General features: G+C 33.1%; 3 protein-coding genes across 3 annotated transcripts; all 3 read right to left on the bottom strand.

Annotated features, from left to right (window-relative positions):
- Positions 1–1303: 1303 nt before the first annotated feature.
- LOC124909607 (putative disease resistance protein At5g05400) lies at positions 1304–4443 on the bottom strand. Its single transcript, XM_047450272.1, has 3 exons — positions 3253–4443; positions 1647–3122; positions 1304–1531 (listed from the first exon to the last, which is right to left on the bottom strand). Exons 1-3 carry the CDS (start codon positions 4441–4443, stop codon positions 1304–1306), a joined length of 2895 nt encoding a protein of 964 aa, XP_047306228.1.
- A 26742-nt stretch (positions 4444–31185) lies between these two features.
- LOC124909605 (uncharacterized mitochondrial protein AtMg00810-like) lies at positions 31186–33485 on the bottom strand. Its single transcript, XM_047450271.1, has 3 exons — positions 32473–33485; positions 31900–32058; positions 31186–31279 (listed from the first exon to the last, which is right to left on the bottom strand). Exons 1-3 carry the CDS (start codon positions 33483–33485, stop codon positions 31186–31188), a joined length of 1266 nt encoding a protein of 421 aa, XP_047306227.1.
- An 8494-nt stretch (positions 33486–41979) lies between these two features.
- Positions 41980–44367, bottom strand: LOC124909604 (disease resistance protein At4g27190-like). The gene is made up of 2 exons (XM_047450270.1): positions 42837–44367; positions 41980–42719 (listed from the first exon to the last, which is right to left on the bottom strand). Exons 1-2 carry the CDS (start codon positions 44365–44367, stop codon positions 41980–41982), a joined length of 2271 nt encoding a protein of 756 aa, XP_047306226.1.
- Between the last annotated feature and the right edge of the window lie 27722 nt (positions 44368–72089).

Genomic DNA, 72089 nt, shown 5'->3' with positions numbered 1-72089 from the left:
ATTTAACATAAAAAATTAGTCAATAAATCTCATATATTCTTAGAATAAAAATATCTCAAAATTTTCACAAGAATTAGTTTTATTTCTTCTTCAATATCGTGATTATATGTCTTAGTCTCCATCTGTCTTTCCATTCTACTTTATAATTTATCTTTGATAATTTGTTAATTTGTAAGTTTTGAAATAAAAGCACTCCTAGTCTTAACTCTAACTGGTTGATTTCATACATATGTATTAATTAAATTGCTTAAATTAAGCAACCACAACTCTCTTAATGCAGGAAATGTCTTAGATGATGATCTTCTCCCTCTTTCCATCCTACTATATAATTTATATTTGGCAATTCCACTATATATGTTCAATTCTTTTACAGAAGAAAATGTGACCTGCATACAATATAAAACAAATGTATTTACATTTATTAATTTCAAATATAATTACAAAGAATTTCCACATATATTATAATCATTTTTTATTTTAATTTACCTTATAATACTCAATACTTAATTTTCCTTGTAATATATAATTCTTAGTTATATATATATATATAATTTAACTATTCCCAATTAATTGTAAAACACTAATAATATTTTAATTTGGAATCAAAATTAAGAAAAAAAAAATTACTTATATACATCGACAAAGTTACCTCATCATCGTCAGGATGAAATAGTGCATTTTGATTTTTGCAATTGTTGTCAATATTGTTCATCACTCCAACAAAACTCAGGAGTTCCTTTAAATGTTTAAGCCGCAATGTCTCTATTTTAGGAAATACTAATAATTCCCTGCCATGCCATTCCTCGATATCATCATGAACTCTTACTTGTTCACTGTTCCTTCCTATTATATAATTTATCTTCGGCAATGCACTTATTTCCAATTCGTGTAAAGAAGGAAACATGATCTGTATACAAAATCAAACACATCCATTTACATTTACTAATTATACATATGCATAATTAGTCAATAAATCTCATATATTCTTTGAAAATAAAGCATTACTTTTTACATTTACTAATTAATACTTAGTTTTCCTTATATATATATATTACATTACTTTTTATTATTAGAAAAGTTAATTATACTACACTACTAAACTTAATAACAAAATGCCACTTTCTATTTTCTATTACCTGATAATCATCATGATAAAATAGTGCATTTCGCGACTTTTCTTCCTTGTCACCCAAATTGTTAACATTAATGACAAAACTCGTGAATTTGTCCAAGGATTCAAGGTACAATGTCAACAAATTAGGGAATTCAATTGATTTTCTATATTGCTCTCCTACACCCATTGTTACTCTACTACTCCGTTCAACATTTTACATTTTCGAATGGTTAAATTTCTAAGATTAGAAATAACCTTCATCACCATGCTATTAGACACCATGCTATTAGAGAAGTCAATATATTGAAAGTTGTCACACCTATCAATATTCAACTTTTGCAGTGATGGTGGCAAGCACAAAGTTTCAATATTTAGAATAGATGTCATACTCAGCTCCTCCAAGTAAGGTATTTCCAACTACAAAATAATAAATAAAAATAAAAATTACTCACAATAATAAAACATGTAATTTTCTTGCTTGATATAACCTTTTAATATATTTTTATAACAAAAAATTGTATAGTAATCATACCTTGGTTGGAAAGATAAATTTCTTCAAATCTTTTAGCTCCAATGTTTTTAGTTTATGAAAATGAATCACATTGATTACTTTGCAAAAGCATTCCAGCCTAGACAAATCACAAAGCTTAAGTGTTTCCAAAACATTGAACTCAATTTTATTGAGTTGTTCTTTGTCATCCTGAAAACTAACAACTTCTTCCATCATTTCACATTCTTCGAGAACGAGAACTTTGAGATTTGTGAGATTCTTTGATATTGACGTAGAACATAAGTGTCTCATTTGATTGCATTTATATAGTTCGATACGCCGCAAACAACGACCAAGTTCTGAAGTCTGCACCGATGACGGTGACTGTGGAAAAAGGGATCCACATTGTTTAAGCACAATATCCTTCAAGGATAGGAATTTGTTTATATGCGTCTTCTCCCACATGAAAGAATCAACACATAAATATAAATGAGTAATGTCCTTTTCTATTAAGACCCCAAGTTCATGTATGAAACTAGTATTGTTTCTAACATTCTCCAACCATAGTCGTCTTTCCTCACTTTCATATTCACTATATTCTCTTGCTCCTCCTATTCTTATCTTGAATTGTTCTAACAATGTTGAAGAAGAAAATAGCCTAACACCTCTCGGCACTTGTTCAATGTTGGGTACCTTCAATTCCAATCTCCATAATTTATGTAAACAATTTAACTCATCAAGTCCTGCTGCATGATTGTCTCCATCATTAACGTCTTCATTTTGTAGTTTCCAATCTTTAAAACTCTTCCACATGTACAATTCTTGTAGATTAGTAAGCTTAGAAAGAACACCATTGATTATGAAACATTTGCACCTAGTCAAATCCAACAATTTTAAGTTTGTTAACTCACTTATTTCATTTGGCAAAACTTTTATACTTGAACTTCGAAGGCTAAGGACTTCCAAACACTTAATATATCTAATGGAAGATACATTGGTTGCCATATCCAAACTCAATCCATCTAAGGATAACATCTTCAACTTGGCTAAAGAAGAAGAATATGGAAACTCACTAATCACGCTGTGAAATCCGTTTATATCAAGAACTTTGAGATTATTTGCTCCTTGAAATAAATAATTTCTTGATACTTTAATATTTGGATAGTAATAATATGAATTATCCAACCGTAGTATTTCCAATTTTGAGCCTCGAAATCCCATAGAATCAAGTACTTCTAGATTATTATTCTGAAACAATATAGATATCATCTTAGTGTGTGGAGTAACTTCATTCTCTAGTTGGTTCACACCATCGCACTTTAGAAAATGAATACCCTTCTTTTCTTGTTCTGCAATTGAAATTCCAACATCTCTTATCAAATCGTGCATTTTCACCGCATGAAGTTCTCCTGGGTATCGTTCTTCAAACTTTATTAGCAAATTTCTCCTTATTAGGTTGTCCACTAATGTGTAGACATGAACTCTTATCCGTTGAAGGTTATTTATACCTTTGAAATGCTGCAAACCCACCGCATAACGATACAACGTCTCAATGGAAATGATCTCGTCTTCTCCAAAATAAACAGCAGAGCAAGAACAAGAACTGGGCATTGAGATCTTTTAAGAAGTGATAACTGGTTTCCAAAACCTTATTTATCTTGTCTGTATGTTGATCTAGACCATGATTCCTCAATTGAAGTAGCATATTCTTCCACTCGTGCTTGTCTTTTCCTATAAGAGCTCCACCTACAACCCCAAGCGCGAGGGGCAATCGTCCACATTCTTTTACAATTTCTTTAGCTATTTTAATCTTCCAATGAAAATCAATATCAACAACCTGTAAATCAACTTTTATGGTAAAAAAATTCCAAGCTTCTTCACTTGACAATACGTCAAGAGAGAATTCTTGTTTGGTGATGATCCGTTCAGCTGACCATAAACTTTGAATTCTAGATGTGTAAATAATTTTACAGCAACACCCAACAGCATCTGATTTTGTTATTGGAAAACCAAAAGCGTTTAAATCAAACTCTTCCCAAACATCATCCAACAAGACAACAACTTTCTTGTTATTAAAAGTGTTTCGTAAACGTTCTGCTCTTACGATCACACTATCTACGTCCTTAAGCGAAGTTCCTAACATCTCTGCGACTTCTTGTTGGATAGCATTGAAATTGGGACTACTAGAGACAATCGAAATAACTTGAATGTCATATAAATGTTTATGGAAGTCTTTTACCTTTTGGAGGATTTGCTTAGCGAATGTGGTTTTTCCAGTGCCTCCCATCCCGCATATCCCTATTAACATTGTCTCTTCATCCCGTAACATCTCAATGATTTTTTCCATAATATGACTTCGACTCTCGAACTCATATGCATCCCCATTGTAGTCACGCATATTTATGGACGGCATAGGTAAGGCATGACCTTTATGCGGCAACTGACCACCGGATTGAAGAAGCTCGATGAGAACCAAAGATGATTTCTTCCCCTTCCTTCCCAAAGAAAAACGCAAAATTAGATTAGGGCACCATTTGATGGAGAAACACCCTTTTTGAAGCTGGGCCTTTTCATTGAGAACACTCTCTGCTTCTACAATTTTTCCATCTGCCTTCTCAATCCACAACTGGGCTCGATCACCCAGAGTTTTTCCCATCTTCTTTTCTGCATCTTCCATTCTTTGTATATCGTTTCTGGTTGCTTTTAGTTCGTCTAGTCGAGTTTCGAGTTCTTGAATGTTACTGTTGAAGCTGAAGAAATAACCAAGTTCTCGTTGAATTGGCTTAATCAGCAACTCTCCGATCTTTCCTCCTACACACAAAGCAACAGTTTCTCCCATTTGTGTGCCTTGTTCTCTCCCTCACTCTCTTTGTGTTCTTCTTTCTTAATTGGTTTGAATTATTATAATTTCCTATGTGAGCATTGAATATCAATTATTGGAAAAGTATGTGTGGTTGCATGAAATGAATCTATTTTTATTAATCCACACTGCATGAATAGAGTTATAACTTAAAACAACTAAAAAATAATTTCTAGGACCAACATGGATTTTGTTTTTATATATTTAGATATGAGTAATGCCAATTACAAAAATAAAATAAAATAAAATAAAATAATTAGTGATGCTAACATAAAAATAAATAATTTGAAAAATAGTTGACAGCTAACATATAGCTAATATATATATATATATATATATATATATATATATATATATATATATATATATATATATATATATATTTATATATTATTTTAATGTTAATTATGCAGTCGGTGATATGTCTCTATTCTTTGGGTTCGGAGTTGTTTTTGTGTCACTAATGATTCAAGCTATTTATTTAAAATTTTATCCCACCTAAAGTATTTAATAGCATTAATATAAAATTTATTTTATTTTGAATAAAAATTCATAATTAAATGATATAGCATATAACTCAGATCTTTAGTGTTATGAATTTGAGTCTTCACTTTTTTATCATTTTTAAAAAGAATATTTCAATTTATTTTATTTCTTAAAATGGTTTGTATGCTAGAAGTCCTTAAGGGCTAGCTTGTTTGGTATTTGATTATTTAGAGTTTTTTTTATTATCAGGTTTTATAAAAAAAAACTAAATTTTTAAAGTTTTTAATTGGTTGAATTATTATAATTTTTGTGTATTTAAAAGTTTAAATTTTATTAAAATAAAATAATTTAAATATTATAAATTTATAATTGATGAATGAAGTTAAAACTATAATAAGATAATCTTTTTTTCATAAAAACAAACAAACAAAACTTTATAAGAACCCTCCAATATTAGGTTAGATTGTTTAATAAAATTAATATAATATTCAATATTATATTATGCATATGTGCTATTTTAAGGTCAATTATTGGAGGGTAAATTATTTAATAAACTTAATATAATATTTAATATTATGTATATGTGCTATTTTAATGTCAATTATTGGAGGGGAAGAAAATGTCAATATTGATTCACACTATTTTATTTAAGACTTTGGTCCGACCTGGTTGCTATTATATAAAATTCAATTTATTTTACATTTTTTTTTTCATTGGTGCGTATCTTAAAAACTTAAGATTAAACTAAGATTGTACAGATAAGAATCAAAAAAATCAATCCGATGAATTCAAGTTTTAGTTTGATTTCTCTTTATTCTTACATGATTTATTTACTAATTTTATTTGAGATAATTGAAGAATATTTTAGCAATTCAATATTCATTAGTAAAAACAGTTTTGAACATGTAAGAATGGTGCATTTGAAATTGATCAACGTCTATTTTATTTTCTTAGAAAATAATTCATGCAATTAAAATAAAAAAAATGTTTAAACACAATGAAAAAACCTAACATGAAAAAAGAGAGTTCAAAATAAAAATGACATACTAAAAAACAAAAATACAACTAATTTGTTCTAAGATTCTCGATAATAATCTTGTGTCTCCAAACCGAATCTACAAAATATTAGTAAGTGTATGATTTCACAAGTTAATAATGAAACTACGTTCTTATCAGGCTGCAAAGGATGTGGTGTTGATTTCTTAAGCTTTTTCTCTTGGGAGATATCCTAGCTATCTTTTACTGCACCAACATATGATTTCTTTCTATGCTTAATACTAAGCGTCGACAACAAAAGTTAAAAGAAACCCGTTTTTAGGAAATGTAAGTACTAAAATTTTACATACTTAATTTAAAAATTTAAAATAATTATTTTGAATAAATAAAATCAAAATAATTAAGAACAAAGCTAAAATGTGATTAAATAATTAATTGAATTAATTATTAGGATAAATAAATCTTAATTAATTAAAGATAATGACCAAATAAAATAAAAATAATTTGAGATAAATGTTTTACTATTTTGTCTCAAATTAATTTTAAGAAAATTAAGAGAAATTAAAATAAACAATTTAGGATAAGTGTTGTATTCGTTTTATCCCAAATAAATTATTTGATAAACAACAAAATATATTAAAAAAATGGAAAAATAAATATCATATTTATAAAAATTATTTTGTATATTTTATAAGTTAAAAATTGAGCAAAATGGATTGAAATTTTTTAATTTTAAACTAGCTCCAAGGCTGGAAAGGGGTCAGAGGAATTAGTGCAGCAGATCTCACAACCGCTAGATAAGCGCTGGAATCCATCCAACACATGGGAGTCATTCGCGCCGCCCGCTACAACGGAGGAGATGTGCATTCGTGAAGCAATGAATCGACTAACGCGCCTCAACGACGTTAGCCTACACGTGACAGAACGCTCGAACGTGAACGAAATACAGACGGAACACGAAAAGAGCGGCCCATGTTCGATTTCTCGCCCGAAGCGATGTCGTTTCTTGTTTGATTTGTCTTCTTTCTCGCAACGACGAACTGGATCAAAATAGTTCCATCTTTAATTTTTCAAAGATGGAACTTTGTTGTTTCTCCACCTTTTGACTTCGTTTAAAATGTGAAATGATCACCTTACTCTAGTGATCATTTCTTCTACACTTAGAGGCATCATTGCAGCCTACTTAGAGGCATCATTGCAGCCTATACCGATAACTGGCCGAAGAACAACCAAAACACCGCCAATGGTTGTTTGAAAAAATCTGATCCACTTGGTCAATGAACCAACCTTGGGAGGCTATAAAATAGCCTCATTTAGGCAAACCGAAGGCAAGAGATCCATTCACAAACTCTCAATCATCCCCGAAAATAAATTTGCCATTAAAGTTTTTCAAGCTTTTTTGAAAATTTAGAATTTTTGTGTAAGTCTATAAAATTCTAATTCAAACATTCAGGAAGCTTCCCTAAGAGTTAAGGATTGTTCTTCAACTCCAAGGAAACTTCCAATCACACTGTAATTCAAATGGTCAGTTTCAATTGTAATTTTTTATATTTCAGTTTTGTTAGTTTCATATACTGCCTTATTATCTGATTTTTTATTGTGAAACAATTCTAGAATCATTTATAAGCTTTATGTTGAAGAAAAATCCAATTAATCGACTTAAATTAGAAATCCCTAAATTTAAATTTGAAAATTTTCAAAATTGGGTTTCTGTTCATGATTATTGTTCAAGAACATCAACCTAGAAAGTTGCCCAACATGTTTTAATGATGTTGAGAACCTTTTTGAATCAATTCCAAGCCATCCCAATCATGTTTGATTAAAAACTAAATTTTTATAAAAATACAAATTCTAATTTTTAAATTGGTTAAAATGAACAATTAGTGTTCATGGTTTGGTTAATTCTACCATATGAAGCACAAGAAAAGTATTGGCAGTCTTCTCATGCTTCATTAAAGCCTAAAAACCAAAAACCTGTTTTTTATACACAAACTGTTCAAGATAAATAGAACATCATCCCGATCGAATGACGCATCGAGATGACGTTATAAATGATATTGGGAACTATATGAAGCTTCCCATGACCTTTAATCAGCGGATCAAGGCTCCTGTCAAAAACATCAAATCTGTAGTTTGATGTTCTTGATGACCGTGGAAGGTTAGCCCCAAGTTAACTTCCGACCGAGAAAACCTAACTTATGTTTAACCAAAAGCTAATTTTCCATTTCCGACTAAGAAAACCTAGCTTAGGTTTAGATAAAAGCTGACCAAGGTTCAATTTTTTATCAAGAAAACCTAGCCTATGTTTAGCCAAAAGCTGACCCATATTCGATTTCCGACCCCGACCGAAATTTTTTCATTTCGCATCTGATTGAGGATTCCGACATCCGACTGAGGTCTCCCGCACTTAGGACTGATGACTCCCGTACCCGACCGAGAGTCTTCAACCACTCGACCAAGAGTTCTCGCACCCGACCGAGGACCGAGGGTCTTAGCCTAGGACCGATGGAAATCACCAAGAATACCGGTCCTAGGGCCTGTTTGGTTCTATTATTTAATTTTCAATTTTTTTTATAATTTTTGAAACTCAAACCATTTTCTAAAAATCTAAAAAAATTAGAAAACGATTTCAAAATATTTTTGAAATATTTTCATAATTTTTTTTTTACAATGACCTGTTTGAAATTTATCTATAAATCCTAATATTTTCTAAACTGATATTCTTTAGGTACATTCTTCACTAATCATCGACATCAGCTTCAGATACCAACATTTAAATATTATTGTTATAATTTTAAATACACAAAAACATGTGCATGTTTAGGACCGAAATAATAACTGATTAAATAAATTGTAATAAAATCAATTTTTAAAAGCCAATACTTTGTAAAGTAGAAACTGTTTTAAACAGGTACGTAAGAGACTTTAGTCAAAAATACGTTTGTAAACGTATAATTTTATTGATTTTCAAAAATCAATTGACGACTTTTATCAACACATGTCTCTTTAATCAAATTATAATTTTGATTATTATAAATATAAAAAGATTATTTAAAATTTTGATCAAAATTAATTATTATTATAATTAGTTCCAAAATGTGACATGTTTTATAAATCTTTTAAAATAATGTATTAACAAAAAATAAATTTCTGACACGCAAACCGATACTGAAATTTATAATCTGAGGGTAGCCTGATCGATTAAGGGACACGGGAACCTCTTCCGGGACAATATTTTTTGGGGTTACAGGAAGATAATCTAAAATTTCTTATTGTTAATTTCTTTTTCTAAGTAATGGATGATTTATTTGAAATGAGAAACAAATAGTCATATAACATGTTAATGATTACTTCCAACACAACTTCACTTTCGACATTCAAATAGGTTGACATTTGCATGTCCTGAACTAGATATTAGTTCTTAAAGTACTAACTATGAAAAGTATTTCCAAAATTTTCTATTTTGATATAAGTCCTTACAAAATCGAGTCATAGATAGCCTTATATTGTCTATTGAGGAAGAGTGATGCACTTAAACCATTTTAACATATATTTTATTCAAGGTTGTTGGCTAATTTATATATAGTCATGCCTAGCATCAATTCTCATACTTATGTTTTCTATTCTCCTATAACAAGAAAGAAATATATTCTAATAGTCTACCCTAACAACTTGGACAACTCTTTCTAACCAATTGGACATATTAATTAGCTACTCTACTTTTAATGGTCACAAGTTATACACACCTAAGCTGGGTAATATACAATCTTCATAAGTGGCTGATATGATTTTTGACGACACTAAATACTGGATTTACCGGCGCATATTAGCGTCACTAAGTATATTAACGACGCTAAAATTATGTCAAATTTCTGTGCCGGAAAGTCTTTAGCAACGCATAAATTGCGTAGGTATATAAAATCACCTTTAAATGTAATTTTTTTTATTAAATTTTATACGAGATTATTTTATAATTTGGGTTGTTTTGCTGATATTATATTATTGATTTATCCTACGTAAAGAAAAGAAAGCCAAAATACTCATTTAAAATAGGATCAAATTGTTGAGTGCATATTTTTTTTAAACATTTGTTATCCATTAAAAAAAACATCAAGAACAACATGATAGCACAAAGTCTGTTACTTTATCAATTGAATAATGACTAAGATAATTAGAGAATAGTGTTAGTTTCATTTCTATATATGATTTATCTTTCATGGCTTCATTAATCTTTTTCTTCCTCTCCTGTTTTCTTTTAGTGGCTAATATATATATATATATATATATATATATATATATATATATATATATATATATATATATATATATATATAACTTTTGTTTTCTATAATGCTATACCAAGAAACAATTAAATTACAATAGTCTTCCCTAACAACTTGGACTTAAGGATGGATCTATGTTAGGGCTACGCTCAAGCCCACCCAAAAAATACTAAATTTTGTTTTTTTAAAATGTAGAAAGTTAATATCATCCCTTAAATCCTATTTTTTTTCTATATATAATTCAGGACTTGCTTCTTTATTTTCAAAAGAGGTAGAGACCCACAATAATTCATTCATTTTTTCCATAATTTTCTTTCTTACTTGTCTTCCCTAATTTCCATGTTCTTTATTAGTATAGCTCATCAATTTCATATCCAACAATAACTCTCGTCAATTTATGGTATAGTCGTCAATTTAATATTGTATAAGTTGTTTAGAACTGATTTTATATATGTTTAATTAAATGTACAACCTTGAGAAATTATCATTTAGCGTCACTTAGTTTTTTTTTTTTTTTTTTTTTTTTTTCTGTTTTTCATCTTTACACTCTATTGCTTGATAAAATGTTCACTTAACTTAGTACTTGAGTTGATCTTAGAAGTCATTATAAACATAGATGGAGAACATTCAATTACTTTTCTAAATAATATGTTATAATAAATAGTGTATAAGTATTTAAACAATGAAACATCAATATGCTGCAAAGAAATGAAAGAAATTAATATCTTCATTTTTTTTTTTAAGAAGTGAGATTGTCAAACTAGTGAAAATCCTCCTTCACCTACTCTCTCTAATCTAAAATTAATTTAGTGAAAGTATTCCAATTTCATTTATTAACAACAAACATCATTCTTCATCTACTTGTATTGAACGAGATTCGAAAAACAAATGTGAATATGAAGGTAAGATTCGAAATGATATAAGATATTCATATATAAAAAATGAGGCATTCTCAACCATATATGTTGAAGTAAGTAAGAATCGACAGTTTAATAAAAGATAATTCGATCAATTTATGTTAAATTGATTATATTGATTTATTTTATTTTGACATTACATGTTTTTACCGCTGCTATTAATGAACATTTTCAGTAATGAAAATTTGTGAAGATGTAACTTTGCAATAGAATAGAGGATGATTTTCTTACCGATTATTTGACACTATATATTGAATAAGATTTAACCAAGGATTTATATATAGATTCTATGAAAGACAATTTTATATTTTAAAATCGAGTAAAGCTCAATTTATTTCACTACAACTAAAAATGACTTTACCAGCATATAAGTAAGTGTTTCGCGGCGTATATATGTGCTACTAAAAAGTTTACCGTCACTTAAATTAATGCAGTAAAAGTGGAGTTGGCAAAAATATTTACTGACACATAAATATAAGCCGGTAAGATCAATATACGCTGGTAAAGAACATTAACGACACAAAATTTCAGCCTTCTATAAACTAACAAATTTTCACATGCCATTCCCATGTATACTTTATCGAGGTCTTCATATGTCATTCCTATGTGCACTTCTTTTGATCATGGATTTTGAGATAATTATGTTATGCATTATTAACTGATTAAAGTAGAAATGATGCAATATTTCAGACTTTTCAAGATTAACACATTTTCAAACACCTTGTCAAGATTGTCAAATATGTTGGCTTCCCAGATCAAACCTCGTATAACGTTAAGATAATAACATTGTGAAGAATCTGCATCAGTTATTTAAATTGTTGAAATTCTACGATTTATCTCCAACCAAATTATCTACCAAAAAATAATAGGGATATAGCCCCATTTTTTAGACCCGCAAATCTAGTTTTCTCAATCTATATTTCCCAACACACACCAATGGTTCCCGATATACAACAGAAAAATATATCAGAGAGAGAAAAGTTCTGGAGATTTTAGGCTATATTACGACAAAAATTCTGGCAGCCAATTCTCTCATCACGAACGGCATGATCGACACGATCGGCATGAACGGCACGATCGACACGAATGACACAATTGACACAAACGGAATGATCGACAAGATATCAAGGTCGCGGTTCACTTGTGGTGTTCGCGGTTGTTAGTCGCTTTGGGTCACTTTCGGCACGATCGGCACAATCGGCACGAACGACACACACGACACGGTAACTCTAATAACTTGGTCGTTCATTCAGCTGAAAAACTTGATTGGAAAGTTAGGGTTTCTATTTTACCCTGTTATTCAATAGCTAGGGTTTCTGGTGTATCCTGTTCTATAATTGATCTGTTTTGTTGCTGTTTCATATTCTTCATTAAAATGGGAAGTAAGAAAAGCAATATGAATAAGAAAGTCAAAGAATTTTTGATGGAAGGTTTAATGGAGGCAATGAAATTGAAATTGATAGAATTCCTGAAAAAATTATTCCTGAAAAATAGGATTGCAACAAAGGTCAGGAACCAATTGCTGATAAAAATTCTGAAAAAAATGTAGCAAGAAAATAAGGGAAGAAAGAAAGAATTTGGAAGGTTGGTTACAATGAAAGAGCAAATCTCTTTGGATTGAAAAATCAAATCACAAAACTCCTGATGCACCCAAAGAAATGAGAGATTGTGCTCAACAAAGAAAAAATGCAGCAAACAACCGTCCATTTAAATGTACACTATCTTAAGGACTTAAATTTACTACAGAAGGAAGAGTATGAAAAGATAGTATACTGGTTAATTGAAACAATGAGAGAGCTGATGAAGTCCCCTAAATCTAAGACTTATACTATCAGGAGCAATTCCAGTTGGAGAGTAAACGAGGTCTGGAAAAATAACACAGGAAAAAAAACAGAGGATCATGCTTATACAAGAAAAATATACTTAGGCAATGTTAAAACAAAAGTGGAGGTACTCAATTCTCCTTTTGAATTTAAACTGCCAACTGAAGTGGAAAAATGTGTTAAAGAATAGGAAAATGTAGTGGTTGGAAACTACATAGGAAAGAATAGAGTATTATTCTCAGTCACCAAAGAAGCTTTAAATAAACAATGGAAGTAGAAGGGACTAGTTACGATTTCTACAAATATACATGATCTTTATTTTCTGCAGTTCAAGAAGAAATCAAACTTAGATGATATTCTAAAATATGGGCATACTTATATTGGATCAAATTGTATGAAACTAGAGAGATGGTCTGAAAATTGAACGTGCTAAACAAACCAAAAGAAACAACCCAAATATGGTTTAAGCTTTGGAACATCCCAGCACATATGTACAATGCAGAAGTTTTAACTCACTTTACAAGTTTATTGGGAAAACTATTATACATGGACCCAATTACAGAAGGAGGAGAACAACTTACCTTTGTTAGAATAAGTATTGAAGTGCATCCTCGAAGTACGCTGCCAAAGAACATGATAGTAGTTGACGGGAAAAGAAAGTCTATAATCATGGAAATTTTATATGAATGGAGGCCAGACAAGTGTGTTTTCTGTAATACTTTTCAACATGCTAGCACTAAATGTGAAAAACAGTTGAGGAAGAGCATAAAATCCTAAAAGCCCAAGAAGAAGAAAAGCAGAAAAATGAAACGGAAGAATCAAGAATCAAAGAGAATATTGGGGAAGTTAAAGAAAATCAGCAAGAAAAAATAATGAGGAAGAAATCAATGAAGAATCAGAGAAGGAAGAAAGTAATGATGTAAAGGAAGAAAGCAAGGTAGAATCAAATAATGAAGAAATCAACGAAACTGATGAAATAGAGGATACTGAAGAAGATAAACCAAAAGACAATGAAGATGAAGGTGCATAAGATGAAATCAAAGATACAACATAGAAGAAAAATACAGAGGAAACTAAAGTTGTTGATCCTCAAACACGTAAACCTGAAATTGAGAAAAGTAGTGATAAAAGCCCTAAAATCCTGAAGAATAATACATTTTATTATGTTAGTACGAGTTCATATAGAGAAAGATTAAACATTAAGAACAGACAAACATCATCATGAGCTTCAATTCAATCTCCCTTAATGAAGAACGCAAGAAGAATGGAACGTGGAAGAAGACAATATGGTCAAAAGGCGGATATGGAGACAACATAGGTTGGGATAGGTAGATTGTAGTCTTTGTTCATTATAATATGTGTTTTGTAATGTGATTTAACTGCCACCATTCAGAAACTTTTGGGTCTTTTGTTTGTCATCTTACAATCAAAACTAGGGTTTGTCTAGTTTTGATTATTGACCCCTCTCACTTTTGGCATTTTAATGAAATAGTGTTAAACTATTTTCCCCAAAAAAAATAATTCCCGACATAACCCAATTAATATTAATAATGCTCCAAAGAAGACACCAAATATCATCGACACCTTTACAATGTAAAAGAAGACGAGGGACGTCTCAATATCCTTGAGACACTAATGACATGAACTGATTAAGTTAAGACTCTTACACATATATCTATCATCAGTTAAAATACCACCGTTGATCGCACTCCACCTGAAAAAAGAGATTAATGGGGACCCTAAACTCCCATAATTTCTCCTAAAACAACTTAGTTAAAACAACTTTATCAAAAAGACAATAGCAGTGTCCCACATGAAACTTATCCAAATCCCTCTATTGCATTGTATCGTGTTTCATCGGAGATACCCCTTTGTTGATAACTAAGGATAATAATCTATTATGAGAAAAACTTTCTTCAAAAGATAACCTCCTTCTATATATCTGATACGATGCACACAAATTTGAGAGTGATGATCGTACATGTTCTTGACTGTGGCATCTCTACAAATAACAATATAGGCCAACACATGGAAGACAATCGCAAACACATACACCCACACCAAACATCCTCCCCAAAATAGATTGATGAACCATCGCCCATGGTAAACAAAGAATGTTCACAATAATTTTTTCATATGATTGATATCCAACTCCATATGCTACATCCCACGAGGCGATTTGATATTTTTGTGAACCAACTAGACTAATCCAACCCATATTTTCTTCCAATCATGTTAACCTAGAGACATCTCTATTCTAAAACAAAACGGCCACACCATTTTGACAATAAGGCCTTATTAAAATCACATAGGTCATAAAGATTCAAACCTCCTTCATCTTTAGGCATTTTCACTTTGTCCCTACTAACAAGATGTGAAAACGAAGACTCAAAGGACTCCCATTAAAATTTACATATCAACCTCTCCATTTTCACACCTACGCTTTTAGGAATAACAAATAATGACATCATTTAAGTATGCATTGATTCCAACACGCTTTTGATGAGAACAATATGATCTCCCTGAGAGATCAACTTGTTTTTCAAGATAGAGAGTTTTTTTCCATTTTAGTGATAATCGGATCCCAAGAGGCTTTAGAACGAGTTTTTGCACCCATTAGAAAACCGAGACATGGCTGGAAAACATCTAATGACAAACCTAAAATATTCACCAAACGAGATTTTCTGCTAACCGCATAGATTCAGAGAAGAATATTTTAGACTTGTTAAAATTAACACATTTTCAAACCTTTAATAAATTAATAATGCATTTTTTACTAATTATGGTATAAATAATGCAGTTCAATAATAGTTAATAATGCAATATAATATTATATTTTGTCGGAATGATGATCAACATAAACATAAAAATCACCTAGTTACTAGTTACTCCAACGCTTGAAATATATTTCAACCAAACATGGAATCTTCTGTTTACAACCTATTATATGATCAATTTCATGTTTCAATAACAAAGAAAGATATTTAACTATAAATTATTAAATACTCATTTAAAAGATACAAACAAAATATATAATAATGTAATCCAAGAAGACAATGCTCTGAATGACTTTCTTTCTTTGTTTTGTAAATTCTAAGGGTGAGCATAATTTGGGTTTACCCAAATCCAACCCAAACTCAAACCCAAACCCAAAATATTAATTTGGGTTGGGTTGAGTATGAGTTGGATTTAATTTGGGTTGGGTTAGGGTTACCTAAATTACCCAAATTATATAAATTTAATTTAATTCTCTATTATTAATCCAAAATAAATTAATCATCTTTCAACTTTAAGTCGAACACATTTTTGACATGTTTAACACGTTTTTCACACGTTTAACATACACTAGTAAAAAATGTGTTTTTAACGGCGAAATTTTACGGCGGTATTTAAAACCGTAGTTAATACCTTGTTTTTAACTGTGGTATATAAAACCGCCTTTAAAAGTCTCACATTTAACTACGGTATATAAAACCGCCTTTAAAAGTCTTACATTTAACTGTGGTATATAAAAACCGTAGTTAAAAGTCTTATTTTTAACTGCGGTTTTTTATACCGTAGTTAAAGTCTTATCTCTAACTGTGGTTTTTTGTTTTTTATACCTCAGTTAAAATTCATGCATTTAACTGCGTTATATAGATCCAAATTTAAAAGTCTTATATTATTATAAATCATAAAAAAAATTATTAATAAATTTTAAATTTTATTATTTTAAAATTTAATTGAGATAAGTTTCAAAATATTAGATAAGTTAATTAAAATATATATACTTGTAAAATATTATTTTATCATTTTATCAGTTCAATAAACATAACTTACATGAATTTGAAAAAAAACGAAATAATAAATTATTATATTGAGACTTTCATATTTATATATAGTTTTATATCTTACCCACTTATTTCGTTTATAAATAATTCTAAAACTAATATTAAATCTTATTAATATTTTTCTCTCTCATAATTAATGACTAATTAAATAATAAACTAATTTATTACTAATTACTTTTATAAAATAATATATATATATATATATTAAGATAAAATATTTATTATTTTTTAACCTTTATAATTTAGTATGCACTATTATATTTTTTAAGTCAAATAAATTTTAAAAATATATAAAACTAGTTTTTTTTTATTTACATTATTAAAATATGTTTAATGAAGATTTGATATTGTCAAGATTATTTTTTTATTAATTAATGGAGATAAATTGTTATCAAATATTTATTTAGAATTTTTGTTGTATTATTTTTTAAACTTATATTCTAATTAAATTCATAAAATAATAATAATAATATATATATATATATATATATATATATTAACAAATATTAAGACTTTTAAACCATAATGTAATTACAAGTATATGCTAGTATATTTATTAATTAAAATGAAATATATATATATATATATTATACTATATATATATATAATATTATATACTGAGAAAAATAAAATATAGAAGAGAGAAAGTTATTTAGTTTTTTCAACTAATTAACATGACATTCTCTCCCCTAAGTTACCTCTCAATCCTCTCTCATATGTATATATAATTTTATTTATTTATTTATTTATTTTTTTTTGTATAAAAGTAAGTTAAAAATAAATATTAATTTAATTTTAAAAAACTAAATACTATTATTTCCATGCATTATCTTAAAATTTTAATTTAAATATAAGTTTAAAGAAGTTACTTTGTCAATAATTATATATAATTATAAATTAAAATATTAACCTATTATATCGATTAAATTTAAACTAAATTTAGTTTCATAATTTTATATACATTTAGTTTATAAATAATACTAAAAATAATATTAAATCTTATTAATATTTTTTTCTTTCACTAATTTAATAGACTAATTCATCACTAATTATTTTATAAAATAAAATTCAAAATAATAAAAAATTCTAGTTTATAAGTTTATATTTATATATAACAAATGTCTTATACAAAGTAATTTGTTAAGTGAATCACAATTATATAAAGATTTTAAATATTTTTTTTATTTAAGATTAGTTAATGTAATTATCACAATTAATGGTAAATAATTTAATCACATTTACAAAATTATATCTAAATTTCAAATAATATATTATATTTATTTTAATTGAAGATAAACATTTTATCATTTTAATCAAAATTTATATTTAAATTATATCTTTTATAAAATAATATATAAATATATATTAAGATAAACTATTTATCATTTTTGTATAAACCTTTATATAATTTAGTATTCACTATTATCTTTTTAAGTGAAATAAATTATAAAAATATAAATAATTAGTCATTTTTATTTCATTTAGATTCTTAAAATATGTTTAATAGAGATTTGATATTGTCAAGATTATTTTTTTATTTATTAATGGAGATAAATTGTTATCAATTATTTACTTAACATTTTTGTTGTATTATTTTTTTAACTTATATTTTAATTAAATTCTTGAAATAATATAATAAATATATATATACTAATTAACATTATTAAGACTTTAAAAGTAATGAGATTAGTTATAACCACTAATATATTTATTATTATAGTGATTGATTCAATAATAATATATTATTATAAATTTAAATATTAAACTATTATATCGATAAAAAAATTTAGTTTCATAATTTTATATATATTTAGTTTATAAATAATGCTAAAAATAATATTAAATCTTATTAATATTTAATCACTAATTAAATAATAAATTAAATAATAGACTAATTCATCTCAAGTTAATTCATAAAATTATATTTTAATTAATAACAAAAGTCTAATTTATAAGTTTATATTTATATAGATAACAAACGTGATAAAAACTAGGTAATTTGTACAGTTCATCACAATTACATAAATATTTTTAATTTTTTTATTTAAGATTAATTTTATATTAAATAATTTAATTATATTTACCAATAATATATCTAAATTTCAAATAATATAATATATATATATATATATATATATATATATATATAATATTCATATATTTTAATTGAAGATAAACTCTCTATCATTTTAGTCAAAATTTATATCTAAATTACTTTTATAAAATTATATATATTAGTGTAAACTTTTATAATTTGATATATATATTATGATAAACTCTTTATCAAATAAATTCTTAAAATATGGAAGACTAGTCATTTTTATCTCATTTACATTCCTAAAATATTTTAACGAAAATTTGATCATTTACTATTTATTTTTTTATTGATTAACGGAGATAAATTTCATTAATTATTTATTTAGCATTTTTGTTATATTTATTTTTGAATTTAGTATAAACTAAAAGGTATTTGAAATTGTAATTTGTTTAATTATTAATAATATTTTTTTTTTAATTTATAAATTATAAAATACAATAAAAATATTTTTGGTTTTTAATTAATAAAAATAAAAAAAATAAAAACTAATTAAGAAAGTGTGTGAAAGTATTTTTTTATTTTATTTCTAATTTATGTTTAGATAAATATTTAGGATTGTTAATAATATGGTAATCATAAATAATAATAAAAGCCAAGGAAAAATATAAACTTTTTATTACGAGAATATAAATATTTTTTATAAAAAATTATTGTTTATAAATTTTATAATTATATATCAGTTTTAATTAATATTAGTGTTTATTTTTTATAATATTTGTACTTTATAAAATAAAATAAAATTTTTAATTTTTAAATATGAATAAAAAAACATAAGAATTTAATTAAAAAATGAAATGCATATAATATCTTTGAATTATATAATATGTAAATTTATAAATATAATTGAGAATTATTGTATTTAATATTATGTTATTTTTAATTATATAAAATAATAAAAATATTAAGGAATTAAGGGTTATTTATTCCACTTCACCCAGTCCTCCATTTTCTTCTCCACGGTTTCAACTTCCTCTTTTTGTGGAGCTTCAACCTACTCTAGTTGATCGAGCACTATCTAAATTCATATTCTCTTTTGCACATTATCTATATTCCCTATTATCTTTTTCACCTTACTCGGTACAGAAGATTTTTGCATTGCTTCATGGCTCCCTGGTACATTTGAAGAAGATTTCTGCATTGTAAGTATAGTACTCCCTTTTAAAGAAGATTTCTGCATTGTAAGTATAGTACTTTTGTTTCATCGGCCAGTCCTCCATGCAGATAATGATTATTTGTAAGTTTGTAAAGATGCATTTATTAAGTTGTGTTATGGTGTATTAATAGAAGCATGAAAGAAATTTGGTCATTGAATATAATTAACTTTATTTATGAATTTTAGGTTATCAAAATGTGGTTGTCATTGATATAAATTTGAAAAAACTAATGAATGTTCTAAATTCATTTTCTCATTTTTCTCCATGATTTTATTTAAGTGATAGTGATCTTTTTGGAACAAGGACTTCTAAGACGTCCAATTTAAGACAAGGACAACTAGATGGAACAATAAAATTTCTTTGAGGGAAATTTGCAGCGCCACATTAGCATGTTAGTATGAATTCTCTCTTTCAATTAATTTATCAAATGTAATTTATATCAATTTATTTAATATAAGAAATATTTTATTTAGTTCTTACTTGTTAAAAGAGAGTAAAAAAAGTGTAATTTGTTAATAATTGATAAATTTGTATTTGAATCTTTTATAGGTCTGGAGAAGGAAGAAAATGGAGAAGGAAGAGGGAGAAGGAAGAAAAGGAAGAAGTTGTTTCAAATTTTGGAATTTGATCATTTTTATTGATATAATAATGTTTATTTTGTATAACTTTAAATACTATATAATTATATTTTGATGTAATTATATTTGGATATAATTATATTTTTAGGTAATATTATAATATAAAAATGGAGTGTTAATTATATAATATTATTTTGAATGATTTTTATTGTTGTCAATTGACTATTAACTACACTTATAACTATCAGCTATTATTAAACTCTAATTAGTAATTAGAGACAATTATTTGTGGTAAAAATAACCAACTAACAACTATTAATTGTGGTTATTAAACAGAAGTTAAAGACTATTACTTACGTTAAAAATATCGCATTTATATATAGTCAACTAACTATTAACTACGGTTTTTGTACCGCCTTTATAGCCACTATTAACTGCGGTTTTTAAACCGCAGTTAGAAACTATTACTTGTGGTGAAAATCCCGCCTTTATAAGTAAACAATTTACTACGGTTTTAAGAACCGCAGTTAAAGACTATTAACTACGGTCTTATAAACCGCAGTTAGAGACTATTAACTGTGGTTTTATAAACCGCAGTTAAAAACTAGTATTTGCGGTAAATTACCGCCCTTAATTGTCAAAATCTCTTTAACGGCGGAACTATTAACGGCAGTTGACTACGGTAATTTTACCGCCGTAATTGTCTTTTAGCAGCGGTAAATTATACAATAACGGCGGTAAAAACCGCCCTTAAATGTTACTTTTTTACTAGTGATATTTTCACACGTTTAACACGTTTTTAATATTTTTAACACATTTTTAACACGTTTTTACACTTATAACACGTTTTTCACACGTTTAACACATTTTCACGTTTTTGGTACGTTTAACATGTTTTCACATTTTTGGCACGTTTAACACGTTTTCACGTTTTTGGCACGTTTAACACGTTTTTACGTTTTTGGCACGTTTAAAACGTTTTCACATTTTTGGCACGTTTATCACATTTTCAAGTTTTTTTGCACGTTTAACACGTTTTTACGTTTTTGGCACGTTTAACACGTTTTTGACATTTTTAACACGTTTTCACACTAATAACATGTTTTTTATGTTTTTGTCACGTTTAACATGTTTAATACGTTTAACACGTTTTTAACAAATTTAACACGTTTTTCACGTTTTTGGCACGTTTAACACGTTTTTGACATACTTAACACTTTAACACATTTTTGATAAGTTTAACACGGTTTTCACGTTTTTAGCATGTTTAACACGTTTTTGACATTTTAACACGTTTAACACGTTTTTGATATGTTTAACACGTTTTTTACATGTTTAACATATTTTTCATATTTTTGAAATGTTTAACACGTTTTTGATATATTTGACACGTTAACACGTTTTTCACATTTTTGGCACGTTTAACACATTTTTGACAAGTTAAACACGTTCAACACGTTTTTGGCTCATTTAACACATTTTTAGCACATTTAATAGGTTTTGGTACGTTTAACACGTTTCTCACGTTTTTGGCATGTTTAACACGTTTTGACATTTTAATACGTTTAACACGTTTTTTCACATTTAGCATATTTTTGACATGTTTAACATATTTTTTGCACGTTAATACATTTTGACATGTTTTAACACATTTTGGCACGTTTAATACATTTTTGGCATTTTAACACGTTTTTGACACATTTTTCATGTTTGGCACGTTAAACATGTGAAAAATGTATTAAACGTGTCAAAAATATGAGAAACATGTTGAATGTGTCAAAACGTGTTAAACATGCCAAAAACGTGAAAACGTGCGAAAAACATGTTAGCATGTTTAAAACGTGTTCAATGTGTCAAGAATGTGAAAAACGTGAAAAACATGTTAAATGTGTCAAAACGTGTTAAACACGCTAAAAACGTGTCATAATCATGAAAAACGTGTTAAATGTGTTAAACGTGTTAAAAATGTGTTAAACATGCCAAAACATGAAATTTGTGTTCAACGTGTCAAAAATGTGTTAAACGTGTCAAAACGTGTTAAACGTGTGAAAAACATATTAAACGTGTCAAAAACGTGAAAAAATGTTAAATGTGTCAAAAACGTATTAAACGTGTCAAACTTGTCAAAACGTGCTAAAACGTGAAAAATGTGGAAACGTGTTAAACATGTCAAAAACGTGTTAAACGGATAAAAATGTGTTAAATGAGTCAAATATATGTTAAATGAAAAAATAAAAATAATTTGGGTTATCCAACTCATATTAGTAAATAATATAGGTTGGGTTATGGGTTGGATAAATTTAATTTGGGTTGAATATTGGTTAGATAATACGGGCTGGATTTACCCGTTTTCTCACCCTTAGTAAATTCCCTCTTGAATGAATAATAGTAGAATTCCGCGAAATGAATTACAAATCATGAAAACATCTTCTTGTCAAGACTTTTGTTCTGAAATTGACTTAGGCTTGACTAAATAGAGGATTTTAAGCATTTCTTTTGAGATGTATCATTGGAGGAGCTAAAAAGAAATAACTCCATATGCCATGTTCCTAAGGTATAGTAAGGAAACAACCGCTCATTCTAACAGTTAAAAATATTTTTTGATAATTTTTAACTGCACAAGAATGGAAAGGTACATAAATGTTCACTGTTGAGTTAATTTTAGGTCATAATTTAAACTTGATTTCTTACCAGTATCAATTTTAAATTCAAAAATTAAGAAAAATAACATAAGAATTTTAAATGCCACAAAGATCGAAAAATGCTTATCACGTGCAAGCCCCTTTGTCTGATTAAAGCAAAAATATTCCAGTTTATGTTAGAAAATGGACAAATATAGAATAAATGATCAAGAGTCTCTCTATCATGTTCATAAAGGGGTATGTTTCATCTTCAATGTCTTTGATCCAAAGCTTCCCAAGGATTCAATCCAAAGTATAAATTTGTGCCTAAGGGCCGCTGATTTGGACCAATCAAGTTTGTCCCAGTTGGCTTTGGGGCTATCATTCTAATTTTGTATGTGTCCCAAATATATAGAGTATTGCACTTTTCATTGGTTTTTATCCTCTTGATTCCTCAAATTCAAGTCTAAGGCTTTTTGAAGAATGATTTATCCTTATGTAGTCTTTTTGAGATCATCATTCCACTACCCTGACCAAATATCCTCCATTATAGCATTTTTAAATTAAAGTTTATAAGTTTAATTCGTTAAACAGATTAGTGCTATTGATAATAGGTCTAGTTTCAAGCCAATGGTCTAACCAGAAGCGCGCGTCCTTCCCATTGCCACTTTGGTATCTGATGAGCTTCCAACAATCCTTTCTTAACTCAATAATCTTCCTTATAGAACATGTAACATTGGGTTGGAAACATTTGAATTGCCAAAAGTTCCGACCTTTAATGAAGAGGATACCTCTTGTCTGCAATAAATAATCTTTGATAATGCAATATTTTCATGTACTTGGAACAAAAGGAAGAGATCTTATCAACACATCCAACTAAAAGTAGCTGAATTACATCTTGTAGGTGTAGATATTGTTTCAAATCTCAAATAAAATACTCACAAATCATATGATCATGTCACATATATTCAATCAGTTATTTGGAATCTTCGGGGTGGGCTGTTAGAAAGACCAAGGTACACAAATAGATTATGAAACCTCTTCATGGCTAGAATAGAATAAGACATCCATTATGTTATCCAAATCACAAATTCCATTACCTATGTGTCCTAATAACTTATACCTTTTAATTGAATCACGTTTCAATTATTTTATATACCATGTTTCTTTTTGCATCAACATGTAAGTCCATATATGTACACTTGATGTGATATTCTTCCAGTGTAAACAAATATTATATCATGTAAGGTCTGCATATATTGCCAAAATGGATCGTATCAATTTCAAATAAGGGAATAAGCGTTTAACCACATCAATGTTGGATGGATGTCCCATTCTCATTTGCATACTATATATTAAAAAAAATACATAGATATATTAATACATACATTAATTTATTGGGACTTCAAGTACATACAAATTGTCTATCATCATTCCTTTAGCTATCTAGCCATGTCAAAACAAAAGTGAGATAACTTAGTGGTGAAGCGTAAAACCTCATGTCTTCAAGGTAACTTGAGTTATGGAGCTTACTCTTATAATAAACTCTACATTGTTAATTAGAGTTTATTGGGTTTTTTTTTTTTTGTTTTGGGCTTGGACCTGACCAAATTTATTTAGGTTTATTACCTGAATGTTTACCCTATAAATATGTGATTATTAAGGGTTTACATTGGGAGACGGAATTTTAGAGAGATAAAATGTGAGGCAAAAACTCTATATTCCTTCTTCTTCTTCATAGTGAAATCTGGTGGTGGCTGAAGTGGATGTAGCTCAATTTGAGTGAACCACTATAAATCTGTGTGTTGTTGTGTTCTTCTTTTCTTGTGTTTTTTTACAGATTGTTTCAAGCTGGTCGGATTTGGGAGATACAAATCCTAACAACTGGTATCAGAGCAGCTAGGCTAGATCTAAGCATTGGAAACAATGGCAAGTGAGAACAGTATAAGACATGGGATTGGAAGATTTGATGGGACAGATTATGCCTTCTGGATAATGCAGATTGAAGATTATCTCTATGGAAAGAAGCTTCATGTTCCTTTGAGTGAGAAACCAGAGAAGATGGATGAAGCTGAATGGAAACTCCTAGATAGACAGGTTTTGGGAGTTGTCCGATTGACGCTAGCCAAGACGGTTGCTCACAATGTAGCAAAGGAGAAGACCACCATGGGTCTGATGAAAGCTCTTTCTGATATGTATGAGAAATCATCTGCTAACAATAAGGTACACTTAATGAAAAGACTCTCTTACTTAAGAATGGTTTATGGTACTTCTGTCACTACTCATTTGAATGAATTCAATACAATTGTGAATCAATTTCTATCTGTTGAGATTGATTTTGAGGATGAAGTTAGTGCCCTGATTTTGTTAGCATCTCTACCAAATAGTTGGGAACCTATGAGGGCAGCAATTAGTAATTCAGTTGGAAATGCTAAACTGAAATTTATTGAAGTTAGAGATCGTATTCTTGCTGAAGAGGTTCGTAAAATTGATTCTGGTGAAACATTCAAAGGTTCTTCTCTGAATGTGGAAAACAGAGGAAGAGTTAATGATAGAAATTTCAACTGAGGTAAGAGCATATCTATGTCAATGAGCAGGATGAGTCATTCCAAGTCTGGGAGGACATTTGAGTGCTGGAATTGTGGTAAACAGGGTCATCTAAAGAGGATCTGTAAAGCACCGAAGAAAAACGATGATGATAAAAATGATGCAGCCAACGTTGTTACAGAATCTATCACTGATGCGTTACTTCTGTCTGTTGATAGCCCGATAGATTCATGGGTTTTGGACTCAGGAGCGTCTTTTCCACACCACTGCTCACAAAGAATTAATGGAGAATTATGTGGCTGGAAACTGTGGGAAAGTTTATCTCGCAGATGGTGAGCCACTAGATATTGTTGGCATTGGTGACATCAAATTGGAGATGGCAAATAGTTATGTTTGGAAGATTAATAAGGTGAGACACATTCCAGGTTTAATGCGCAATCTGATTTATGTTACACAACTTGATGAAGAAGGTCACAATTTCAGTTGTGGAAATGGTGCGTGGAAGGTGACTAAAGGAGCAATTGTTGTTGCTCGAGGTCATAAAACTGGAACGTTATACACGACTTCAACTTGCAGAGAAACACTTGCTGCTGTAGTTGATGACTCGAAGAACAGTGAGTTGTGGCATTGCAGGTTGGGCCATATGAGTGAAAAAGGGATGAAAATTCTTTTGAAGAATGGACAGATTCCAGAACTGAAGTCTGTTGAACATCAGTTATGTGAAAACTGCATTCTTGGAAAACAGAAACGGGTGAGTTTCTTAAATATTGGGAAGGAGCTCAAGAAAGAAAGACTAGAGTTGGTACACACTGATGTGTGGGGACCTGCACCTGTTTCTTCTATTGGCGGATCATACTACTATGTGACTTTTATAGATGATTCAACAAGAAAAGTATAAGTTTACTTTATGAAGCACAAGTCTGAAGTATTTGATATTTTCAAGAAGTGGAAGACTTTGGTTGAAAATGAAACAAATCAGAAAGTTAAGTGCTTGAGATCCGACAATGGAGGTGAATATATCAATCTAGATTTCAAAGAATATTGTGCTATGAATGGGATCAGTATGGTGAAGACTGTTCTCCGAATGCCTCAAGAGAATGGAGTAGCTGAACGAATGAATCGAACATTGAACGAGCCTGCTAGAAGCATGAGATTGCATGCAGGGCTACCTAAAACCTTCTGGGCATAAGGTATTAATACTGCTGCCTATTTAATAAACAGGGGACCCTCTGTTCCTCTTGAATTTAGAATTCCTGAAGAAGCTTGGAGCAATAAAAAGGTAAATCTTTCTTATTTGAAAGTGTTTGGTTGTTTATCATATGTTCATATTAATGAATGTGATAGGAGCAAGCTTGATCCAAAGTCTAATAAATGTTTTTTCATTGGTTATGGTGATATCGAGTTTGGTTATCGTTTCTGGAATAATCAAAATCGGAAGATCATTCGTAACAGAAATGTTATCTTCAATGAACAGGTTCTCTACAAAGATTGTGTTGGGAAGACATCAGATGGTGATTCCAAGTTGGAAGAGACTGGTATAGTCGTTTTGAGACAATTTTCAGCTGAATATATACCGGTTGTCGAAGAAGAACAATGTGTTGTTGAAGATGAAATCGTTGAGAACGTGGCCCTAGAGGTAAATCAGCAAACACCAGTTATACAGTTGAGAAGATCATCAAGGAATCGAAAACCAGTTGAGAGGTGGTCTCCATCTCTGAACTATATCTTGTTGATAGATAGAGGTGAACCTGAATGTTATGAGGAATCAATACAATCTGATGAATCGATTAAGTGGGAGTCTATTATGAAAGATGAGATGGACTCTTTGATGTTGAATCAGACTTGGGAGCTCACTGAGCTACCAAAGGGAAAGAAAGCACTTCACAACAAATGGATCTTCAGGATTAAAGAAGAACATGATAAAACCATGAGGTACAAGGCAAGGTTGGTTGTGAAAGGATTTCAACAGAAAGAAGGTATTGACTACAATGAGATCTTCTCTCCAGTAGTTAAATTGATGACAATCAACACTATTTTGAGTTTGGTTGTGAAAGAAGACCTTCATCTTCAACAAATGGATGTCAAAACTGTTTTTCTTCATGGTGATTTAGATGAAGAGATTTATATGCGACAACCAGAAGGATTTGAAATCAAAGGAAAAGATGAGCTTGTGTGTAAGCTTCAGAAGAGTCTGTATGGTTTGAAACAGGCTCCAAGACAATGGTACAAGAAGTTCGATAGCTTCATGAAAAGTAACAATTTTTTGAGGTGTGAAGCTGATCATTGCTGCTATATCAAGAGGTTTGATAAATTGTACATTATTCTTCTTCTCTACGTTGATGACATGTTGATTGCTGGAGCAAGCTTTTATGAGATTAACAAGCTCAAGAAAGAGTTGTCTGAAAAGTTTGCAATGAAGGATTTGGGTGCTGCTAAACAAATCCTTGGGATGAGAATTTCTAGGGATGAAGAAGTTCTCAAGCTTTCACAAGAAGAATATGTGAAGAAAGTTCTTAGCAGGTTCAACTTGTATGATGCAAAACCAGTTACTACCCCCTTAGCTAGTCACTTCAGACTATCCAAAGATTAGTCGCCTTCAACAGAGGAGGAGAAAAATTACATGGCCACTGTTTCGTATGCCTCTGCCATTGGTTGTATTATGTATGCGATGGTTTGCACAAGACCAGACATAGCACATACAGTGGGAGTTGTTAGCAGATTCATGAGCAACCCGGGTAGACAACATTGGGAAGCAGTAAAGTGGATATTACAATACTTAAGAGGAAGTACGGGTCTCGCTTTGTGTTTTCGAAAGTCTAATATGGGTTTGGAAGGATATGTTGATGCTGACAATGGTGGTGATATTGATAGTAGGAAGAGTAAAACAAGGTATATTTATACTCTAGGAGGTACTGCAATCAGTTGGGTTTCAAAATTGCAGAAGATTGTTGCTCTTTCTAGTTGTGAGGCAGAGTATGTTGCTATGACAGAAGCTGCCAAGGAAATGATGTGGTGTGTTGCGATGCGAAAGTCAAAGTGCCATTCATTTGGCAAAGAATCCTGTTTATCATGGCAGGACGAAGCATATACAGGTTCGTTATCATTTTATCCGATCAACTTTAGAAGATGGAGTATTAGCTCTTGAGAAGATTCCCGGGAGTGAGAATCCAGCTGATATGCTGACGAAAGCTGTGACAAATGAGAAGCTGAAGTTGTGTGCAACTTCAGTTGGTCTTCTTCGTTAAGACACCGAATGGAAAGCCACTACCGATCGAGAGATGATGAAGTTAGTCTCCAAGTGGGAGATTGTTGAGTTATGGAGCCTACTCTTATAATAAACTCTACATTGTTAATTAGAGTTTATTGGGTTTTCTTTTTTTGGTTTTGGGCCTGACCAAAGTTATTTAGGTTTATTACCTGAATGTTTACCCTATAAATATGTGATTATTAAGGGTTTACATTGGGAGACAGAATTCTAGAGAGATAAAGTGTGAGGCAAAAACTCTGTATTCCTTCTTCTTCTTCATAGTGAAATCTAGTGGTAGCTGAAGTGGATGTAGCTCAATTTGAGTGAACCACTATAAATTTGTGTGTTCTTGTGTTCTTCTTTCTTGCGTTTTTTATAGATTGTTTTAAGCTGGTCGGATTTGGGAGATACAAATCCTAACTGTAACGAGTTCAAGTTTTCACACAAGGGCTTTTAACAATAAAAATTATTTTATGTAATGAATGGTTTATCTTAAATGTGAAACAAATAGTCATTAACATGATTGTGATTTTTTTAATGGATTGTTATTTGCATCTTAAATTTAAAATGTTATTAATTAAAATATAAATACTTTTTATTTTGTGTAAATAATCGGAAAAAAAAATCTAGAAACCGCCGAAAATTTTGAATAACAGTTCGCATAAGAATAAATCTCAAATAAAATACCTTGGGTGGGGCTTTATTTAATTTTACCGACACCATGCTTATGGCGACGCTTTTATGCGTCGCAAATGTCATTTTTAATGATAGAGTATATATAAGAATATGAAAGGTTTAAGCTAACATTTTAGGATTTTTAGCCATAGTTAATGATGGATGTCATTTCTTGAATAGAAATAACAAAATTGAAATGCATACAGTGAGTAGGTTGGAGAACATTGATGGGTTTGCTCACTTCGATGGCGGGCTAATGAGTGAATGACTGACAAAGGAAGTGAGGCACGACGATTGCAGCGAGAAGGATCGAGCTGGAGAAGAAGAGAACGATTTAAATTGAAATTCGATGGTATTGTGAGCGGCTTCAATAAAATAAGGTTGAAGAAATATATTCAAACCAAGTTGGTCATAAGTTGGTCATTTAAAGGATACTAAAATTTGATTTTCCTATCAGATTATTTGGGTTTCGAGATATGATGCTAACTTTCTTATTAATGAAATATTGAGTACTTAAGATATTATTATGGTCAAAATCCACTACATTATTAATGAATAAGTTTGGACGGACTAATCAAAAATTGTGGTCAAGTAAATGCTATTCAAACTTGTTCCGATTAATGTATAAATTTATATGGGATCTTCTCGCTTCCCTCTTTTACATCCTTAGATTTTCTCACAGAACTATGAGAACAACAGTTATGCATGATCAATAAAGATAATATGTAGATGGGTAATTTAAGAATAGTAATGTTACTTCATCTAATGCTTTAGCTTTCTTGGCTTCATCAATCTATTTCTTTCATCTCCTACTTTCTCTTTTGGAGCTACAGAAGTTTTTCTTCATAATTAGATGGCTAGTTAGAACCATAATTTCTCCTTAAATTCCGTACATGACGAATTTATGAGAATACGGAAAATTTTAAAACTGTCACTAGTATAAAATACGGTAATATTGACAGTATTTACTGTCGCTATTGATCAATTTGCTGTCACTAGATATCAATAGCCACAGTAAATAGACCTATCGCCACCCGTCACTACTGTTTCCCTAGCTAAAAAATAGCTACATGAGTAAATACTTTGGCTAAAAGATGGCTACGGGAATAAATTACTGTGGCTAAAAAGGTTATTACTGAAATAAATTACAATTTGCTTCGTAGCTGCCAACTCGTTTTCAAGCATCTAGAGACGAACCTTGTTCTTTTTGTTGAAAAGACGATCAAATATTTCCCAGATCTCACGAGAAGATCCATAACCAATGATGTGCTCAAATAGATTGTGAGAGATTGACCTATTCAACACAAATTATGCCTTTTCGTTGAGTTATTCCATTTCTTCGATGTTTCCACATTTTCAGCTACATCATCCTAAGGAGCTACATCATCGTCGTCTATGACAATGTCTCACAAGTCTTCCCCGACTATGTACGATTCTATACAGGTCTTCCATATCCGATAGTTTGTCTAGTTTAATAGTTCCAAACCGAGTTCAACTACACAACCACCACTTTCCATATCGAATAACAACAATACCTTCTTCACGAATGTAACCAAAGCTCTGATACCATGTAACAAAGGCACAATCAAGACTTCAATGATCGAACTATGAAGAAGATTATTTAAAAAAGTAAATAAAGACTTTAGATAGAAGAAACTTGAATGAAATTATTTCTATTTCACTTGTGGAAATAAGAACGCGATTACAACTTATTTAATTAAATTAACAAAACTTAAACATTAAATAAGAGAAGAATTCAAAAGACTCTTAAATAATAAAAAAAATATTTATTATTATTATCGCTTTAGTTTCTAAACGTGAGATCCTTGAAAAGCCTCCTGACAAGCATTCAATAGAACATGATTTCTTTACCAACAGGTTCATTGGATGGAAAATGAGGGAGATTTTCATAAAGATCAGAACACATTTGTGCATACCAAGTACAAAATAATCAAATTCAAAGGGACCAAGAACAATCTTTAATTGAGAAATCTTTTTGTTACTCATCTCCCGATTTCTCTTAATTCTTGCAATTAATCTGATTGCATGCCGAGAAACAAGTTTTTTACTTATGTTAATTCCCACATAAAAATAAATATTTAGATGTCGAGAAACTTGCGGTTTTGGGTGTAACAAAATGGGATTAGGTGGTAGTGATGGGGCTTCATGGAGATAATTACCGATCACCGCAGAAATGTCGAACTTCAAAAACATTGTGTTGAATACTTCCGATGATCAAACATTCGAGATGGATAAAATCTTTGCACATAAATCGCAAATGCTGCGGCACATGATCGAAGATAGTTGCGCCAATAGCGTCATTCCTGTTCCTAATATCACTGGAAAGATTATGGCCAAGGTTATTGAGTATTGCAATAGTCATGCCAAAAAAACCCAAATCCGAAGAAAAGACTTTTGAAGAAGAACTCAAAAATTTGATGAAGATTTCATCCAAGTCGATTAGGGCATAGTTAGAGAAGATAGAATAATGATAGAAGGGAAATTATATTTTCTATATACGTAGATATTACATCAGCACTATTTATATACATTACATTCATTGAAAGATTAAAAGAATAAATGACAACACTAATGATATATAATTGGTAGACCTTGGTAGGTGTTGACGTTTCCTTGGGAATGAATGAGACTTTATGTTTTCTAGTCTCCTTAAAATGTAAAAAAGCATCATTATCTTTAATAGCCTCCATATCTTTAATATCCTCCCGCAGGCGAAACGGGGAGGCACACACCGTGAGCTTGTCACGGAGAAAAATGAACCGATGTGATACAATACTTTTGTAAATATGTCAGCAATTTGATCATGAGTCGGGACATACTGAATAAGTAAAGATTTTTTAGCCACTTTCTCCCTAACAAAGAGTAAATCAATCTCAATATGTTTTGTACGAGAGTGAAACACTAGATTTGCAGAGAGAAATGTTGCGCCGATATTATCACACCACAAAGTCGGTGGATGGATTGATGAAATTCGTAATTCACTCAAAAGAGATTGAAACCAACAAAGTTCGGCAGTGGCATGAGCTAAGGCTTGAAATTCAGATTCAATACTTGATCGAGCAACAACATGCTTCTTTTTGGAGTTCCACGAGACGAGGTTATTACCAAGAAATATACAATATCCTGTAGAGGATCGGCGATCATCAGGACAACCTGCCCAATCAGCATCAGAATAGGCCTCAAGGGTGAGGGATGCCGATGGACGAAAGACAAGCCCATGGTGTGGAGTATGACGAAGATATCGTAATATACGTTTGACCGCAACCCAATGGGTGGATGTTGGACCGTGCATGAATTGACAAGCACGATTGACCGCAAATGCTAATTCAGGACGAGTGAGAGTTAAATATTGTAGAGCTCCCACAATATTTCTGTATAAGAAGGGATCAGAAAGAGAATCACCATCATATCTAGAAAGTGAAGAACTAGTAGAGACGGGAGAATTAAGTGGTTTTGAATATTGCATGTCAGCCCTAATAAGAAGGTCCTGAATATATTGTGACTGACTCAGAAAGAGCCCATCAGATGAGCGAGAAGCTTCAACACCGAGAAAATAATGGAGTTGTCCAAGGTCTTTAAGTGGGAAGTTGTCTTGTAGGCGAGAAATGATTATAGACAGATGTGAGGTTGAGTTTCCCATAAAGATAATATCATCTACGTACACAAGGATAAATGCAGTGATTGTAGATGTATGATAGAGGAATAAGGAGGAGTCAGACTTAGCTTCAAAGAATCCAAGCGGCATGAGTGAGGATCGTAGCGTAGAGAACCATTCACGAGGTGCTTATTTTAGACCATATAGGGCTTTATGGAGCTGACACACGTGATTAGGGAATTCAGGATGAACAAAAATAGGAGGTTGAGTCTTATATACCTCATTGTATAATTTTGCATGAAGAAATGCATTGCTAACATCAAGTTGGTGAATAGGCCAATTTCGGGACACAACAAGTGCAAGAATGGTCCTTATGGTTGTTGGCTTAATAACTGGACTAAAAGTCTCAACATAGTCAACACCAAGTTGTTGATGAAAGCCTTTCGCCACAAGACGAGCTTTATGACGCTCAATTAAGCCATCCGCTTTTCGTTTGAGTTTGTAAACCCATTTGAAACCCACAATATTTTGTCCAAAGTTATGAAGAACTAGAGACCATGTCTAATTCTGAATAAGAGCATTATATTTGGAGGTCATGAATGAACGCCAAGAGGGGTCTTTATTGGCACGAGTGCGCATAGGATGATTGGAAAAAAACAAAAAAAAAAGCTTTAAAAAATCAAACCAGGATAAGAGGTTTACATATATAAATACAATCCAAAACTCAAAACCCACCATTTATTTCTCTCTCTCAAACTTCTCCGACGAAAAATCTTCTCCCAACCAAAACCCTATCGCATGGTATTTCGTTTTTTCCGATCTAGTTATTTAACAATATTGTTCAAATCGTTTTTGTATAATAACAAATTGTTTGATCTTTCAAGAAACCAACAAAGAGAAGTACGCAGTACATATTGAAGCACTGAACAAATCGCCCCTTATTTAACCTGAAAGGTACCGATTATTGGTGCAAATATTTTTTTCTAGAAAATGCAATTTTGAGGGAAATGTTCCAAAATTTCAAATTTCGGGTGGTAATTTCCCAAAAATGTCCAATTTTGGGTCCCAAAATGTCATATTTCGGGTCCCGAAATGTCCATTTTGGGACATTTCGAGTGCAGTGACATTCTAAAAAATATTTTTGGATGTTTTTATTACTTTTAGTTACACTTATTTTCGTAGTGAAATTTTCAATGTTGGAATGACATTTTTCTCTGAAGAACAACTTCTTGATTTCTACACATCATATGCCCACTTAACAGGATTCAGCATTACCAAGTTAGGGAGCAAAAATGTAGGTGGTAAGAGGAAATACTTCAGAATTAGTTGTACCAAGAGTTGTATAAAAGAATCGAGGACCAAAAATAAGTTTCATCAACTTAGACCAATAATTAAGACAGATTGTAAAGATAAGATTAATATTGTTGTTTGGAATGGAGGGAAATTTGTGATAATAAGTATTTGTCTTGAGAACAACCATAAATTAATCCCTAAGAGGATACTCCATATTAGGTCCTACAAAGTAATAGACGGAAATGCAAAGAGGAGTTTGGATACAAACGATGAATCTAGAATAACTATGGCCAAAACATTTCAATCCCTTATAGTGGAAGCTAAAGGATATGAAAACATGTCTTTCGATGAGAGAACATGTAGAGATTACGTTAGAGAAATACAAATATTGAGGTTAGGGAGTGGGGATGCTTAAGTACTCACTAATTATTTTTTAAGAATTCAAACTAGGAACTCAAATTTATTCTACCTTATTGATTTGGATGAGAAATCCTGAATTAGAAACGTGTTTTGGGAAGATGGACGATGTAGGGCTACTTATGAGGATTTTCACGATGTTATCTCTTTCGATACAACATATTTGATAAATCTCTATGACATGCCTTTTACTTCGTTTGTCGGACTTAATCATCATGGTCAATCTATTTTACATGGAAGTGGCTTATTGTCAAGTGAAGATTCATATTCTTTCACTTGGTTGTTTAGAACATGATTGGAATATATGGATGATTGATCTCAAAATGCCATAATCACAAACCAATATTGATCCATGACGATTACAATTGAGAAGGTATTTCCTAAAACTCATCATCGTTTTTGTTTGTGACATATAATGAAGAAAATTTCTAAAAACTTAGAAATCATACTTAATACAATCTAATAATGAAGAGGCTGAAAAATATAGTATACAACTCCATAACTATTCAACAATGCGAAGACGATTAGATTAGACTAATAAAAGATTATCAGCTAGAAGATAATAATTAGTTGAATTCTTTATTTTTGGAAAGATCTAAATGGATACTTATTTACATAAAAGGACAATTTTGAGTAGGGATGTCCACATCTCAAAGGAGTGAAAGTATGAATGCCTTCTTTTATAACTACGTGCAGTCCAAAACAACACTCAAACAATTCGTCGAGCAATATGATAGGGCTCTGTTGAGAAATATTGAGAGAGAGAAAAAAATGGATTTTCAATCATTTAATTCTTTGATACCAACTATCATTGGTTTTGCATTTCAAAGACAATACCAAACCTTCTACACTCAAGATATATTTAGGTTGGTTCAAAAATAAGTTAGAAGGTTGATGTTGTGCGACATCTCAGTAATTGAATAGGACGGGACAACTTGTATATTTAAAGTTGAAGAAATCATTTTGGGGGTTAATGAAGAACATTTAAGAGATATTTTTATAAATGCATCATACCGAACTAGATTGCAATGTTAAATGTCAATGTCGATTGTTTGAGTTGAGAGGTACTTTGTGTAGGCATATCATGACTGTGTTGAAAAAATGAGGGTGAATGAGGTACGAATGTGTTATATAATGGACCGATGGCGTAAAGATATTAAGCATGGGTATCAAACTATCACCAACATTTATGATTCAGATATGTCTATGGAAGAAAAAAAACGTCACAAATAGTCTAACTCAATTGATGCAAGAGGTTCAACAAGTTGGAGTAAAATCTGAAGACAATTGTTCTTTTTGGATATGGCATAAAAGGCTTGATAGAACAATTTATGTCACTTAATCATTCAAACACAAAAACATCTAAAGACAAAGACATAGAAGCATCTCCATCAACCTCCATTTTGATACACTCTCCTAACAAAGTTAGAAGTCGAGGACGACTACCAATAAAGATGAAACAATCTTTAATTGAGAAAATCCCTAAGAAGTCGTCTTCAAATTCAAGAAAATTTTTTTTTCCTAATTATTTACTATATTATTAACTGTTAATGATAGTTGTTGTCAAATTTAGGATATATAATGTGAAAATAGGGTTATACATGTTCAAAATTCCATTGTTTTTAATTTTAAGAAAATAAGGCCACAACAACAATAATGCATGATTCAACATAACAACAACATAATGATTCACTTTCGACTCAATTTTCCTTCACATTACTTGTGTCCTCTCAAACATATCCCAAAGATAATGTGTGTGGGAATAACATTCAACGAAGATAGTAATTATATAATCATATCCCAAAGATTTGAGGATTATTAATAATGCATATACCTATATATAAGTTTTGGGATATACCTGGATAGTTGACATTGGTGATCGCACTAGAGAAAGCAGCTGACAGTAGGAAGTCTATCTTCAAATTGTTGTCTCCTGCTCTGTTCTCCAAGATTTTCATTGGCATATAGGTCACTATAGGACCGTCACCTACTGGTTTATCCCATCGAGTTCTAAAGTCTGTCAACTTCGTATCGGTCTCGTTTCCATCTGATTCTCAATCTCCAACTCCCCTATGGGGATGCCAAATACGATTGGACATCATCTTCTTCAACTTTTACTTCTTCGCCACTCTATAGGATAAACACACATTAAATAAAGTCAAACTTTCTGACGAGATAACGAGAGATTTCACCGGGGTATTTTGAAAGGGATAGTGACAGAAGAGATTCAAAGCCAATGGCCTTCACAACCTCTTTTAGTTGATCATACAATAGTTGAAGAAGATTGAAAAGGCCATAAGACGGGTCCTCTTAAAAATATGTTGTTGGCTGTTTTGATTTTTTTTTGGCGAGGGTTCAGGTGAATTCTCTTTTTTGGGTCGCCTTCCTTTTACTTTTATTTGCTCTACAAATACAAAAGAAACAAATGAAAAAAATAAAATAAATGAACCATGAACAGACATGAGATAAACAACAGACAACTAAACAGATAACATACAGATAAAGCGATAAATGATTATACATTTTAGAAATGTTGCAAAATGGACATTTTAGAAGTTTCAGGTCCCAAAATGTATAACTGATTATCGAAATGTCCAGTTTCAAAATCATTTCTACGCTAAACCTAATCCCTCAATATTCGTTTGTAAACAGATTTGTTTCTTAAAAGATGGATAACATGGTGTAGAGATTTTACCTTGAAGTCTTGTCGGATGATGAACTTGGACCAGCCTGAAAAGAAGATAATAAGTATGAAAGTCTTGCCATTTTCGAAACGAAGGAAGGAGAAAAGACTTACCATTTTTTATTTACCATTTTTTATTGAACGAGGATGAAGAGAATAAGTCGTTGAAGTCGGAGAGCAAGAAATCGCCATAGAAGAAAGATGGAGATAATGAATTGCCAGAAATAAATGGAAGAAAGAGATGGAAAATATGAAACATTTTTAATATTATATATATATTATTATTTTAATGCTGATTTGTGGGGCAACGTGGCAGACCACGTCTGATTCGTGGTCGTGTTTTCGTTGTCTCTTTCCTTCGTTGAATATATCATTTTCCATATTTTAATAGTAGGAACAATTTTGCCTAAACCATAATTCAACTATAAACATAGTTTTGCTAGGTTTTGAACTTGAAAAGTTCAAAAAACTTCAAGTCATGATATTTTTTTTGGGTATTTAAAATAAAATAATGATTACAACAGAAATAGTAAGTTTTAGTAAAAAAAAATTACTTATTTTCTCTACATTTCTTTAGGGCATTTCTTCAAACAATCTCGTGCATCATCAGTTCGTCCACATTTTGATATTATCAGTAGTAATTAAACAGGTCGGTCTTCATGATCTGAGCTTACACCTGTTGGCTGATGATCACAAACGATGATAAAAAGAAAGTGTGTTACTTGATCAATTAAATATGTAATAGTAACAAGATATATAATTTGAGATGGAATAGTGTTACTTTGTCATCTCAAGAATGCTTTTAAATATATACAGGCCGATTTCTCTTCTTGCCAATCTGCATGCATGCCGAGAAACAAAGTTTATGATCCGCAAAACATGTTAAGCAAGCAAGCAGAAGCTATAATGTTAATTTCCCCCCAGAAAAAAAACAGTGATTAATGAATTAGGTACCTTGCAAAGATACAATAATGTGTCATAAATTAATAAGTCCTGCAATTAGTTCTTCTTATTCTTTTCCATTCTTCCCCTAGTCTCTTTACAACTGGTTCTTCTTCTTCTTCTGGTTTCTGTGTATACAAATTAATAATAATGTAGTAATTAAACTTAATTATAAGAAAGAAATACAACACAAAAAAATAAATGAGAGAGTACCTGGATAAATAATTGATGCAATGCTTTGTTCATTTCAGCTCTAAGAATATTCATTGTATGATCTTCTGGTCATCTATGTTCTCTAGTGATCTCTCTTCATCATCTTCTGTCTTCATCTTCATTCTCTTTCGTCTCTCTAGATCTTCTTCTTCCTCCTCTTGTAACTAGAAATTAATAATAATGTAGTAAACTTAACTTAATTATAAAAGCTTAATATATAAGAAAGAAAGAAACACAACACAAAATAAATAAATAAATAAATAAATGAGAGAGGGTGGAAGAGAGTACCTTGATAAATAAATGACGAAATGCTTTGTTAACGTTACATTTCCAAGTATGCTTTACATTTTCTTCTCTATTTATGATACAAGAGTTTGTCCATCCTTGGAAAATCCATATTGTCTAGTTTCTCTTCATTATCTTCTGATTCTTCATCTATATTCTCTAGTCTCTCTTCATCCTCTTCTGTCTCCGTCTCCATCGACATCTCCATCTTCATTCTCTTTTGTCTCTCTCGATATTCTTATTCTTCCTGTGTCTACAAATTAATAATAATGTAGTAAACTTAACTTAATTACAAAAACTAAATTAATTTATAAGAAAGACAAAATAAATGAGAGAGAGAGAGGAAGAGTACCATGAGTGCCATGTTTTCCAAGTATTCTTTTTCATAATCTTTCCAAGTTTTCTCTTTCGTCTCTCTAGCTTGGAGCATTATTTGGTTCTCTCATCTCTCCACCGGTTGTTCATTTTTGTATTTCTACAAATTAATAATAATGTAGTCAAATTAACTTAATTATAAAAGCTTAATTAATTTATAAGATAAATAACTTATAAATGAGAGATTAAGAGTACCTTGATAAAGAAATGACGCAACGCTTTGTTAACGTCACCTTTCCAAGTATTCTTTACATTTTCTCTTCTTATACTGTCATAAAAGAAACTCTGCAGTCTTGGAGAATCCAAATAGCCGGGAGAGAGTGTCTCTAGCTTAAGACATTGTGACACATGTAAATACCTTAGTAATGGCAACTCCCAAGTATAAGCAGCATCACTAAAGCTCCTCAAACCTAATAGATACACCAACTTCAATGCCCTGAGGAGTGGAAAGAAATGATTATTTCCGAGAGAACTACTTCCTCCAGCTTTATCATCATCATCATCATCCTCTATTAGAGATTTCATCACCACTTCCATCATTCCACAATTAGAGATTTCTAGCCATTCAAGGTTCTTGGCAGCGACTCTACCTATATTCTCCGAAAACAAATATCTCAATTTCCCACAATCAGATATTTTCAATTTTCCCAAGTTTTGAAATAAAAGAACTCCTAGTCCTTGCTGGTTAATTTCATACATATGTATTAAATTGCATAGTCCATCCAACGTCAGCCGTATTAATACAGGAAATACTTCATCAATATCAGGAGGAGGATGATGTCCCTGTCCCTTTCTAAGTCCGTCTCTCTTTCCTAATATATAATTTATATTTGGCAATCCTTGTATTATCATCTCTCTTAAACAAGGAAATGAGACCTGCATACAAAATATATTTATTAATTTCATATATAATTAGACAACGGATCTCTATACATATTATAATAATTTTTTATTTACCTTATAATATACAATACTTCCTGTTATATATATTAATAATCTAACTATTCCAAATTAATTGTACAACACTAATACTATTTTAATTAACATGGAATCAACACTTACAAAAGTTACCTCATCATCGTTGTCAGGATGAAAGAGTGCATTTTGATTTTTGCAATTGTTGTCCGTATTGTTCATCACTCCAACAACACTCAAGAGTTCCTCTAAATGATTAAGCTCCAATTTCACCAAATTAGGGAATATGGGTTGTTGGATTTCCCAGCCACAGCCTTCTTCTTCTATATGATCATGATGTCCCCCTACTTGTCCATTTTTCCTTCCTACTATATAATTTATCTTTGACAATCCCTTTATACACAACTCTTGTAAGGAAGGAAACAAGACCTGCATACAAAATAAACACAAATGCATTAACATTTATTAATTTAAGATATATATATATATATAATTAGTTAATAAATCTCATATATCTTAGAATATAAATATCTCAAATTTTCACAAGAGTATGTCAAGTTTAGATAAAATCACTCATACTTTATTTCTTCTACAATATCATGATTATATATGGCTTAGTCTTCATCTGTCTTTCCATTCTCCTATATAATTTATCTTAAGAAAGGAAATGAGACTTGTATGCCAAACAAAACATGTACACATTTTCATATAATTCTTATATGGTATAGATAATCTTAACTATTCCCCATTAATATACTGTTTAACTTTGGAATTAAAATTAAGAACAAAGGATACTTCACTTACAATATATAGTTACCTAATCATCGTCATAATTAATGAAATAAAACATTATTTTTAATACATAGTTTTCCATAAGTAGATATCGATCAGATACTCTTCATAAATATATATATATATATTTCTATAAATTATATTATTAGTTATTTGCACCTTAATTTTTATTATTAAAAGTTAATTATACTACACTACAAAACTTCAGAACAAAATTTGACTTACTATTTTTACTATTACCTTATAATTATCTGGATAAAATAGTGCAGTTTGCGACTTTTCCTCCCTGTCACCCAAATTGTTGACGTCAATGAAAAAACTCGCAAGTTTGTCCAAGGATTCAAGTTTCAATGTTGACAAATTAGGGAATTCAATTGATTTTCTACGTTGCTCTTTTGCACCACCCGTTGTTACTCCTACTACTCCTTTCAACATTTTACAATTTTTAATGGTTACATTTCTAAGATTAGAAATAACCTTCATCATCAAGCTATCAGAGAAGTCAAAAAATTGGAAATGGTCACATTTATCAATATTCAACTTTTGCAATGATGGTGGCATGCACAAAGTTGTAATATTTGGAATAAATTTCATACTCAGCTCCTCTAGACAAGATATTTCCAACTACAAAATAATAAATATAATTAAAAAATACTCATAATAATAAAACATGTAATTTTTTTTATTTAACACTTAGATCATTTTTGATAACTGAAAGTTGTACAGTAATCATACCTTGGTTGGGAAGATAAATTTTTTCAATCCGTTTAGCTCCAATATTTTGAGTTTATGGAAATGAATCTCGTTTACTCCTTTGCAAAAACATTCCAGCCTAGACAAGTCACAAATTTTAAGAGTTTCCAAAGTATTGAACTCAATTTTATCGAGTTGTTTCGTATCATCGCAAAACCTAACAACTTCTTCCGTCATTTCACATTCTTTGAGAACAAGAGCTTGAAGATTTGTGAGATTCCTTGATGTTGATGTAGAACATAAGTGCGTCATTTCATTGCATTCATATAGTTCAATATGCCGTAAACAACGCCCAAGTTTAGAAGTCTGCATAGATGGTGATTGTGGGAAAAGAGATCCACACTTTTTAAGCACAATATTTTTTAGTGATAGAAATTTGTTTGTATCCATCTTCTCCCAAATGCCAGAATCAGCGCATAAATCAGTAATGTCTTTTTCTATTAAGACCCCAAGTTCATGTAAAAAATTATCTCCAACATTCTTCAAGCTCAACCGTCTTTCCTCACTTCCATGTTTCATAAAATCACGTCCTCCTATTATTATGTTGAATTGTTCTAATAATGTTGAAGAAGAAAATAGCTTAACACCTCTCGGTACTTGTTTAATGTTAGGTATCTCTAATTCCAATCTCCACAATCTAGGTAAGAAATTTAACTCATCAAGTCCTGCTGCATGATTGTCTACACCGTTAACCTCTTCTTTTTGTAGCCTCCAATCTTTGAAAGAATTCCACATATATAATTATTGTAGATTAGTAAGCTTCGAAAAAATACCATTACTTATGAAACAATCGCACTCAGACAAATCCAACAATCTTAAGTTTGTTAACTCACTTATTTCATTTGGCAAAACTTTTATTCGTGACCTTTGAAGACAAAGGATCTCCAAGCACTTAATATGTCCAATGGAAGATGCATTGGTTGTCATATCCAAACTCAATCCCTCTAGTGATAACATTTTCAACTTGGCTAAAGAAGAAAATAATGGAAATTTACTAATCTCCCTGAAATTGCCAAACATTTGTAGAAAGAAGGGATTAGCCATTCTTAATTTGCCGATTATATCTAAAACTTTGAGATTATTCGCCTCTTTACGTAAATTTTCTGATATTTTAATATTTAATCTATAAAATTGTGTACTATCCAACCGTAGTAGTTCCAATTTTGAGTCTCCAAATTCCATCTTATCAATCACTTCTAAACCATTCTTCTGCAACAATATAGAAATCATCTTAGTGTGTGGAGTAACTATATTTTGTAGTTGGTTCACACCATCACACTTTAGAAAATGAATACTATTTTTTTCTTGTTCTGCAATTGAAATTCCAACGTCTCTTACCAAATCGTGCATTTTCACTGCACGTTCTCCTCGGTCAAGGTACGGATCTTTAAACTTTATTAGCAAATTTCTCCTTATTAGGTTGTCCACTAAGGTGTAGACATGAACTCTTGTATGTTTTAGGTGATTTATATCTTTGAAGAGCTGCAAACCCACTGCATAACGATACAACGTCTCAATAGGAATGCTCTGATCTTCTCCGAATAAACAGCAGAGCATGAACAAGGACTGGGCATTGAGATCTTCTAAGAATTGATAGCTCGTTTCCAAGACTTTGTTTATCTTTTTGGTATGTTGATCTTGACCTTGATTCCTCAACTGAAAAAGCATATTCTCCCACTCGTGTTTGTCTTTTTCGATGAGAGCGCCACCTACAACCCCAAGCGCGAGGGGCAATCGTCCACATTCTTTTACAATTTCTGTAGCTATTTCATTCTTCCAATGAAAATGAATAACATCAACTTTGCTTTTAAAAAAATTAAAAGCTTCTTCACTTGACAATAATTCAAGTCCGAATTCCTTCTTGGTAATGGTATGTTGACCTGACCATAAATCTTTGTTTCTAGATGTATAAATAATTTTACAGCAACACCCAACAACATTTGATTTTGTTAATGGAAAACCAAAAGCAATTAAATCAAACTTTTCCCAGACATCATCCAACAAGACAACAACTTTCTTGTTACTAAACGCGTTTCGTAAATGTTCAGCTCTTAAAGTCATACTCTCTACGTCCTTAAGAGAAAACCCTAACATCTCTGCGACTTCTTGTTGGATAGCATTAAAATTGGGACTATTCGAGACAGTGGACATAACTTGAAAGTCAAATAAAGGCTTATGATAGTCGCTTACCTTTTGGAGGACTTGCTTAGCGAAAGTGGTCTTTCCGATCCCTCCCATTCCGCATATCCCTATTAACATTGTCTCTTGGTCCCTTAACATCTCAATGATGTCTTCTGTAATCTTATTTCGACTCTTGAAATCCCAAGCATCACCATTGTAATTACCCCAGTCTATGGGCTGCATGGGCAACTCATAACCATCGCTCCGCAAATTATCAGCACGTTGAAGAAGTTGAACGAGAACGAGACATAACTTCTTCCCCTTCCTGCTCAAATAAAAGCGTAAGCTTATATTAGGACACCATTTGATAGAGAAACACCCTTTTCGAAGCTCCACCTTCTTATTGATAAGATTCTCTATTTCATCAATTTTTCCATCAGCTTCCTTAATCCACATTTCGACATCTTTACCGAGGGTTCTCCACTTCCTCTTTTCTTCATCTTCCCTTGCTTGTACATCAATTCTTTTTGCTCTTAGATCACCGAGTTTATCTTCCAGCACTTGAAAGTTATTGTTGAAGCAGAAGAGATAGCCAAGTTCTCGTTGAAGTGGCTCAATCAGCATCTCCCCGATCTTTCCTAGTACACTCAAACCAACCTCTGCCATTTGTATGTATTTTCTCTCTTTCAATGTGTTCTTCTCTTTCTTAAAAAGAATGCACAAAATATAGAAGAGCGTCTATGTGTATGTGTGGAGTCTGGAAACAGTATTTATTATTATTACATTGAAGAAGATGAATTATTGTAGGGCCATGAAAATAAATTATTGGTTTGTAAAAGATATATAAATGCCCAATCAATGCAAGGGTCATGATATATAAATAATGCCACAACAAATAAAATGTAAAAAAGCAAGAAAATTATGTCCCAAGCAGTAATATGCCCAATCATGCCAATCTACACTTTCAAATTAAGATATGAATATTCAATATTTAATATAAAAATATTTGAGTTTTTAATTGTTTGAATTATTATAAAAATTTTTGTATTTAAAAATTTTAATTTTATTAGAATAAAATAATTTGAATATTATAAATTTATAATTGATGAATGAAGTGATATGATAGTTATATAAAAATATAATAAGATAATCTTTTTTCATCAGAAAAAAACAAACAAAAAACTTTAAAAGAACCCACCAATATTAGGTTAAAATATTTAATAAAGTTAATATAATATTCAATATTATATTATGTAAATGTGCTATTTTAATGTCAATTATTGGAGGATAAATTATTTAATTAACTTAATATAATATTTAATATGTGCTATTTTAATGTCAATTATTGGAGAGGGAAGAAAATGTCAATAATGATTCACACTATTTTATTTAACACTTTGGTCCGACCTCCCAATGATCACCCCTAGTTGTCGTAATACAGGTTTTCTTGTTAGTTTTTAACTCTTTCTCCAAGAGAATCTACCGAACAAGGGAGATCCATAGCCTAGTCATAGCCAAACCAAAGTAAAGTCTATTTGAATGCAATAAAATAAGTTACGTTTAAATGACTTTTTCAAGAAGGGCTTGTTGTTAATGGTTTTCTTTTGCATTATGTCTTGTTGCTGAATGTTTTTCTCTCCATCACTCCATCCATCTACACAAATTATTTATTTTGATTTTATTTTTAAGACACATTTAGATATATTATTATATAATATTCATAGTTTAAATAAATGTCATTATCATTAGCAATAATAATAATTGTATTTGAACACTTTTTAAACTTTTTAAGTATATTGAATTGATCAAACCATTCCAATTGTAACATGCCCTAGGTAGCCACGAACGCGTGGAAGATATGATTTTAAAGCAAATATTAATTTAAAATAGAATGAAAACTGGAGAGTAAATAATATTCAAAACTCATTGTTAGGCATAAATAGGTAATTAATAAAGGGGGGAATAATACAGTTTGAGCAAAATAATCAAATTGAAAGCTGGGAGCAAAAAAGAACAATCTTTAATTGAGCAATCATTTTCTTCGTGGTCTCCTGGTTTCTCTTAATTCTTGCCAATCTGCATGCATGCCGAAAAACAACACATTAAGCAGAAACTTAGGTTAATTTGTCACATACAAAAAAAAAAAGAATAATTAATTAATAAATTAGGTGGTAATGTGTTGTTGTAAATTAATTAAGCAGCCCTAGAATGGATGGACACAGTAATTAGTAATCATGTAATGTCCTCACATAAAATGTAATGTAAGAAACTATGTATTTCAAGTGTCTCTTCGCAAACATTCTTTATCACATTTGAATGGAGAGGAACTTTAGAACTTTTTCAGGAGTCTGCAACAATGCGGATACAGTCTAGACAATATCATCACCGACGACAACTTCTTGATCCGAACGTGGAGACGTATTCCCACATGCGAGAAGAATTGGTTAATCTGTCAAAATTGGAACATCGCTTACAAGAAAGTCACCCTCACCACTTATTTCATTGCACTTTAATTCTCGATTCTCACTTGTCATTTGTTATCTCTCATTTTTCATTATTGTTCTTCATTTATATTGTTTTTACTCCGATTTCCTTTAAACTCATGTAACACCTCTTGTGGCCTTTTATTTAATTTACACTAAGTCGTCTTTCACAAGAAAAAAATGTATTAATTTTGGAAATAGATCAAAATATATAACTTACTGCAAACATAATATAAAATTCCTCAATCTTCTTTGTCCATGTTATCTAGTCTCTCTTTTTATTTCTGTCTATATAAATAATAATATATAGCCAACTTAATTATAAAAATTTATAAGAAAGAAACAACACAAAATAAACGAGAGATTAATGTTGAGTTATGTAGCCTACACTTATAATAAACTCTACATTGTTAATTAGAGTTTATTGGGTTCACTGGTAAAAAAAGGACCTTTACCGACGGTTTTTCCCGAAGGTTTTGTAAACCTCTCCTAAATACTCCCGAGAGGAACAAATCTTTCGCTATTAAAAATAGATTCCGAGAGGGGTGTAAAACCTTCGAGTTTATTCATTATTACCGAAAGTTTTACAAAGAACTTTCGATTTTTACCTTCCCAAAAAACCCAAAAAAATTCTAAGTGTTGGATGTGGGTTATTTGCGAAGGGTTTTGGAAAACCCTTCGGTTTTGAAATCCCATGGTTTTTTAATTGCGAAGGTTATTCAAAGACCCTTCGGTTTTGCATTTTTTGAAAAATTCATTTCCGAAAGTTTTACAAAGAACCTTCGGTTTTGCTCATTAAAAAAAATTCTAATTTTTGAAATTGTTTTTTCCGAAGGTTTTTTAATAAACCCTCGGTTTTGACTAATATCAAAACCGAAAGTTTTATGAAAACCTTCGGCATCAACCTCTATAAATACAAACCCTAACCCTTCTCTTTTTCATTTCACTCATCTCTCCTTTCTCTCTCTTCCGCGCCGCCGCCTGCCTCCTCCAAGCGGTTCTTCTCCTCTTCTTCTCCTCTCTCGTTCAGGTAATTTGTTTCATTTGGTTTTTTTGTTTTGTTTATTATAAGATTTAGATTTCTTAAGTTTATATATATATATATATTATAGATCTAAATTTATGCTAGTTTACGCTATTTTTTTGATTAATATATATATACATATATCTGAAAATGCATTTAGGATATGGGTGATTCGACATGGCAGAGACTTCGACGTACACCGGAGAAACTGCATCTGTTTTACCAGAATCTGATAGCACAATCAGAAATTGCGGCACGTGAGGAAGAGGTAAGACAAATGACGCTGGAAATGGAACAAATCCGATTAAGGGATGCGGAAAGAGGTCGTTTGCTTAGTGAAATTAAAACGGACAGGGCCGAAATGGCCCAGAGATTAGAGAATCTCGAACAGGAACTTGTGGTGTTGAGGAGTCGACTGAATCAACCACCCCTCCTTCCACTCCATCTAATAATTAATTAATTTCTAGATTTATTATGTTTTTATTAGTTTTTCCGTACGAACAATGACAATATTTGTATGTGTTTTGTTTTAATATTCATGAGTTATTAGTATTATGTTTGGTTGGTTTATTTTGGTTTGGTTTGAATATGTTGTTAATTAATTATATGTTCTATCTGTTTACTTTTAATCTTTTAAAAAAAAACAGCCTTGCCAAAACCGAAGGTTCGTTTCAAAACCTTCAGTTTTAACCCTCTTTTAAAAAAATCTAAAGGGCAAAAACCGAAGATTTATTTGAAAACCTTCGGTTTTGACCCATGTATAAAAATATCTGAGAATTTTCTAAGTGTGGGGAAGGGCTAAAACCGAAGGTTTATTTGAAAACCTTCGGTTTTGACCCATGTATAAAAATATCTGAGAATTTTCTAAGTGTGGGGTAGGGCTAAAACCGAAGGTTTATTTGAAAACCTTCGGTTTTGACCCATGTATAAAAATATCTGAGAATTTTCTAAGTGTGGGGAAGGGCTAAAACCGAAGGTTTATTTGAAAACCTTCGGTTTTGACCCATGTATAAAAATATCTGAAAATTTTCTAAGTGTGGGGAAGGGCTAAAACCGAAGGTTTATTTGAAAACCTTCGGTTTTGACCCATGTATAAAAATATCTGAAAATTTTCTAAGTGTGGGGAAGGGCTAAAACCGAAGGTTTATTTGAAAACCTTCGGTTTTGACCCATGTATAAAAATATCTGAAAATTTTCTAAGTTTGGGGAAGGGCTAAAACCGAAGGTTTATTTGAAAACCTTCGGTTTTGCCCTTAGATTAAAAAGTGTGGGAAGGGTAAAATCCGAAGGTTTTCAAATAAACCTTCGGTTTTGCCCATAGATTAAAAATATCTTAACTCCTAAATTATTTTGTTTTTAACCAAATAATATTAACTACTAATTACTAATATAATCTATTGTGTGTTGTATTTTAAAAATTAATATTGTGTTTAATGTTAAAATGTTTATGAATGTGTTTGATTATATAGAGAAGTGTATTTGAATGTTTATGTTTGATTATCTTATGAATGTGTGTAATGTTTGATCATATGGATTATGCAATATTTGAAGGATATCAAATGTGTTAAATTAATGTTGTTCAAAGTTATTAGAAAAGTGATAAACAAATGAATTTAACACGTGGTAAAGTGATAATTCCGAAAGTTATTTATGAAATTTCGGAAATAACTATCAAAAACCGAAAGTTAATAATATAACTTTCGGTTTTACCATTTCCAAGACCGAGAGTGTTATCTAAATCTGTCGGTTTTGATGGCTATTTCCGAAAGTAATGATAAAACTTTCGGAAATATCACTTCTCATTTCTTAAATTATAGTAGTTTTTACCTTCACATATAGACTCCTAACTAATATAATCTATTGTGTGTTGTATTTTAAAAATTAATATTGTGTTTAATGTTAAAATGTTCATGAATGTGTTTGATTATATAGAGAAGTGTATTTGAATGTTTGTGTTTGATTATCTTATGTATTTGTGTAATGTTTGATCATATGTATTGGAAAATGTTTTAAGGATATGAAATGAGTTAAATTGATGATGTTCAATGCTATTAGAAAGTGATAAACAAATGAATTTTAAATTTTGCCAAATTGTAAAACCGAAAGTTTATTATAGAACTCTCGGAATTAGTTATCAAAAACGAGAGATTATTTGACATCTCTCGGAAATATGAAAATGAAAACCGAAGGTTTTAGTCTAACCTTCGGGTTTTACATTGATAAAACCGAAAGTTTAAATAAAACCTTCGGTTTTTACATTCATCGAAACCGAAAGTTTAAATAAAACCTTCGGTTTTTACATTGATCAAAAACCGAAAGTTTTATTAAAACCTTCGGTTTTGATCAATGTAAAAACCGAAAGTTTTATTTAAACTTTCGGTAATAATAAAAAATAAAAACCCGAGCCGCCTTTTCTTCTTCCCATTTCTTCTTTCCCCTTTTCGCTCCCGCTTCTCTCTTCCGCCCCCTTAGCCGAAATCGACGCCGCCACCCACAATCGACGCTGCCTGATTGACGACGCCGCCGACCAAGGACGCCGCCGACCCAAGACGACGAGCGACAGACGACGACGCCGCCGCCACCGACCGACGCCCTTCTCCTCCTTCAGCCGCTGGTCTTCTCCTCCTTCAGCCGCTCTTCTCCTCCGACCAAAGGTAATCTGTAATATATATATATATTTGAATTGAAATGCTGGTTTATTAGAATTAGGATTGTAGTTCAGGTTAGATTTTTAGGTTTGAATTTGTATGTATGAATTTTAGGTATGAATTTTAGGTTAGAATTTGGATTTTTGTTTGATTGAAGACTGATTTTGGTTTGATTGCATTTTGATTTAGATTAGATCTTGTTTAAATTAAGGTTTTGGTTTGATTTTAATTTGTTTTTGGTATGATTTTGGTTAACTTTAGGTTACAGTCATGTATTGAATAATGAATTGATTATTATTGTTTGTTTAGGTTAGATTTGAGTTTGTGAATGCATTGATTATTGTTCATTTAGGTTAGATTGGTTTGATGTTTGTTAGATTTAGGTTGGATTGGTTTCACGTTGGTTTGATTTTGGTTGAATTGAAATTTGATTTTGGTTTGATTTAGGTTAGATTGGTTTGATGTTGGTTTTCTTTTGGTTGGATTGAAGTTTGATTTTGGTTTGATTTAGTTTAGATTGGTTTGATTTTTATTTTGATTTTTGGTTTGAGTTAATTTTGTATGAATTGTTGGATTTGGTTTTTGATTCATACTTTATTGTTTGATTAATAGGGTTTATTATTGTTCGATCTACGTACACCGCCCGCTCTTCTTCTTCGTTGCTCTTTTGGTGCAAGGTTAGTTATTGTTGTTTTATTATATGGTTAGGTTAGTAATTTAATGTTTGATCTATGTTAGTTTTAATGTTAGATTTATGTTAGATTTAATGTTAGAATTATGTTAGATTTTAATGTTAGATTTAAGTTTGATTTATGTTTAGGGTTGATTTATGTTAGATTTTAATGTGAGACTTAAGTTTGATTTATGTTTGGGTTGATTAATTATGTTAGATTATGTTTGAAATGTTGAATTAGATTGAGTTTCAATTAGATTTCATTTTAGGTTGGAATTGATATATGGAATGAATTGTGTATGAATAAAGTTATGTTGGATTATAATTGATTGGTTTGAAATGTGTAAGAATGAAATAATGTTAGATTATATGTATGCTAGATTTACGGTGGAATTTTGGTTGGATATGTAGAGATTATGTTAGAAATATGTAATCCTAATTAATTTAGACAAAGTTAAGTAAATAATAATGTGGGTTGTTTTCCATTTTATTAGAAAGATGGAAGTACCCGATAAAAGCTGGATGACCTTACGTCGAGATCATCCAGATTACGAGGAAGGTGTTGACAAATTCCTCGAGTTTGCTGTTAGGAGTACATCCCGACAAAAAGTGAAATGTCCTTGCGTGAAATGTTTGAACACGCCATTTATGGAAATAGACGAAGTGAAGACTCACCTCATCATTTATGGAATAAATGTGCATTACGAGTACTGGTATTGTCATGGAGAAAAAAGACGTACTACTCAAGTGGTTAATGAAGATGTCGATGAAGATGGCGATGACTACGATGATGATGATGATGATCAGTTAGAGGATGCCGTACCAGAATTCAACGATCCGAGAACGGAGACGAATAATACAGTTAACGAAGAGGTCAATGAAGAACGTTATATGCACAATTTCATAAACGACATGTTCTCCAACGTTAATGATGTCCCGAACAACCATGAACCAGTCGAAGATGCGCAGATATTTTATAAATTGCTTGATGATTCCAAACGGCCATTGTATGAAGGTGCTCGAATAACGAAATCATCGGCACTATTGAAACTACTTCACATAAAGAATGTGTGTCAATGGACAAATTCTTCGTTCGATATGTTGTTGCTATTTAATATTCGATCTATTTGCAGAGATTACATGCAGTATTGCAATAACAACGAGTCTCGTGGAGAAACGTTTGCCGCATATTTCAAACATAGAGTGAGTTCATTATAAACCATATATTCTAACTCTTTATATTTATTTTAACAACTACATGTCGGGTAAATGTATGTATAGGTTGCTCAATTAACCGAATTTAACGACATATCAAGAGACCTTAAGATCTTAGGAGAAGGTCCAAGTATGTACACGTCTATGTATGTTTGGTGTAAATTAAACGGATACAAATTCTGTACAGAAAAACACGACGAAGGTTTGACAACTCAAAATAGTGGGGTGGTTGTCGAAGGGTTCAATGGTTCTGAAACTATGTCATACTACGGAGTTTTAACAGATATAATCGAAGTGCAATACTTTTCTCACAAACGAGTTGTTTTATTCAAGTGTAAGTGGTTTGATACACACTCGGGGGAACTAGGAGTGAAAGTGGATAAATATGGCTTTGTAAGTATAAATGTAAACCGATTTTTAAAAACCCAAAGTCAAGACCCGTATATATTGGCGAGTCAAGCAAAACAAGTCTTCTACGCCCTTGATATGTCAGCCCGACCCGGTTGGAAGATTGTGACAAAAATAAAACCGCGGTTTACAAATATATAGATTAGATTAATTAGGTAGATTATCTGTTTTTTACTATATATTATTTATTATTACTACTTTATTTCAATTAGTCGCTCATTTATTAATGGTGTATGCATTAAGAATGTCTAAAGGTAGTAAAGAACCTTGGTGGAGTATGAGGAAAACACCCAGAAAACTCTTAAAGCCGTACCAGAACCTCATTGCACAATCAGAAAACTTGAGGCTCCGAGAATCGTCTACTAGAGATGCACCACCTATTGCTGTAGTCCCGATAGCTACTGCTCCCCCAGCAGACGAGGATGTTGAGGCTGCTGAGGCAGAAGAGTTTGTAGAGAGTACGTTTGCTAATGTGGGGGATGAGGACGATGAGGCTGACGACGAGGGTCACGAGGACCCTCAGGACGTGGATGAAGAGGACGAGCATGGATCGACTCCCGACCCATCATCGACAGGTAACTTGTTTACTATTAGTTATAGTTTGAATTGATTCACATATCTGATTATGAATTTAATCTATTTTGAAGAATCTTGTGCCCGCAAGAGACGAGGGAAAAACAAGAATATTGCGTTATCTAAGAGACCAGCGGGGACAAGGATTCCTCTCACTTTTAGAGAGGTAGATGGGAGGCCGGGAGGTGTTGACGTTGGAAGAACAAGGTGGTCTAGACATGTGGGGTCGGTTGTGCGGGATCCCTCAGCCGTCTCGCACCGTCTTTTGAAGTGGAAGGCATTAAGTGCTGACCAATTGGATTACATTTGGAATGCTGCGAAAGTAAAGATTAATTAATTATACATTGATCATTCAATAATTATTTTAAAACATTTGAATGTTTTTATTTTTAGGATCCGTTCGAGGCTACTAATGGTCCTATTGATTCTTTTCGAAAGACCGCAATGGGACACGTCAGACAAATATGGGATAAATGGCGCTCGGATTTGCACACGGAATATATCCGCATCCATAAAGGAGACGAGGCCGCGATACTTGCCAATCCTCCACCAGACTACGATCGAGATGATTGGGAGTTTGTGTGTCGCAACCATTTCTTTACGGAGAAATTTAAGGTACGGTTTCATAATTCAAATAAAATATGATATTAGTTATTCTAACTTCAATTTTTTTATTTGAATTTCAGAAAAATAGCAACACAAATATAGCTAACAGAAAGCAGCTGAAATTCCCGCATCATACGAGAAGTAGACCGTTTGCTCAAATTGAAGAAGAGTTGGTAAGATTGTTATGAGTTATATAATAACTTAATATAAAGATTGTTACGAGTTATATAATTTTTTTTTTCAACAGGTGATTGAAATGGGACGGGCTCCATCTGTCGTTGAAGTGTTCAAGAGGACCCGTACCCCAAAACCTACAACAGAAAACCCAACTCCCGTCCCGGACGACCGCGTTCAAGAGAAAATTGTAAGTGAATTGAATTTAATTAAATTACTTATAACTAGTTTATAAATTATTATATAATTGACAAATTATTTCAAATTTGCAGGTTGAGATGGAGGAAGTTCTAAGTAACGAACCGGAAATATCAGACTTTGAGTTGACGGAGAGAGTATTCGGACCCCAAAAACACGGGGGAGTATTCGGTATGGGATCAGGCGTCCGACCCACACACTTTCGTCAAGATCGACGGAGTTCTAACAATTCTCAACGAGCCACTGATCGATTGTTTGAGGAGAATCAAAGAATGGCGATGGAACTTGAGGAATTGAAGAAAAGGGATGAAGAAAAAACACAAAAGATTAATCAAATCCAAGCAGAAAAGGTAGAATTGATTTCAAGAATGGATAGGGAAAGTGCAAAACAGGAGAAGGAAAGGTTAGAATTGAATGCAAGATTAGAGAATTTTGAAATGTTTATGCGGCAATATCAACCGCCCCCTCCCCCCACCAGCTAGTTCTAAGACGTTTCGACTATATGAATTGATTGAATATGTTTAATGGTTTAATGTAAAACTTGTTGTTGGGATGATTGATTGGAGAATTTTGGAATGATGATTTTGTTTTATGAATTGATTGGTTTGGCTGGCTGAACAGGTTTAGGTTTCGGTATGCGGTTTCGGTTTAGCACAAATCAGTACGGCTATTTCGTAAATTTTTAAGAGAAAAACCGAAAGTTAAATGGAAGCTTTCGGTTTTTCTTTAAAGGGAAAAACCGAAGGTAAGTTAATAACTCTCGGTTTTTCTTTAAAGGGAAAAACCGAAGGTTAAGCTAATAACTCTCGGTTTTTCTTCAAAGGAAAAAACCGAAGGTTAAGCTCATAACTCTCGGTTTTTCTTCAAAGGAAAAACCGAAGGTTATGCCAATAACTCTCGGTTTTTCGTCAAAGGAAAAACCGAAGGTTATGCTAATAACTCTCGGTTTTTCGTCAAAGGAAAAACCGAAAGTTATGCTAATAACTCTCGGTTTTTCTTCAAAGGAAAAACCGAAGGTTATGCTAAGGGCATCGGTTGAAACCTCCTCCAAATGATCATTCATTGAAAAGGGCATCGGTTGAAACCTTCTGCTCTTTTGCTGCAATGAGAACGTTAATGTAACTTGAGATCAGAGAACCTATTACAGAACTGGAATAAGAAGAAGCCGCTGAGCCATACATAGATCCAATCACAGGCAAGCCAAACAAAGACAAACCAGACAAAGGCATCGCTCCTCCTTCTCTTGAATCGCCTCTTAATGTCAGACCAAAGGCACATACGTCCATTCAGATGATTCTTGAACAGTTTGAAGCCGAGGCCATGATAAAAATTGACGTTTTCAACTCTTGGGCGAACATCTTATTGGAAAATAATTTTGGTGAAGTGTTCCTAGACTTAGCAACCGATTAGAAATGGGAAAAACTATTAGCATTGGACGAATCATTCTTCTCCATTTCCAAAACAAGAATAGTCGCCACAGCTCTTAGAGGAGGTGAATTCGTGTAGGCTTATGCAAGGGACCGCATGGTTTTTCCTACTATAAAGGCATGCCAGTCTAACTTTTATCCTTCCTCCAAACCAGCTAAAACAGATGCGGAGGTGATCAATCATCTGACTTGGCTACTAGAGAGGTATGTCTCCACTACTCTTCGGTATATGGATGGGGTTGAAACCTCAAAAGAATCTGGGATTCCTCCTCAACAAACATACTTAAACCATGACGATGAGAACGAGCCCCTAGATTTTATTGAGGTGATGCCGCCTCCTTAAGGCGAAATTCAATCTATTAGAACCGAACATATGCCTATTGAAGAGACTTGGACATCAAAGCAAATCTGGACTCCCTCCGAAGAACGTGAACCTTTTTGATGGCTATGAGGTAAGAGGACCTTGTGTCAAAGAGAATTATGGTGGTATGTCAAGATAGGATTGTGAGCCCTGTCATGAGCAAACCGAACCAACTTCTGCCGACATAACATAATCATCCCTTTTCAACTCTACATCTAAAGGAAATGAGAACGAGGATGGGCAAGATGAAGGCAACTCGGTTCCATCATCCGAAGTGAACAAAGATCCTGCATCCTCTTATCAAGTCGAGAATCCTGAACCAACTAGTGTTGAAATTCCTCCTCTAGAACAACCGGTTATTGAAGTGGAAATTAAAGCTCCACACTGAAAATAGCCGACTCCTGCTCAATCTACATCGGGTAAATCTTCTAAATCTAAAGAGGTATCCACTCATAATTATCAGAACATGGATGAGAACCTTGAAGAACCGGTTGGTCCGGAAATGTCGCTGCAGGTGGGTGCTCATCGGACCATTCTGTTACAATCTATCCCTCTTAACTCATGTGATTCAACTCGATCAAACTCCGAGGAAACATCTAGGCAAGATATACGACAAATTGTCTTGGAGGCGCTGGATCCATAGCAAGAATCAATCTAGAATCGCCTGGATCAAATGGAGAAATTGCACGCATCATCTTCAACTGCTCAGAACCAAGAACTAGCAAAAATATGACAAGAGACGTGACAAGAGCTGAGTCAAATGCGACCCCTACTCAATAAAACATTCACCATTCAGACCGAGACTAAATCTTCCGTTGAAGTTCTCACATCACAAATAAGGGAGATGGCCATGTCTCAAAGTGCTGCTGATGTTGAGAAACTAAGAGAACATGAGGCCTTGGCTTAACGCCTTCAAGATTAGGAAAAGGCAGTCGTTGAGGGTGCTAAACAAATCGAGGCAGCTAATCGAACTGAGGCTGAGGAAAATCAGTTGCCTTTATCTCAAATGAAAACTAAATGTATAATCGCTCAATCTAAACCTGACACATCTCAATCGGAAGTTCCACGTAGCACTCGATCCAATCGAAGGCTGCGCCGGGGTGATGGATCTGTCATTGAAGTAAATCATATTCCATCAGGGAGAAGGGGTCGCAGAGGTATTACCGGAGAACCACCTAGTACCTTCATGTCCGGGCTAAGAAAAGACATGGTAAAGAGAGCCGCAAATCTGAAAAGAAAAGAGGGAGACGCTAAAACTTTTCTTTTATTATTTATGCTCTTTTTTCTCTACTTTTCAAATTTAAACTCAAAGTTTTTCCTTTGTTTTTGAACATCTGCTTTCGTTTACTTATAACTCTTATTGTTCTGTTTATTAAATAGGGAAGTCACGTGATGACGGCTTTATTATAAATTGATGGTTTTGATAAGTTTTCTTTAAAAGTAAAAACTATCAAAAAGGGAGAAATTATTGAGAAATAGAACACTGACTTTGAATATTTATTCTAAATAATCAAAGAAGGAGAAATTGTTAGATCAAATTAGTTAATTAACCTTGAATAATTAGCCAACAATTATGAATTGACTAGATTTTGAATATTTATTCTAAATAATGAAAAATAGAGAAATTATTAAATAAAAATAGTTAATTAAATATTAGTATTAATTAACTATTAAATAAAGATCCTAACCGTGTTAATCTTGTGTAGTATTAAATTAAAGATACCCAAAATTGAAAACGACATTTGGACCAAACGACATTTAAAGCAAATTGGCTTTTGGACCAAATTGGATTTTGGCCCATATCGGCTTTTGGTGCATATTAGCATTTGAAGCATATCGGCTTTTAGTGCATATCAGCTTTTGGTGCATATCGGATTTTGGAAATATTGGATTTTGGACCATTGCGGTATTTGGGAAATATCGGCCTTTGGACTAAATCGATATTTAAAGCATATCAGCTTTTGGACCAAACAGTCTTTTAGTCTATATCAGCTTTTGATGAATATCAGCATTTGAAGCATATTGGCTTTTGGTATATATCGACATTTAAAGCATATCGGCTTTTGGTGCATATCGGCTTTTGAAGCATATCGGCTTTTGGTGCATATCGACTTTTGGTGCATATAGGCTTTTGGTGCATATCGACTTTTGAAGTAAATCGAATTTGAACCAAATTAGCTTTTGGACCATTCCGGCATTTGGGAAATATCGGCTTTTGGACCATTCCAGTTTTTGGTAAAAATCGGCTTTCTAGACATTCCAGTTTTCTACAGATCAACTTTCTGCAAAAGCATCCGACATTCTACATTTTGGCACTTCACATTTTGGCACCCGATATTTCAAAATTTCCATACTTAGTCAGCCTAGGGAACATATATATAGATATTTCCGGAAATATCAGATGTTAACTCTACATTTCCCAGATAAGCATGTCCATTTAAGTGCAAAGACTGATGAAGATCTTCTAACAATAGTAGAACCAGAATCAGGGACAGATCAAATAGTCTGAATCATAAACTCCTTGGAGATTGAAATCGCATTAATGAGAATTTGGCTTAATATTATTCAAAGTACATACATGATCAATGAATATCCTATACGATGTACTATTCTGAACTCCAACCAATCAAAATCAAGACAGTGGTCTTATGAAGCAGAAATAGCCGTTGAACAACAAATGTATCCGTTGATATTTTTGTCTACTTAATAAGACATAAGTTAATCTACTTCAGCACCTTTTCACCTTTGATCTTCGAACAACTGGCTCTGGAGGACAATCCCTTGCTATCAAACTTTTCAAGCTCTAAAAGTTCTGTAAGCCTCATAGTGTGTTAAAGTTCTAAAAGTGTATTACAATACTACCTATTCTGTGTGAGTGGTGAGCATTGTAAAATGACAGAATTCGTTTCTGTTCAACAAAGTGAGTGTATTGGAAGGTCGAAAACAGACAATAACTAAGCCCTAGTTGTTCGATTGAGTTTGCATACGTGTTATAAACATACTGAATATTCTAGTGAATATCCTTCTCAAAGGTTTGAGAAGAAGGGGTGACGTAGGAGCTTTGTCTCCGAACATCCATAAATTTTGTGTCTTGTGTTCTCTTCACATTATCCTAATCTTTTCGTATTGCTTCAAATCGAAAAAAAACACTTCCGCACTTGAACTTGGTTCAAGAGTTTGTGACGACTTGTGTAAGGTGGAGACGAGATAATAAACCTCTAACATGGTTATTATCGAACAATGTGTGTGTAATCGTTCAACGTTGCGAGACCCTGTCTCCTTCGGCGATCCCGATCCATCAAACATCATTTATGACACTACCAAATTAATTATTATTCTAAAAGTGCCCTAAATTTGTTTGGAATATTTTGAGTTATAGAACTCTATTTATGACATTGTGTTAGATTAATTTAAATAATGAAAAAAGAAAACTAATTAAAAGAGAAATAATTAGTTAAGGAAAAACATCTTAATAAATTTAGGTGAATAAGTTTAATTTAATATGACATAGTTTAAATGATATGGTCTAAATAAAATTAAGTTGTAGTCTTAACAAGAACTAAATTGTGTAATTTGCCTTTGTATAGGTACAATCTAAAAGACGTATGTCTTCAGATGCAGTCTGAAGCAAGCGCGTACAGGTGCAGACGAGTTGTCTAAAGAAGTGCACGAGCAAACGTACTCTGAACTTTATCAGATGGGTTGTCTGAAGATGTGCGCGATGAGACGTAGTCTTAACTTCATCAAACGGGTTGTCTGAAGAAGTGCGCGAGAAGACGTATTCTGATCTTCATCATACGATTTGTTTGAAGAAGTGCGCGAGCATACATAGTTTGAACTTCATCATACGAGTTGTCTGAAGTGCACGAGCAGATGTAGTCTAAACTTCATCAGACGGACTATCTGAAGAAATGCACGAAAACATCTAAGACTCAACAGACGCTCTGGTCTGAAGAAGCGCTAGCAGACGTCTAGGCTTCAACAGACGCTCTAGTATAAAGAAGTGCTAGCAGACGTCTAGGCTTCAATAGAAGACTAAAGCAGCGCCCACCCATCTTCCCTGCTCATCGCCCGTCAAGCGGTCTGTCACATCAACACGCAAAATAATCAATGGAATAATTTCACATGTTAATATTCAGATTTGACCGTTGCATTATTTTTTGTGCATCATTTATACAAACTTTCTAAGAATCTCAAAAGTCACACGCCATTCAAGTAGGGCTACAATACTCAAATGCGGCTATAACACTCAAGTAGAACTACGCTACATCAGCACGCAGAGCTCTACAACACGCCATCATTGAATGTAAAGCGGTTGTGACTCATATTTATAAGTGGATCTTAATCAAGAAGGCATTGAACACATTACTGCCTTTATTCAAGATTATTCTCTCACTATCCATCCCAATTGTAATTCGTATACTCTGTACATTCAATTAAGATAAGATGAAAGAGAAATTGCTGTCTATTTTTTACTGTCTTATTCATCTTGCATCAATACGATTCAAATCTAGCGATTAATTCTGCACTTGTATTCGATTCAAGAGCTCGCGAAGATTTGTCACAAGAATAGAAACATGTCTTAACTTCTAACAGCGTTAAAACCGAATGGGAAGTCGATAGTCGTTCAAAAATACTCAAACCCTACCGGTTGTTGTTGATGCCGATCCCAACAAGTGGTATTAGAGTGAGGTTTTCTACTCTCTAAGCCATAAACATAAGTATGTCTATCATTAACAAGATCCCTATGTTCACAAAGGAGGACTATGATGATTGGAAAATCAGAATGCAAGCTCATCTGGCCGCTCAAGACAGTGACATGTGGTATGTCATCACTAACGGTCCTATGAAGATCTTAAAGAACAGAAAAACCACAACATCAGTAGAGGGCATCCCTGAGATGATTGAAAAGCCAAGATATGAGTGGACAACCGAAGACAAGAGGAAAGCTGTTGGATTAAATTAAATAAAGAAAAGAGAAAATTAATTAAGAAAGAAATAATTAATTAACTTAAGAGAATATGCACAACATAGTTTGATGACATGGTTTGAATAAAACTAAGTTGGGGTAATTTACCTTTGGCAGGTACAAATCTAAAAGAAGTATGTTTATATGACATCGTCTAACTCCTTCTGACGGTGTCTAAGGAGTGCGCGAGTAGACGTCGTCTAACTCCTTCAGACGTGGTTTAAGGAGTGCGCGAGTAGGCGTCTTCTAACACATTTTGACGTGGTCTCAGGAGTGCGCAAGTAGACGTCGTCTCACTCATTCATACGTGGTCTAAGGTGTGCACGAGTAGATTTCGTCTAACTCCTTTAGACGTAGTCTAAGGAGTGCGTGAGTAGACGTCGTCTAACTCTTTTAGACGTGGTCTAAGGAGTGCACGAGTAGACATTGTCTAACTCCTTTAGACGTGGTCTAAGGAGTGCACGAGTAGACGTCGTCTTACTCCATTAAATGTAGGCTAAGGAGTGCGCAGTTACACGTTGTCTAACCTTCTTAGACGTGGCCTAAAGAAGAAGCGCAGTTAGACGTCGTCAACTAATGGATGAGATGACTAATTCAACATTTATATCACAATTAGAAACTAAGAAAATAGATGAAGCACTGTTTGATCCCAATTGGATCAATGTAATGCAAAAAGAACTAAATCAGTTTGAAAGGAACATAAATATGGTATCGAATTCCAAGACTTGAAAATCAATCGATTATTGGAACTAGTTGGGTATTTAGAAACAAATTAAGCGAAGATGGTCTAGTTGTGAGGAACAAGGCTAGGCTAGTAGCTCTAGAATATAAATAGGAGGAGGGAATTGACTTTGGGGAGTCTTTCGCCCCTGTAGTAAGGCTTGAAGCTATAAGGGTATTCCTAGCTTCCTCCACTTTCAAAAATTTCATAATTGATCAAATGGACGTCAATAGTGCCTTTCTAAATGGAATTCTTAATGAAGATGTGTATGTCGAATAACCTCCATGTTTTAAAGATCATTCGTTGCCTAATAATGTGTTTAAGTTAGACAAAACACTTTTTGATCTCAAGCAAGCTCCTTGAGCTGGTATGACACCTTAACAAAGTTTTTATTTAACATGATTTCGAAATAGGCATAGTGGATAAAACTTTGTTTATATTTGTTTAGGATTCTCATATTTTACTTGTTCAGATATATGTTGATGACATTACTCCAAACTCTGTGAAAAGTTCTCTAAGGTCATGCACCACAAGTTTTAGATGAGCATTATGGGTGAGCTGCCATTCTTCCTAGGCCTTCAAGTGCGTCAACTTAAATATGGAATCTTCATCAACCAAGACAAATCCACGAGGGAACCGCTAAAGATATTCGGGAGAGCTGTTCAACTGCCTCCAACCCATGAACTCATCTAACAAGCTGGACAAGAATGAAGATGGTCAGAATGTCGACATCACGACATACCGAGGGATTATAGGCTCGCTACTCTACCTAACAGCCAGCCGACCATACATCTTGTTCGTCGTCGGCATCTGCATGAGATTTCAAGCTAACCCTAAACTATCCCACTATATATCTACCAAGCATGTCTTAAAATATTTAAAGGGAACTCAATGCGTTGGACTGTGGTATCCGAAGGATTCCAGTCTCAACTTAATAAGTAACTTTGATGCAGACTATGCAGAGTGCAAAATTGATCGGAAGAGTACTAACGGAACCTGTCAGTTCCTGGGTGACCGTCTGATTTCTTGGTTTAACAAGAAGTAGACGTCCATTTCCACGTATATAGCAGAAGCGGAAATACCTTGCCGCATGGAGTTTCTATGCTCAATCGCTTTGGATTCAACAACAATTGAGAGACTATGACATCCAGGAAGACGAGTCTCCCATTTTCTATGACAACACTAGTGCGATAGAGATCACATCCAACCCGGTGTTTCACTCTCGGACCAAACATATCGCCATTCACCATCACTTCATCCGAGATAACATGGCACAAAAACATGTCTAACTGGAATACGTGCCAACATACCTTCAAGTGGAAGATATATTCACAAAGTCAGTTCTAGAGACTAAGTTTTCTTGTTTTAGAAATATCCTAAGACTTCTTGATTTAAACTAAATTTATTGTTCATTTTACAAAATAATTTCATGCATAAATTTAGGGAGAACCCCTTTCTAAACTAAATTTATCATTCATTTTATAAAAATATTTTATGCATAAATTTAGGGGGAACTTGAAATACAGTAGATAGCCAGACATGTTGAAATAGATGTTCAAAATTGTATTGAAAGAGCGGTCGTATGATGACACTGCACACTAAACAAGCTAAGCTTAAGCTGTCTAAAATTTGAACTAAGTCAGACATTAGGATGTTGGGTAGACTCCTACTAATACAACTAAGGCTGTGCGCGATCAGATGTCTTCCAAATAGATATCTTGTTCCGCACGAGCAGATGTCTTCCAAATAGACATCTTGCTTCGTGCGAGTAGATGTTATTTGGTTATACGCCTTGCGCGAGCAAACATTTTTTGGTTAGACGTCTTTCCCCATGCGAGTTGACGCTCTCCCTAACAAACGTCTATCTACGTTGAAATGGAAGGCATGTGAACAACACAGCTAGTCGGTTGTCTCAGTGCTCATTAAACGTCTCTTCTTAAGCCAAATGGGGAACAACTATATCAATCTTATCAAAACGCTGTCGTTTCACTCCTACCTTTAAAAAGTGAAAAGTCACATTATTAACAAATAACATGAAGACACATGGCTTTCATGTATTAAGATGTGACCAACACTCCATATTACTTATCAAATGCCTGTTATTTCTAATGATTTCTTTTACTTCGTAAATGATGATTTTTAATCAATGACGTAATTTCTTTTAAATGACGGTTTTACAAATGATGATTTTTGAAACCTATATCGTTTCAAAATTATTTAAAGGGCACCTTGTGTACAGGAAAACTCCATTTGCTTTCTTTATAAATGTTTTTAGGTATTTTAGACCTAAATTAATTTAATTAAGTATGCACAAATTGAGAGTAAACAATTGTTGTTTGATTGGACATAAGTATTAAGACGGATGTCTCAAATTGGACTAATCATATCAGTCGTCTAAAGAGAATGTATATTAGACGAGCTATGATTAAACAGATAGCAACTTAAGCGTGGTTAGACGTCTAAATGTAAGGCATATGCCTACTGACACGTCTGTTGCCGTGTGTTAATAGACGCCTTTCCAATAGACGTCTTACTAAGCTTAAACGCAAGGTAAGTAGATAGAACAGATTGACGTCTGTCTATGTGCGCTCTTCAGACGCCTCATCTTAAGACAAGTGAGAGAACTGTCCTAATTTTAATGCGCTGCCTTTTTACCTTCCCTCTTATACAGTAAACAATCACATTTCAGATTAAATGGAGGGAATATTTAATGATGTTCTGTTAATGATGACGGTTAATGATGACCTTTAATGAAGTCCGTTAATCTTAAAATGACGGTTAATTTTAATGATGTCCTTTGGGGCACGTGTCGATTCAAATCTATTTAATGGTGCCTTGAACGTTTAAAATATTTTACGCTATATTTGAGATTTTCTAAAACCCTAAATCTTATTTCGCTCCGTTTTCTCTCTAGATACTTAATTGTCTTCTTCGTCTATTTTCTAAACCCTAAGATTTTCTAAACTTAATTGTGTAAGAAAATTATTGCCTTCGCTCAAAATACCATGCAGGTGGACTTTGATTTGGTGTACGCATCTGGGTTGCCGGCGATGGTGGAAATGTTCAGATTCCCGGAGGCTTTCGGCCATAGGATGTTTCTTGGCGGACCTTTTATTCTTCACGACCAGGAGGTGCGTGCGTTCTTTGATCATGCGAAGGAGATTCTATTTCAGCAACTGTGAAGGGTACTGAAATCTCTATATCCAAAGCCTTCTTTACCGAGTTTCTCAGGCTTCCGGCAGAAGGCCACACGTTTACTGAAGAGATTCCGATCGAGGTTATCTCGGAGATGCGTACCTTCCTTTTTGACATCGGAAGTCCTATTAACATTAACGGGAAAAAGAAGTACCTCAAATATGAGTACTGTCTTCTCAACGACATTTATGCCAAATCTATTCAAGGGAAAGCAAGGTCGTTCGATGCCTACACCCAAGATAGATTCGAGATGATGGTGGCTATAACAAAAGGGAAAGCTTTCATCTGGGCGTCCGTCCTTTTCTCTACCCTTTTCCAGATGGTATCTCCACTTAGCAAGAAAAGTGTGGGCTTTTCAGTCCAAATCAGTTGGATTCTAGAGCATCTAAAGGTGCCTGTAGGCAAAGGTGCCACCATTAACGTAAATAGAATAATGACTAGTTCCAGGGTTGGGAACCATATTGCTCGAATGAAAATCATTAAAGAAACAAAATCTGCCTCTTCGGTCAACAGACGAGTGGTTAGTCTTCCACTTAGTCCAAGCGTCATGCGACCTCCAATCGTAAGACCCTTACGAAGAGAATGAAGATGTCAGAAATGGAATCTTCCGCAAGCTCCTCTAGTTAGAAAGGGGCGCCTATTGGAGATACTGTCGAAGTCGACTCCATTCCAAAAAGGTTTTAGGACGGAGGAAGCCCTTGTTGTTACTATTCCTCTATTCTCATCCATCTCCTTTACCCGATGTTTTGGCTAGTCAATCTAAGGTACTAGTCGAGGCGTCTTCCCCTATTCAATCTGAACCAACGTCTGTAGAGCTGGTCAGACGGAGGCTTCCCTTGCTAGATAGACGAATGATGTTCTTACCGATCATACGACCTCCAAGGTAAATCCCAGTATTTCTTTGGCCGAAGAGACCTTTGCTATTCCCGTGTTGGAATCTATTGATGAGCCAACTGCTGAGACAATTGGCATTCATGTTGAGAAGAGACAGGGGAAGACGCTGATGTTTCCCCTATCGCACTAGTGGCCTCTGAAGCTGCTAGTCAAGATGGTGTTCAAGTATATGTTCAGACGACTTTATCTCCTGCCAAAGAGTCGTCTATTACTTTACCTGTAGTAGAGAAGGAGGCTATGCCTGCGACTTCTGCTGCTAATTGTGAAGAAACTGTAGGTCCAGATGCTCGGCAGATCCACGAATTAGCACTCGTTCATACGGATATGGGTCCTGCTATAGCCTTTCCAGCATATGCCTTTTCTAGGAATGTTTCTCCATTCGCTATGTTAATATCTGCCCGAGGGGCTCATGGCATTGCATTTAGAGAGCCTATTCCTAATCCCAAACCTGCCAAAGTTATAGGGGAGGGAAAAGACGCAGCTGACTACATTCTTGAAATGTCGTCTGAAGTTAATTAGAAACTAAATCTCATCCTGGAGAAAGTTGAGTCTACGACGTTTGTGAAAATCGAGATGTTTGATAAATGACTATGAACAAGGCTTCACACAAGGTTTAGTGATGTTAACCCAGGTTCTAAAGTGGCGAAAAATTGGAAAGAACTGCTGAAAATGGAGAAATCGGGCCTCTCATGGGCCAAGACCCAAGGTGTCAACGAGGCTCCCAAGTGAAGATAGCTCGTTGTAGGAAATGCTAGAGGGCACGCTCTTTTTTCCATCGTCTTCCAAAGGAAATAAAACTTTAATCCTTCAGACAAAACTACTCAAACAGATGGGAAGGCTCTTGAATGTCTTCAATTACTCATGGACTCCTACTGTTCTATGGCTCTCCAATATGTCCACGACACGTAGTCGTCTCATTTTGATGCTCTTCGAGACAAAGCGCCTCGAGCAGAGTTGAACTGTTCGGACGAGGATGAGCAGATGTCATATATTGATGAGATGCCATTTAATCAAGGGGAGTCTAATCCCATTTCTAGGGCAGCTACTCTCGGTGGTTGAAGAGAAGATGGCTCTTCATGTCATCTAGCAACATAACTCGTCAGTTGAAGAAAGGCGATTCTATCCTTTTCACTTTGATGATCAGATGCTCTGTCTCTATGAAGCGTAGCAATCAATCCCTCATGTTGAGAAAGAGCATTCTCAAAAGTCTAAGCAGCAGCCTTCGTCTGCTTAGAGGGAAACATCATCTGATGTTTCCCCTACATCCGAACAAATGCAGACCCGGTCTGCTGAGGGGGAACATGTCTGTTCCAAGAAAGCGTTTAAAGTAGAGGTTGCTTAGCTTCTTCTCCTCCATCTGAATAGACGCCCAAGGCCGATGTTCAGATCGTCTCATCAAATGGGCAAACATCTGAAGAGAAGCAGTTTGACTCCCCAAAATCTAAGCGATTCTTCCAATCTCAATCCAAGGAATTTCTACCCAATCAACCTGTCTTTTCTGAAGAACTATCAGGTTTCGATAGAGATCTGCGCAATGAAATTGAAGGAGCAGGCCGTGAGTCTCGAGAATTGATCAATATTCCTCAAATCTCTTCTCTAAAAAAGGAACTAGAGCGATCCATACAAGTAAGTTTTATCCTGATCCAATTCGCTCTATTCCAGTAGGCTCCCATATCGTCTCGTCTACCCCATCTTCTTTTGAGGAGGCTTCTCCAAGAACTTTGAATTTCTGCAAATTCATCATGGAAGCTCTGGCTCCAATGCAACAGAGCATCCACTCTATTTCTTCTAGGCTAGAAAATCTTGAGAAGCAATCTGCAACGAACTCCTCAGCAAATCCTGACATAGTATCGAGTCAAGGGATTACTAATAAAGACTTGTTGAAGACTACGCATGAAGTGGCGACGCTCTGAACCCAGATGTTCAAGATGCGAAAATACTTGCTCACGCAGAATTCTAAGCTTCATGACAAGTCCGAGTTTCTTCATCTTGAGCGTCACAATTTGACAAGATTTTCAATTGAAATTGTCAATCATCAGATGATCAAAATCTCCAAATCCCTCAAGTCTATTGAAGCTGAGTGAATCGAAGATGTTGACGCGATCGCTAGACGCTTTCAGGCTGAAGAAGCTTCTAAAGACACCGCCCTAGTTGTTTCTAACCCTGATGATGTTAAAAGGGGGAAGGTAGCAATCGAGGGAGAACAAGTGTTCGTGGCACCCGTTCCAAAAGAAGCCAGTCCAAGGTGATCGTGGCAGCTGCCAAGAAGATCGAGGAGGTGGTCGTGGAGGTGGTCGAGGAGGAGGTTGACTGATAGATCTTATACTCGGCGAAAGAGGTCTCCAAGGATGAATATTGAAGAATGAAAAGGGAGGAATCTTAAACTTCGTTTATTTTATGTATTTTATTTTTATAAATATACTGGTTAATCTTTAAATCTTTTGTTAATAATTTGATTTTTAACTTAGTTTTAACATCATCAAAAAGGGGGAAATTGTTAGATTAAATTAATTAAAGAAAAAGGAAAACTAATTAAAATAGAAATAATTAGTTAAGGAAAAACATCTTAATAAACTTAGGTGAATAAGTTTAATTCAATATGACATAGTTTAGTGACGTGGTCTGAAAAAAACTAACTTGTAGTCTGAACAAGAACTAAGTTGTGTAATTTGTCTTTGTGTAGGTATAACCTAAAAGACGTATGTCTTCAGATGTAGTCTGAAGCAAGCGCGATTAAACGGGTTGTGTGAAGATATGCCCGAGTAGACGTAGTGTGAACTTCATTAGATGGGTTATCTGAAGAAGTGCGCGAGCAGACGTATTCTGAACTTCATCATACGGGTTGTGTGAAGAAGTGCGCGTGCAGATGAAATCCAAACTTCATCTTATGGGCTCTTGAAGAAGTGCGCGAGCAGATGTCTAGTACTCAGCATACCCTCTAGTCTGAAGAAGCGCTAGCAGACGTCTAGGCTTCAATAGACGCTCTGGTTTGAAGAAGCGCTAGCTGACGTCTAGGCTTTAACAGTAGACTAAAGCAACGCCCGCTCATCTTCCCTTCTCATCGCCGACAATCGGCAGACTACAACATCAGCACGCACAATAATCAACAGAGTAATGTCACATGTCAATATTCAGATTCGACCGTTGAATTAATTGTCATTTATACAAATCTTCTAAGAAGCTCAATAGTCACACGCCATTCGAGTAGGGCTACGATACTCAAGTGCGGCTACAACACTCAATTAGATCTACGCTACATCAGCACACAGCTCTACAACACGCCATCATTGAATGCAAAGCGGCTGTGACTCATATTTATATGTTGATCTTAATGAAGAAGGCGTTGAACACATTATTGATTTTATTCAAGATTACTCTCTCACTATCCCAATTGTAATTTGTGTACTCTGTACTTTTCATTAAGATAAGCTAAAAGAGAAATTGTTGAAATATCTGTTAAGAATATTAAGCGTTGTAAGTTGAATAGAGGGTGTCTGATCAAGATAGTGAGAGATAGGAGTTCAGAACATGTATTGTTAAGTCCTAGGTTTCTGACCGAGTTTTTATAGAGTCTATACAAGTTAAAGTCTTCTAGTGTATCCTTCTGGTAATAGAAGAAGGGGTGACGTAGGAGTTTTTATCTCCGAACATCCATAAATAACTCCGTGTCCATTTCTTAATGTCTTATTCATCTTGCATCAATACACTCCAAATCTATCGAGTAATTCCGTACTTGAATCCGATTCAAGAGCTCGCGAAGATTTGTCACGAGAATATAAACAATTCTTAACCTCTAATAGGATTAAAACTGAATTGGAAGTCGATAGTCGTTCAATAATACTCAAACCCCACCGGTTGTTGACGTCGATCCCAACACATTGTCAAGTTGAGTGTTTTACCAAACGTGTTACAAAACTTTTAAAAACATTTTGTAGTGGTCAAGAATATTTTTTGAAGTATGCAAGAATTAAATTTGTGATTTTTGAAGTTGTAAAACTCACTTTATGACATCATAAAGTTAATGAAGTTTTCAAACATATCTTAAAAATTGTGGTAATTTTTTTATTTATGTTGACCAATCTTGTACTTTTTGAGATTTTTTCAAATTCATATAAAGGTCTAAATTAATTAGAGAAGTTGTTAGGTATAAATGAGAAAACCAAGCAAACTTAATAATTTTTTAAATAATTTAATTTTAAAACTTTGAGCACAAACTCAATCAAGAATGAAGTCTGGAGACTTATTTGCGGGTGGCCAGAATGTCCGATGGCCTACGAATTTTAATTATAATTAAAATTGAAAGTTGGTGGTTCAAATTGAAGGAAGGAAAAATTTATATCAAACATTAGAAGGAATTCAAAAACTAGAGGACTAAGAATACAAAGTTATATAACTAACTTTGTCTTTTGATGCGATAACACTATTGTAACTATTAAATATGACTTTACCCAAAAGAGGATCCACCTAAACAAATAATGGCCAATGGAATGGCACTCATGTCTGCCTCTACATATTCTTAGTTTCCTTCTTCTTCGGCATTCTTGAGCAGGAAGCTCTGATCCGAAGCCAAGCTGGTCGTCGCCATCACCATGCGTGCTCCAAATCAATCAAGGCGTTCTTTGTCTTCGCTCGAATATTGCTTCTCCCAACGCCTGTGGCTCGTAATAGAGTCCCAATATTCTTAGTTGAGTTTAGAAAAATCTACAAGGAATGAAACCGAAGGACAAAGACCTTCTTAGCTCCCGATTTTTTTTATAATTAGGCTAAATTTTTAGATAACCGTATTAGGAGAGTTTCCGTTACGACTTGTTTCGTAAGGTGTGTTTATGGGTTCTTGATCTCAAGAATCAAGTTCTTGATCTCTAGGACCGGGTGTAAATTCTATAATCAAAGGGCAGCGGAAGCTTTTTAATAGAGAATTTGGGATGAGAGGATAGAAGAGCCAAGGGTGAGAGGAGAAATACTATTGGTCTATACCAAACAGTCCATAATAAATAATAATAGACAAATGGGGGCGAAATACATATCTTCATTATTCTATTCATGGTCCTTAGGGAAGAAAGATCAGCCTTATATAGGTGATGTCTTGCCCAAAAATATTCGGTTACAACAACTACTAGAAAATAATAGAATTCAGTTTGTAAAATAAAAAAGAAAAGCAAAACAAAATATTAAAATATTAAATAGAAATCTGGCCCATGTGCACAATAGGACCGAGAAAGGGTGTCGAGAAAGGTTGCTAGAATTATTCTAGGACCGATGCCTTAATTTGGAGACCCTAACTTTATCTCCCCCTTCAAAATTCGTCGCCCTCGACGAAAAAGACCGTGGTCTGGCGAGTCTCTAATGCGCATGCCCCTATCTTCAAAGAGAACTCTTTTCTCTTGTTGTCCGGTCGGATTTTCAGCAGGTACAGCAAGTGTCAGAGTGTAGGACCGCATTTCTTTAAAATCCTTTGGTCTTCCGGCTCCGATCAAGCACTAGGGTGTTATCAAATATCCAGATCCAGTCCTTCCTTCGGCCCAGCACGCCAGGTGCAGCAAAAGGACAATTTTCCTTCCGATTATACTCTAGAATGTCTTCAAACAACCAAGCTAAGTCCTTTTACCGGACCAGAAACACATGTGAAACAACACAACCATGTCTTCTAATTACCTTCATGGCTGGTGGTCAGTTGTTGGGTTGTTGAAATAGCTGGTTGACCCCTTTGATTATGTGATGGAAATTTTCAGGAGTGTCTTCCAAAACAAGTGAAACTATTTGGCATTCGTTCTTACTCTTTATTTGTACAATGGGAACAACATTATAATTTTCCAAGATCTTTTCTAGATGGTTTCTTTGTATTATGTTGACCTTCGACCGAGGGGTACCTTACTAGACCGTGAATGTGTGCAAAGAAATGACATGTTCGTCCCCTGTCTCAAGCAGCAAAGGTGGGTAAAAAACCTGATTCTTGGACGTGTTCATGGACTTCTTGGACTTTTTCTGATTAGCCAAGGCAATGAATGTTTTGGATTTGCACCTATGATTGGGCTCCCAATATTCATTGCAAGTATAACACAAGTCTTCCTTGGGATCGGTTGTCCGGTTTGTGCTCGGCCAGGCCGTGTTAACATTACATGGTTTGGGCAGCACCATCGGTTCAGCGTTGTACAAGGGCCTGCTACTCATTAGGGACCCGTAAGTTTCTTCTTGGGCAGCACTGACCTGTTTCAAGTTCATGCATTGTCTCATGGGAGTGTCGTGTATAGGAGGACCGAATTGCAACAAGAGATCTCTCTTGAATACATCCCACGTCAAGGCTTCCATATGGTTGCGATTATGCAAATATGAGTCATGCCACGTTCTTGCCTCTTTTGAAAAGTGAGTGCAGACAATGTCCAATTTTGTGACATC

The sequence above is a fragment of the Impatiens glandulifera genome, chromosome 7, assembly GCF_907164915.1.
Source record: "Impatiens glandulifera chromosome 7, dImpGla2.1, whole genome shotgun sequence".
NCBI classification, from domain to species: domain Eukaryota; kingdom Viridiplantae; phylum Streptophyta; class Magnoliopsida; order Ericales; family Balsaminaceae; genus Impatiens; species Impatiens glandulifera.
The sequence above is the reverse complement of the archived record's forward strand: the minus strand, read 5'-3'. Positions and strand labels throughout refer to the sequence as shown.

Coding starts and splice junctions, on each gene's coding strand:
- LOC124909607 (XM_047450272.1), bottom strand. CDS start 4,443: ATGGGAGAAACTGTTGCTTTGTGTGTAGGAGGAAAGATCGGAGAGTTG. Junction 3,123..3,252: donor ATACAGACAAGATAAATAAG/GTTTTGGAAACC, acceptor GTGGGTTTGCAG/CATTTCAAAGGTATAAATAA. Junction 1,532..1,646: donor AATTTATCTTTCCAACCAAG/GTATGATTACTA, acceptor ATTATTTTGTAG/TTGGAAATACCTTACTTGGA.
- LOC124909605 (XM_047450271.1), bottom strand. CDS start 33,485: ATGCCGCTTGGATTCTTTGAAGCTAAGTCTGACTCCTCCTTATTCCTC. Junction 32,059..32,472: donor TTCTCCGTGACAAGCTCACG/GTGTGTGCCTCC, acceptor TAATCTTTCCAG/TGATATTAGGAACAGGAATG. Junction 31,280..31,899: donor CGACATTTCTGCGGTGATCG/GTAATTATCTCC, acceptor ACATGGTATCAG/AGCTTTGGTTACATTCGTGA.
- LOC124909604 (XM_047450270.1), bottom strand. CDS start 44,367: ATGCAGCCCATAGACTGGGGTAATTACAATGGTGATGCTTGGGATTTC. Junction 42,720..42,836: donor AGTTTTGCCAAATGAAATAA/GTGAGTTAACAA, acceptor ATTCTTTCAAAG/ATTGGAGGCTACAAAAAGAA.